Source organism: Mirounga angustirostris, unplaced genomic scaffold, assembly GCF_029215605.1.
Source record: "Mirounga angustirostris isolate CCGP_5_RB_7025 unplaced genomic scaffold, mMirAng1.0.hap1 SCAF_2, whole genome shotgun sequence".
In the NCBI taxonomy this organism is placed as follows: Eukaryota; Metazoa; Chordata; class Mammalia; order Carnivora; family Phocidae; genus Mirounga; species Mirounga angustirostris.
This window is the reverse complement of record NW_026991710.1, coordinates 148684886-148745833: the sequence shown is the minus strand read 5'-3', so window position 1 is coordinate 148745833 and position 60948 is coordinate 148684886. Positions and strand designations below refer to the sequence as shown.

General features: G+C 38.6%; 1 non-coding gene and 1 pseudogene across 1 annotated transcript; both read left to right on the top strand.

The window, feature by feature from the left end:
• The first annotated feature begins 15301 nt into the window (after positions 1–15301).
• Positions 15302–21024, top strand: LOC123847795 (small ribosomal subunit protein uS2-like; annotated as a pseudogene).
• Positions 20019–20169, top strand: LOC123849154 (small nucleolar RNA SNORA62/SNORA6 family). Its single transcript, XR_006791980.1, has one exon. It is a non-coding gene; the product is annotated as a small nucleolar RNA SNORA62/SNORA6 family (small nucleolar RNA).
• Positions 21025–60948: the final 39924 nt, after the last annotated feature.

The window sequence follows — 60948 nt, the reverse complement described above, 5'->3', positions numbered from 1 at the left end:
AGGGAGAGGGAGAAGCAGACTCCCGGCTGAGTATGAAGCCAGATGCGGGGCTGGATCCCAGGCCCCTGAGAACAGGATCTGAGCCAAAGTCAGATGTTCAACCAACTGAGCCACCCAGGTGCCCCTTTAACAGAAATTTTTACATTTAATTTTAAACCATTAAAATATCTTTTTTCACCCAGTTTTCAAGTAACACTTCCTCACATAAATCCTCTCATTCAACAAATATTTCCCGAACCATTATTTTGTTGATACATTTATATGTACATGTTTCAATAAATTGTGTTCTATGTAGATATTAGTGCAGACATGCATTGATTAAGGTCTGGTCTGGCAAAGAGCATTCAAGTCTGAAGGAATCTAATATGGGGACAGAGTTTCAAAGGTATTGGAAGAACTGAAGAGCCAAAGAAAAAGGATGGGATGATAAAGCAACCAGCAGGAAGGCACTACCACCTGCAAAGTGGTGGGACTCAGGATATTACCAGAACCCAGAAGCCACTGGGAAGGCTGCCAAGCAAAGCTAAGCCTACAGGGCAGGAGTTGTCTGGTGGGAGCTGGAACCCTGGAGAAGGCAGCCATAGCCAGACACACCACCTTAAGAGAGGGGAGAGCGAGGAAATGATGCCGAAATCTCCTATTGGCCTGTGCTTCAGTATTCTGTTCTCAAGTCAGGAAAATGGAGTTTGCAGGATCTGCCCCCTGTGATACAGGGCTGAGCAGTATAGTGGGAGGGAATGGATTTGAAAATAACCAGACAAGTGACAGACACAACATACATTTGATATTTACCCTGCTGCAATCATAGATTTGAGCTTGCTACTTAGCACCCACTAAAGCTTATTTTTAAGAGGCATGAGTAAAGATAACACTCTAACTCCATAAGATAAAATGGGCAGTGGTCTGGGGTCTAGTTGCACAATAGCTAATGACCCTGCAGACATCTTGCAGATAAGTAACAGCCCATGCACTTTTGCATAGAGATGTACGGATTTATTACTAATTCCTATCCACTCATCCTTAAGATCATTTGTCTTATTTGTTTTATGCTGTGACTTTAGCTATGTGCTTAAGAAATACTGTTGCAGGGCGCCTGGGTGGCTCAGTTGGTTAGGCGACTGCCTTCGGCTCAGGTCATGATCCTGGAGTCCCGGGATCGAGTCCCGCATCGGGCTCCCTGCTCAGCGGGGGGTCTGCTTCTCCCTCTGACCTTCTTCCCTCTCGTGCTCTCTGTCTCTCATTCTCTCTCTCAAATAAATAAATAAAAATCTTAAAAAAAAGAAAAAAAGAAATACTGTTGCAAATATAAAAAAAAGAAATACTGTCTCACCATCACAGTATAGAAGCTAAAGAAGGATTCAATGATACTAAAACATGCTTATCATCGTATTAAATCCTATCAGATGTTTGGGCTCAACTGGTTTAGTTTAAATTGTAAGAGAGTGAGGTGGTAAATTCCCTTAGGTTGCCCTAAAGCAATTGCATTCTAATCAGACACCATCATCTAAAATCTAAATGTATAAATTTAAATAAATAAATTTTATTTAACTGCCCTTAAATTCATATATGTTTTTGTATTTATAGATAAATTACATATACATAAAGAGATGGATGATATAGGTAAATAGATAAATAGATGATAGATAGATAAATAGATAGATGATAGATAGATAGACGATAGATAGAATGGAAGAACTAGAATAGATCTGTGGCTTCCAAATGTTTTGCTCCTGTAATCACAAAAGAATTTTTAGAACTATGTATACTTTATAATCATTGAGTAAGAGTAGCAGAGGATTCAGATAAACCTTGAAATTCATGGCTTATCATAATTAAACCTTTTTTCTTGGCTTGCACAGGAATCCAATGCTGGTATTCAGTGAACAGCTTTCCAGAAGTGGTTCAGGATCTCTGCATTATAGCTCCACTGTCTAGGGCTTTGGGGTCATTCATTTTCAACCAGTAGACTGGGGAATAAAAGTAGAGAAGGTATATCTGCTTCTTAAACATTTCAGCCTGCAAGTGACATAAATTATTTTTACTCATAACCCATTGGTGAGAACTAGTCCCATGACCTTATCCAAATGCAAGCAATGCTGGGAAATGTAGAACCTGTAGACACAAGCCTCCCAAAAACAACTCTACACAATAGAAAGGGAGCATGCATTTTTGATGAGCAAATGCATCTTTTGTGTTTTTGCCATACCTGCCATCTCGATAAACCCCTTATTCCTCACACTGAATACACATACTCCCACTCAAGGGAAACATCCTAAAATCCCATGTAGTAATACATGTAACTCAAATCCAGATCTCCAGTAGATACACAGTCCTCTCCATTAGGACATGTGGCTTCTCATGAGCTAGTGACCTATGAACTCAAAAGACAATTTATCTAACTTGTGCACACACACCGTGTGTAATGATGACCAGAGGGAGAAAATCTACAATAAAATCTCTCACTTGGAAAAGGGGAGACCGGGATCACTGGTAAATAGCAGTGATAACAATCCTACAAGTAAGCATTGTGAGGTCTCTCTCCTGGAAGTGAGGAATTTCCTTGTCCACTCTCTAAATGGACTCTGGAGCTCTAAATTATGGTGGAGTTGCAAGATGGAAGCAGCCTGAATCCTTAACTTGCCCTCTTGGAATGCTGCCCACTCTATACCTATGTTGAATTCTTGTGTCTGACAGGAATAAATTCTATTTGGTTAAGCCCCTGCAATTATGGGATTTCTCTCCTACAGCACTGAACATTAGCTTAGTTAATGCAGTTGATACTGAAGTGGAATGCTGCCAAAAAACAACCAGACCCAACGTATGTGGCATTGGCTTAGTAGGTGGGTAGTGGGTGGTGAGGCTAGAAAAATGGAGGACCATGTTAAGCAAAAGTAAAATGTTTGATAATGATACTGCCTCTCTGCCTACTGAGGCTGATTTCTAGGTGAAGAGGTTGGAAGACAGAATGCTAGCGGTGTGTTTTGTTATTTTCTGGTTACATTTAGTAACGTATAGAAATCAGAGGTGGGGGATGCCTCGGTGGCTCAGTCGGTTAAGCGTCTGCCTTCGGCTCAGGTCATGATCCCAGTGTCCTGGGATCGAGTCCCGCATCGGGGTCCCTGCTCTGCAGGGACCGTGCTTCTCCCTCTGCCTCTGCCTCTCTCTCTCTCTCTCTGTCTCTCATGAATAAATAAATAAAAGCTTTAAAAAAAAAAAAAGAAAAAAGAAACCAGAGGTGAGCTCAGGCTGGAATTGGCTAGTTTGTGATAAAAATGGGGGGGGGGCGCAGATAAAAAAGGAGAAGAAATAATTCAGAAATTTGGACTCTTTTGGGTTGGAAAGTTTAACTGGCTTTAGACTCCAAATACAAAAGGGTAAGACTAAGAAATGTTTTCTGCATTAAAGATGCATTAAAGATGCATTAAAGTATAGGTCTGTCCCCGATGTTTATAGCAGCATTCTCTATAGTAGCCAAATTGTGGAAACAGCCCAAGTGTCCATCAACTGATGAGTGGATAAAGATGTGGTATATATACACAATGGAATATTGCTCAGCCATAAAAAGAATGAAATCTTGTCATTTGCAACTACATTGATGGAGCTAGAGAGTATTATGCTAAGCAAAGTTAGTCAGTCAGAGAAAGACATATGATTTCACTCATATGTGGAATTTAAGAAACAAAAAAATGAGCAAAGAGAAAAAGAGAGGCAAACCAAGAAACAGACTCTTAACTATAGAGAACAAACTGATGGTCACCAGTGGGGAGGTGGGTGGAAGATGGGTGAAATAGGAGATGGAGATTAAGGAGTACACTTGCTGTGCTGAGTACCGGGTATTGCGTGTAACTGTTGAATCACTATATTGTACACCTGAAACTAATATTACTAATATTACACTAACTGGAATTAAGATAAAACTTTAAAAAAGTATAGGTCTGTCACAAATTGCGAGTGTAGAGTTCCATCCAAGCCTGCTTATCTCAATGTAGCTGCCATTATGTTGAAAGAAGAGAATGGGGGGAGGAGGTGCAGAAAAATATATCAGGCTTGAGAATTATGACTATTATGACAATTAAATATATTTGAGATTTTTTCAGGCAAACAAAATTGACTAGAGTAAATAGATCAAAATCTACTAATTTTTTGAAGAATTGCTCAGCTAAAGAAATTACATGCCAGATTGAAAAAGCCTTTAAGTGTTTAAGACTTAAAATAAACCTTGGGTTTTGAAACTTGGATTGACAAGACAGAATGTGTAAAATTGACACAACTTTCCAGGCAATTTGATACCATCAATTCCCACCCCTCCACCCCCCACCGCCAATGGAGAACAATAGACAAAGAAGAACGATTTTTTGCCTGGATGCCTTCACTGGTTAATTCTCCCAAATATTTGAGGAAGAAGCAATTTCATCTTTATATCCACTCTCCTGGAGTACAGAAAAAGAGGCCCAACTTATAACCTTGATTTCAAAACCTGCCAAGGACATTATTAAAAAAAAAAAAAAAAAGAATAGACCAGTCACACTTTTCCCATAATGAACATAAGTATAAAAATCCTTAAAGTTAACACACAAAAAAATGCTTCCACATCAAAAAATAATAGAAAACAAGTTGGGTTACTATTGTAATTGAATTTGGTCCAACTTTAAAATATATTCCATGAAAATGATCATATTAAAAAATGGAAAAGAAAATCATATGATTATCTTAATATATGCAGAAAAAATATTTGATGAAACTCAACATCTATTCTTAATTATGACAACAAATATGTATAAAACACTAGTAATAGAAGAATGATTTCTTAGTCTCATGAAAAGTATCCACCAAAAAAGTATAGCATATTAATAGGGAAATATTTTAAAAAGTCTTTCCCTCTGTAATTGGGAACAAATCAGGAATGTTCTCTATCTCAGCTTTCATTTGAAATTGAATGATCTATCCAGTACAGTCAGGCAATGAAAAGGCAAAGGAAAGGAAAGGAAAAAAATAAAACTATCATCATTTTCTGGGATATGACCATCAATGTACAAAATCCAAGAAACTTAAATTATTAGAATTAATGATTTATCAAGCATGTAGACTGTAAAAAAAAAAAATGCCACAATTCTTTGTAGTTTCTTTCAACAACAGCTGGAGTCTGTTTCTGCACCCCAATATGGGCTGGCCTTGTGATCTCCTTTGTCAAAACAGCACAGGAGAATCAATATTATGTGAAGTCTGATGAGGTTTTCGCTTGCTGCTACTTTTGTGCATGGAATCTTGCCTCCTCATGAACAAGCCTGATGTTAACCTGTGGATGGATGAGACACCACAAGGAGGAGAACCAACAACACATGCTAATTGGCCAGTTTCCAGCCACTCCAGTAGCCAGCAGCAGATGCATGAGTGAGCCCCATTCAAGATTAGCCAAGCCTAACTCATGCAGCAGAACCACTTAGCTGAGCCCAGCCCAAGTTGCCAACCCACAGAATGGGGAGATAAACAAATTGTTGTTTTAATCCACTAATGAATGGCTCTTTGTTATGTGGCAAATGCTAACTGGTATGAGAAGGCTCTGAAAACAAAGATGGTATAGAAAAATATGTGAAAATCTAAAAACAGAGAAAAAAATATTTAAAATACAGTATGCTCAATAACAAAAATTACCAAGTAGCCTCTGGTCTTGATGGGCTTCAAGGAAGAAAGGAAGGAAGGAAGAAAGGAAGGAAGGAAGGAAGGAAGAGAGGAAGGGAGAGACAAAGAAAGAGAAAGAAAAAAAAGGGGGAAGGAGGGAGAGGAGAAGAGAAGGAAGAAAGAAAGGAGGAGATAAAGAAAAAGAAAACTAATGGGGTGCCTGGGTGGCTCAGTCAGTTAAGTGTCTGCCTTTGACTCAGGGCATGATCCCTGAGTCCTAGGATCAAGTCCCACATTGGGGGGGTGGGGGGGGGGTCCCTGCTCAGCAGGGAGTCTGCTTCTTCCTCTGATTCTCCCCTATCTTGTGCTCTCTCTCTCTCTCTCTCACTCTCTCTCTCTCAAATAAATCAAATATCTAAAAAAAAAAAAAAAAACTAAAAAAGCTTGACTGAGTAATAATAATACACATCTGATTAATGACAAAGGAAAGCTCCCCAGCAGTCAGAATTTTAAGGGACCAAGATGCTGGAGAGAAGAAAAACTCACCAAAATGAATGTGGTGTTTTTACTACTTCTCTTTGGAGACACTGGACAATTTTTAAATGCTTAGAGATGCTGACAAACAGTAGATCATGGCTAATGGCTACTAAGTTGCAGAGAAGCAAAATAGAACAGAAGTAAAATGTTACACGGAGGCGCCTGGGTGGCTTAGTTAGGTAAGCAAGGGTGTCTGTCCAACTTGTGATTTCAGCTCAGGTCATGATCTCAGGGTCATGAGACTGAGCCCCACGTCAGACTCCATGCTCAGTGGGGAGTCTGTTTGAGATTCTCTCTCTCACTCTCCCTCTGCTCCTCCTCCCACTCCCTCTCTCACACTCTCTAAAAATAAATAAATACATCTTTAAAAAAAGAGTGTTTTAGAAAATGGTACATGGCTGGAGGAAAAATATGGGAGTTTAAGACAACTAAGTAGCGAGGATCTGAGAGAGCAGGATTATAGAAAAAAAGGAAGTACAGAAAGGAAAGCCCAAAGCTGGGAGTGAGCTTCAGCACAAGCCATTCAACAACCCATAAGCAGCTTGGTTTGAGAGGCAGACAGGCTAATATAAAGTGGCTACTAAGAAACAGGAAAACTAAACATTGTTTTCACCAGCATCACATGTGGGGAAGAAAACAATAAGAGTCAGCCCCAATTATGGTGGGGAGGTAACAAAAAATAGTCTCATTTGGGGACAACAAAGGGCCATACTCTACAAGTAAGGACAGACCAGAAATAGAGACCAGGCCCTACAAGGACTAAAACCCAGATTCAAGTCATCTTAATCCCTTATTAGATTTAGCTGATACACTAATATTCTACTTGTCTACCATAAAATAATGAAAACCTTCTCTGGAGAAAAATAATCAGCCAGAGCTTCTATAATTGTTCATACACAATTTTTAGCATTCAATTAAAAAGTAACAGACAAAAAAAAAAGTGACAGACACACAAACAGTAAGAAAATATTTTATTTGAAAAAATAAATATTGGAGTTATCAGAAATGGACTTTTAAATCATTGTAATTTAAAAAAATTAAAAATAAAATAATTGCAAATTATATGTTAAAAAATTAGATGACCAAGATTGGGAATTTTGCCAAAGAACTAGAAACAATAAAGACTTTTAGTACTGAAAAGACAATTGCTGAAATCAAGAAAATAGATGAAATCAGAGATTAGACATAGCTGAAGATACTCATGAATCTGATCTGGGAATCAGAAATAGGCCAGCAGAGAATCTCTAGGCTGCAACAAAAAGAGAAAGGGAGGATGGCAAATACAGACCAAGGGGTAAAAGAAATGTGGACTTAAGACCGTCTAACAGAGGTGTGATGAAAGTCCCAGGAAAGAAGAAAAGAGAAATTGAGGCAGAAGCAATATTTGAAACTCATTTTTAAGAATTTCCCTAAAGTAATTCAAGCTGCTGATTCAAGAAACAATATGAATGACAAGAAGAAAAGCACAACTTGTCAAGTGATAGTACAAACCACTGAAAACGAGTGACCAGAGAAAATCTTAAAACCAGCCCGCGGGGTGAAAAAGAAACATTATCTTCAGACAAAAATAAGATTGGCAACTGACTTCTTAACAGAAACTATGTAGGTCTGAGAACAATGAAATGATATTTCAAAGTCCAAAAACAAGCAAAAAATAAATAAAATAAAAAATAAAAAATCTTTCAAAATTGAAGGTGCAATAAAAATATTTCCAGAAAAAAAAAAACTGAGAGAATTTTTCACAATATATCCCCACTCAAAGAAATATAAGCAAGGGTGGCTCAGTTGTTAAGCATCTGCCTTAGGCTCAGGTCATGGTCCCAGGGTCCTGGGATCAAGCCCTGCCTCAGGCTTCCTGCTCAGTGGGAAGCCTGCTTCTCCCTCTCCCACTCCCCGTGCTTGTGTTCTCTCTCTCACTGTGTCTCTCTCTGGCATATAAATAAATGAAATCTTTAAATAAAACAAACAAACAAACAAACAAACAAACATCAGAAAGGATCTCCAGATGGAGGAAGAAAAATACAAGGAGCTGGAAGTGTAATGATAATGGGGGTGGGGGGGAGCATGATAAATAAAAATAAATATTTTACTAAGCAATAAAAATAATGACTTCCAGAATTTAAAATATATGAAACATAAATGTCATGATGGTGTAAATAGAATTTAAAAATTTAAAATCCTCCTTCTTGGATCTTACGTGTTCTCACTTCCCTTGTTTCTGACTTCTCCATAGACTGTTTTCTGGCTTCTCTGACCCTTGAATGTATCAAACTTTCCCCACAAGAACCTTGCACTCACTCTGTAGCCTAGAGCACCCTCTTCCTATGTATTTCCAAGATTGGCTGGGCTGTAATATTACCTCCTCAGTACAACCCCCCATGGCCGCCACTCTAATTGAACCATTCAGCTCTCCTACCTTAGGCCATCACATCACACTTATTTTAGTTTTTACCTTCGTAGCATTGATTTTCTCTGAATTTATCTTGGTCATTTATTTTTTCAATTCATTATGGTTTTTCTGCTCTAAGACAACTTCTACAGAAACAAGAACTCTATCCATTTCTGTTCTCCATCTAATCCCAACGTATAAAAGAGTGCATGGGGGTGCCTGGGTGGCTCAGTCGGTTCAGTATCTGACTCTTGACTTTGGTTCAGGTCATGATCTTGAGGTTGTGAGATGGAGCCCCACATCGGGCTCTGTGCTTAATGAGGACTCTGGGAGTCTCTCTCTCCCTCTCCTTTTGCCCCTCCCACTCATGCCTTCTCTCTCTCTGAATAAATAAATAAAACTTAAAAAAAAAAAAGGAAAGGAAAAGAAAACAGGGGCACCTGGGTGGCTCAGTTTGTTGGGCGTCTGCCCTCAGCTCAGGTCATGATCCCAGGGTCCTGGGTTTGAGTCCCACATCAGGCTCCCTGCTGAGCAGGAAGCCTGCTTCTCCCTCTCCCTCTGCCACTCCCCCTGCTTGTGCTATCCCTCTCTCTCTCTCTCCCAAATAAATAAATTTTATTTAAAAACAAAAACAAAAAAACAAAGCAAAACAAAAAAACCCAGTGCATGGAGCATGATGTGCATCAAGTAAAGATTACTGAATTAATGAATGAAATGTCTGTTAAATGGCTAAAACATTCTAGACTGTCTTTAAAAATATGTTTCCCAAACACCAGAAGTTAATATTCCACTCTTCTTTGTATTGATCAGATGATTTCTAGGATATTCTGTTGGAGTCTAAGTACCACATTTTAAGAGGACTTCAGAAATCTGGAGTTTGGATTTTTATCTTAAGTTCAATGGGAGAAATATGCAAAGCTTCACATACTTGGAGCTGTTTTAAGGAAGGAGGAATAGACAAAGTTTTCTCCAGGGAACAGGGCTGTGAATAAGTCGAAGTACAAAGGATGTGGTATAAGATGTTGGAGTTGTTTTAAGGAAGGAGGAATAGACAAAGTTTTCTCCAGGGAACAGGGCTGTGAATAAGTCGAAGTACAAAGGATGTGGTATAAGATACCATCAGAAGGAGGATACTCCTTCTGATATGCCCTGAAAGCAGAAATACATGTGCCCTGAAATACATGTGCCCTGAAAGCAGAAAATGTGTTGATCTTTGAGATGGGTGAAGGCTAATACTAAGCCCCTGCTAGGGATCTTGTACATGGCATCTCTACAAGTGGAAAGCTGGCCAAAAGAGCTTTAAATTTCTTTGAACTTCGTGTCTATAGTACTACATAATGGTCTTTGCAGTTAACTTTATACAAAGTCAGTACCATTTATGGTAACACTTTCCTTAATCATAAAGGATCACTATGGTGTTCATGTGTTTTTCTGCTTCCTTTCTAACTTTCCTTAATGTCTGGCTTCTTATATCTATTTAATGTCTAAGTGATTTTGGTAGGAGGCTTTCCAGAACTGTGTGGCCTTACTTCGCTCTTCTGAGTTGCCACCTCATCACATGGCCACCTAGTTGCCTACCTCCAGGCTCTGGCAAGGACCTTTTTAAATGAGTCACAGTGGCCACCTAATTTTGGAGAAACCCAATGCTTATTTTATTGAGATTTTGTTGTAAAAGGTTTACAAAATGTTAGTTGATTAACCGTCTGCTCCATTCTTCCTGCCCATGGGGTGGGGGTGGGGGTGGGGGTGGGGGTGGGGAGGTTTCTTTGGCAAGGAGGATATTTTGAGCATCAGTTTTCTTAACTAAATTTTATCATCCTTATCTGATGGTCGTTAAAGTGATATGACAAAATTGATCTTTTTTTGTTGTATCTTCTTCCCATATCTTATCAGTGAAGGGATTTTATGTATTTATAGATTACACAAGCAGACACCTAGGGTTTCATGATGGTGAACATGCTGCCTGTTATAAAATTGAGACAGAAAATTCAATCTTTCTAGCCTGGGGTCTTTTTGTTTTTACTATCTTTTTTTTCCTCTGACCCACTTCTGCTGCCTAAGATCAGATTCTCATAACATCTTACATGTGCTAATATACTTTTATTTGTCTCATAATTACTCTCAAGCCTCCCGTGTCTGTCCTGGTCAATTAACCCTAAATACTGTGCTTGTGTAATCTAATCAGGTCACTCCCCAGCTCAAAACTTCCTGCCTCCTACTTCCAGAAGCATGAAATCCGGAGCTCCAGCCAGACATTCCAGACCTTTCACAATCAGACCACAATTTGCCAATCCTGCCTTATCTGAGCTAATCCTTATCAAATTACAGCCTTCCCCACACCCCACCTTTGGCTTTCGCTTATTCTGTTTCTCTTTTATCCTCATCTCTGAATCTGCCCCGTACGGGAGGGAATAGGAATATGTACAAGGGGGATGGTTAGGATAGGATTCCTGCAAATGGAAGAGAATTAAAATTGAGGGGATGGGTAATGAGGGTGAAGGGAATTTTAGGCTAAAGGTACTAGAAAGAGATTTAGATAAACTTTAGAGAAATACGTTGTTCAGATTTAGCCGGGTATAAAAGCATAAGGAATAGGTTTCTGAATTTAATTGTCTGCATACAGATGTTTGTAATCAGTGTTGATTCAGATTCAATTGAACAATGAATAAGCTTTTCATGTTATAATCATAACACCTAAGACAGAAAAGCAGGCCTTTTCATGGCTCCCCAAGCCCCACTGGGTGTTCAAGTTAAGTGCTAGTTGCTGGCTAGTTGACTTGAACTGTTTAGTGGTTGGGGGTGGTGGGGGTGGTATCAGTCAGGATCCCAAGCTGTCCCATCCATCATAGGACTTGATCCTGGACAATGCTTTGCTCACGTGTCCTAAAACATCACAAGCCAGTGGGTTGCTGGGTCGCTGTCCTCAGTGTCACTTCACACACAATACAACAGAGCAGTGATTGATCTCTGCCTCCCTTTATCTTTGTTCATCTTTTTTGTAAATTTTTTAAATTGACAAGTTACGGTGACTGAGTAATGAGGAATGCTGAACTCCAAACAATCCTGTTTTCTGTCATTGCTATAAAACAGTCAAAACTTAAGCAGAATAACAGGAGATCTCTTTACACATACACACACACACAAAAAAAACACTACACAACTTGATGAGTAGAAAGCCAGAAAGGATGGAAATGGCAATCTCCAATAAAACTTTCTCTTCTAAAAGACTTCTCACTTTTAAAGGTTTCTAAGACAAATGCTAGCATCTTTTTTCATTTACCTCTTCTTGGCTTCTTAAGCATTTTAGCGTGGAGAGAAGAGGCTGAGAATACCCATACTAATTCTCAACCACAAGCTTCCCTGAATCCATCTGTTTTGGTGTTCTCCCCCTTAACATGGAAAGAAAAAGTAAGTAAATAGTGAGTCCTTCTTAAAACTCCCTCTTGTTTCACTTCAATATAGTCCATCAACTCTGTCGTATTACAGTTTGTGACAAATCTTACTTTAACTGTGTTTTAACCTGCATGCCAAAACAAGGAATGAAACACTTTTTTGTTCTTCCCTCTCCCACTACCTAAAGAGACGAACTTGATTTACTTCACTTTTTTAAAAGATTTTATTTATTTATTTGTCAGAGAGAGAGAGCGCGCGCAAGAAGGGGGAGCAGCAGGCAGAAGGAGAAGCAGGTTCCCTGCCGAGCAAGGAGCCCAATGCGGGACTTGATCTCAGGACCCTGAGATCATGACCTGAGCCAAAGGCAGACGCTTAACCAACTGAGCCACCCAGGTGTCCCACAAGCTTGCTTTACTTTAATTTAGTGCTCTATTATAGTCTAAAGCAGTCCTTTCCCCAACAGAAGGGAAAGTTAAATAATTTTCTTATTTCACTCATGTGGAATTTAAGAAACAAAACAGATGAACATATGGGAAGAAAAAAGAAAGAGAGAGAGAGAAGCAAACCATAAGAGACTCTTAACTATAGAGAACAAACTGAGGGGTGATGGAGGGAGGTGGGTGGGGGATGGGCTAGATGGGTGATGGGCATTAAGGAGGGTACTTGTGATGAGCACTCGGTGTTATACGTTAAGTGATGAATCACTAAATAAAAAATAATAAATAAAAATTAAAAATAATTTTCTTAGAATTCTTAAGTAGGATATTTACAAATTTTTTAAATTTAATTTAATTTTCAATTTAAATTACATTTAATATTACACATTCCAAGGATATCAATGGATCCACCTTTCCATTTTACATACATTTACTGAATAGCCACCTTGCTTCAAGAACAGTCCAAGAGATCGAGGAGCCAAGGATGAGTAAGTCAGTCACATGCCTGTCTTCTATTGTGTTTGGGAAACAAACATAAAAACTGTAATAGCTTTATGTAGAGGGCTGATAGGAAAATTATAATGTAAACTTTGCTTGAGTGAGTCAGGGAAGAGGAAGCTTCATAGAAAAGGAGAATTTTGAGCCCAGCCTTGAAAGATTTTTAAGAGTTTGGGTGGAAGATGTTTTAGCGAGAGGTGTACTGCATAATTATTCTAGCAAACTATAATCAGCTCTTTAGGAGTTTAGCATAAAATTTGGGATTGGAAGCTAGTGTAAAGCATCCCATGTGTCGTTCTAAGAGGTTTGTGCTTTGTGTTGGCAATAGGGAACCTTTCAGGGACGTTAATAAGGAAAAGCATGAAAAGGGTTGTGTTTGAGAAGATATTCTTGGGATGTGTTCAGAATGGAATAGACAAAAGCTGTCCTGGATGTCCAGATAACTAAATGGGAAAATATTGCAAAATCCCACAGGAGAGATGACAGAGGCCTTAATAAATGTAATAATAATGGAGATGAAGAGGTAAGCACAGACAGAAGCACAGTCGCAGATCAGAATCAGTAGCACTGCCTGGGGAAGGAGGGAGAGCCCCGGGACTACTGACAGATTTTCTGTGCGCCATGTGCAAAGTTTAAAAAAGCAGCATCAACATCATCAGTGACATTTATTGAGGGCTTACTCTGTTCCAGACACCGTGTCAAGCTCTTTGCTTCAAATCTTGTAACAATCTTATAAGACAGATACCATTATTATCCCAATACTACAAAATACATGAAATTTAAACTACCTTGGGGAGACCGCTGACGTGGAACTGGAGTACCAGTAACCTTGAATATTTTTTTCAACACATGTCGAAGTTTATTATTTATTTTCTCGATAGTCATATGAGGCAGTGGTCAAACACTAAATTCACGTTATTTTAATAAACAGAAAATTGACCCGGAAAGAAATGGCAGCTCAGGAGTGAACTCTGGGTCTCAGGGTTCCCACGCTGGAGAGCTTTTCTGGCTCTCAGAAAGTTACTATTACTGGAGAAGATACTGTGTCCAGTTTGTATGTCACAAAGGACATTTCTGCAGAAGAGGTTCTAGGAAAAAACATATTTCAGTTCAGACACTTAGTTTCTTTTCTTTTCTTTTTTTTTTTTTAAGATTTATTTATTTATTTATTTGACAGAGAGAGAGATAGCGAGAGAGGGAACACAAGCAGGGGGAGTGGGAGAGCGAGAAGCAGGCTTCCCGTCGAGCAGGGAGCCCGATGTGGGACTCGATCCCAGGACCCTGGGATCATGACCTGAGCCGAAGGCAGACGCTTAATGACTGAGCCACCCAGGCGCCCAGACACTTAGTTTCAAGTGAAAGTGATTCCGAGCACACCAAGGTATCTTACAGAACTGAAGGACAGGGATACAGGTAGTGGCAGGAGCAGCTAGAAAGGTCTCCAAAGTATCACCACTGCCCTCTTCTTCTTACCTATTTGAATTTTCTCTTTCTCTCTCTCCATGGACTGGCTTTTGTCAATGTAAGATTTTATTTTTTCTGAGGTTTTTTTTTTTTGCTTAGAGAGGACAAATCTTAGCTACTGGGATTTTTTTTAAATTAATATTCAGTTTATTAAAGTGAAAAAATTCTAGAATTTAGTTTCCCTTAAGCTTCTTTACATTAACTGTAAATTCTATTTACAAATTAGTAAAATTTAACAATCACTTTCAGAGTGGTCATTGCTGTCTCAGGTTGCAGAACTCACTGAACAATCAGGCTCCTTACAAATTAGTTAATTTAATTGCCTTTAACATTTTAGACTGCATTTATAATTAACATATTTGTTGCCTGATCTGACCTGACATGACAAGTGAAATTTTCTCAGGTACTTTCTCAGCTATTTAAATTGTTCTAGTAAACTTCATAAATTAAATTCCATAAATGTGATAAATCTGAAGTTCTCTCACGCATTTTAATGGTGTTTACAATCTTAGAAAAATATTCTCCTGATTTTAAACTAAATTACAAGTTCAAATCAATCATTCAATTATACTTTTATTTTTTTTAAGATTTTGTTTGAGAGAAAGAGAGCACGAGCAGGGGGAGGGGCAAAGGGAGAGGGAGAAGCAGATTCTTTGCTGAACAGGAAGCCCCACCCAGGGCTCAATCTCAGGACTCTGGGATCATGACATGAGTGGAAGGCAGATGCTTAACCAACTGAGCCACCCAGGTGCCCCTGGTGATCGCACTGTTATGTAATACCTCCCCCTTGGAGGGCTGGTGTTTTTTGACTTCCAGTGAATTTCCATGAGAAATGACACTATCTCATTTCCAAGATTAGGTTACAAAAAACCCTGCTTCTGTCTTTGGTGATCTCTCTTCCTCCCTTGGTTGCTTGCTCTAATGTAGCCAGCTTCCATGTAGTGAGCTTCCCTATGGAGGACCCATGTGGCAAGGAAATGAGGGAGGCCTTCAAGTAACAGCCAGTGAGGAACTGGGGCATTCAGTTCAGCAAGCCATGGAGGAAATGAATCCTGTCAACAACAGTGAATGTAGAGTGAGTGAATGTAGAAGCAGATCCACCCCCGACCTGGGCCTTCAGATGAGATCGCATCTCCAACTAACACCTTGATTACAGCCTTGAAGAGACATTAAAGCAGAAGCATTTAGCAGAGCTGCACCTTGATTCCTGATCTACAGAGACTGGGAGATAATGAATGTTTGCTGCCTTAAGTCAACAATTTTTGGAGTCCTTGTCATAAATATGTATAGTCAATATTCTCCAGAAAAACAAACTAATGCATGTGGGTGTGTGTATATACAGAAGGAGAGAGAGTGGGAGCTGACAAGTCCAAAATCTGCTGAGTAGGCTGACAGGCTGTCAATTCCAGCAAGAGTCGATGTTGCAAACTTGAGTCCGAACGCAATCTTTGGGGTTGGGGAATGGAGTGAGGGGGGAGAGTGGCAGAACTCATTCCTCTTGGAGGAACCTCAGTCTTTTCTCTTCAGGCTTTCAACTACTTGGATGAGGGCCATCCACTTTATAGAAGGTAATCTGCTTTACTCAAAATCTACCGGTAAATAGTAATCATCTAAAACTTACCTTTACAGCAACAACTGGATTGGTATTTGACCAAACAACTGGGCACCATAGCCTAGCCAAGTTGACACACAGATCAATCATCATAGCATCAATAGATAATTAATATATATTAAACATTATAAATACTTAACACCAAATATGAACATATCATTCCTATCCTAATACTAAAATATTAATTTGATTTACTGAAAATTCCTCTATATTTAATTTTAAACCTCCTCAAGGAGACAATTTTATTCTTCAAAGAATAATTGGTCTCACCATTGCAGTGTGTTAAAATCACTATTGACCTGTTATTTGGGGCTAGAATGAAAGACCTGGAACAGTAGACATACAGACTGACATCAATCTTGTCACTGACAACACGGTCCAAGACATTCTTTTATTGAATATTTCCACCTGAGTTAAATAAATGGAATTCTGCCACCTGAGACTTTAGCTAACTTTTTTTTACCACTTAATTAGACTTTTTTTTTTAATATATTTCCTTTTAGATTTAAATAACATCTATTGGAACTTGCATATTTTTCATAACTTTGTTTAACTCAAATATCACACTAATGGGTGCACCCTGGCTTCTCCTACCCACAGAGTAGAAAACATGGCTACTAACTGTTCCCATACTTCTGCCTTTATACCTGGCATACTAAAAGATATTGACTTCCATTTCTTGGTTTCCATGCCTAAAACTCCTATGAAGATTCCAGTTGGTCTAGTTCAGATATGGTGTTGGTCACTAGACCAGGACAGTCTTATGAGAGAGGGATTATAGAGAAGGCCCTATAGCACCATGAGAATGAGGGGTGCTGGGCAGACAATCCCCTCGATTTCTAGTGCATAGGAAGTAAGACTCATGATGTTAGATGTATACTGCTTTAAGTTGATGAACAAAAAAGATTTGCATGCTCAGCTCTAAAAAGGAAAGATTTCATAGTAGCATTCTTCCCAATTCCTCACTTGCTGGACTTCTCCTCAAAAGCCACCCTTTACTCTCACGTCCCCATCTTCACAACGTCTCACCCAGGCCGGCCCTTTGGAGGCAGCAGGTAGAACTTCACATCCTTTCTCCTTTTTCAAAACTGGAATTTTGCAGTATGTAGGTGAAAAAAAGACACACAGCCAGAGCCAGAAAGGCAAAGGGCCAACTATTTCACATTCTAAACTTCACAAATGATTTAATTTGCACACTCGCAACATGTTCTTTTATGTAAGCCATTTTAAGCATTCTAAAAAGTAACTTTCTGGGACCATGTCTAAATGCAAGTAGGGTATGATCCTATAGATAAGAATTCTAGGCACCAGGGGAAGGTAAAGAGATATTTTTGGATAGAGAGACTCTGATAGCAATAAAGTTGGAGGTTGGAGCATGGCTGCTATAGGCCATTATGTCAATACCAAGCAGAAAATTAGTTATTTGCTGCTTTCTGCCACTTGGGTTGTCTCTAAGTATTTGAATGTAATGATATGAAAGTGAAAAAAAGGAAAACACCTTAAAAAACCACTGTAATGAAGCAGGAGCAATACAAGAACATCAGATTAAAACTTTTTTTTTTTTAAAGATTTTATTTATTTATTTGAGACAGAGAGAATGAGAGACAGAGAGCATGAGAGGGAGGAGGATCAGAGGGAGAAGCAGACTCCCCGCCGAGCAGGGAGCCCGATGCGGGACTCGATCCCGGGACTCTAGGATCATGACCTGAGCCAAAGGCAGTCACTTAACCAACTGAGCCACCCAGGCGCCCCAGATTAAAACTCTTAATTATTGATTATTGGAAGACATAGTAGCAACAGAACCAAGATTAGAGATGAAACTAAAGGAAACCAAACCCTGGATAATTCTTCAAGCACTGAATTGGTTCTTTCCTCAGAATTCTATTTTTTAAAATTGGATATTCATACATGCCTTCTCCTCAGTCTCAGGGTGAGCACTGTAAATCTTACACCAAACCACATGGAATTCATAACCTTGGCTAGGTATCATCTTGGTCCATTTCCTCTTAAATTAATTGTATGTGGCATCTCAGAACTTCCCTATGTGGCTGGGGGCTAAAAGTGGTATTTAATCATATAGTACTTAGAATCTCTCACATGGCTAAGTGTGTATGTCCAGTTCTAAGAAATGAGTAAAGTTTTGGTTACTCTAGTAAAAAGAAACTGCCAAGCTAGATATGAGTCACATACAATTTTTCTGTTTGGCAATGAAGTCTGTTTCTCTGTTTTTCTGTACATTTTTCAAAGGTTGAAAGAATAGATTCCACTTAAAGGGGTTTGGGGATGATATTTAGTTACATACTTAGAATTTATTCCACTTTTACCAACTGCACTCAGATTTTACTTTGGAAATGTCCTTCCCTCATTGTGCTAGAGCCATGAACTCTGAATGGATTGACTCCATCCCAGCTCCAAGCTATATTATTTTACCCCAGATAAAACAAAGATTGTTTCAGCAGAGGCTGTCACCAAAGCCCAGATAAACCAGCATTTGGTTTCTTCCTGGGCCCAGTGATTGGCTTAATCAGAGTAAATCTCAAGACTTTTGTTAAACGATTATAAAATGTGACAGTCTCTCTCCCCTTGGATATGAGTCAAATAACATGTTGCCTTGGCTGCTATTGGCAGCCATTTTGTGGCTACGATGGAAGCCAATCTGAGGATGGAGCCAGAATACAGAGAAGGACACAGCCAAGAGAATCATAGAAAACTGAGAGACTGCCTTAATGAAAACATGCCTGGACTTTTCAGATATGTGAGCCAATAAATCTGGTTTATCACTTATGCTAATTTGAGTTGGAGTTCTGTTACTCATAACCACAAACATCTCAACTAAAATATAAAGCATCTGGGGGAGGTGGACTTATCTAGAAAATGAATACTAGGATATAGTGAAGGTTAAATTCATCATTATTTATTCTCATTCACTGTGGCATTTCATGGATTCAAGAATATCAGATGGAAAAAATTGGAAGTTAATCAGGACCAAGCACCCTTTTAATTATATATATATTATTAATTGTATGTGGCATCTCAGAACTACATATATATATTATATATATATTATATATATATATATATGTGGTAGTTGATTCAGTCCTATTAGAAAAATATGCCCCAAAAGGGGAGTGAGCCATTTGAAGTTTCCTTGGTCTAAAAATTTTCTCTACCAATTATAGAAAATACCCCAAATTGGTCATTCTTACAAAAGAAGTCTTTGAAAGATCTTAATATTCAAAATCATAATCTTAGATGGGCAAGATAGGAGCAATCCTTTTTTATTAAACAACTCATCAGGCATTAGTTTATCAGATTAGCTCCAGCAGAAATAAGAACCTTTGGGAAATGGGATACACATTTTATTAGGCAGAAGAAAGGCATGAAAGAAGAGAGTTCTGCCTACAGACGAAGGACAGGTGGGGGTAAGGAAAGAGTAGTAACATAACAAAAATTGTTCTAAAAACTAACCTCACTTTAATTTTTCCGGAGCCATTCTATGCAGAGAATGTTGATAAATTATATCTTAATGTTTGGACTACTTCTTTATATGAGTATGAACCCTGACACCAACAATTGGCAAAGTTGTAAGAACATGTCCTAGAACTAGAAGTAGTTCAAGCCAGAAACCTGCAATAAACAAACTGAACGGATGCTACACTTCAAATTTTACAGTTTGCCCTTCTACTCCCTTCCCCAGCCCCCTTCACTCTCCCTGATCCTGCCAATCAATGACTTTCTTGGCAATCTGTGCTTATAAGATATTTGCATGACTTCGCTCCACTTTCCATCCAACCTGGAAAGGAACCAATTTTGTGAAAAACTTCTACTTGTCTCACTGGAAAAAAAGCAATGATTAACTCCTAGAACTGCATCCACACATAACTGAAGCTGGTTCAGCTCTTAGTTCACACCCTCTGCTTTTCCAAAAGAAATGGAGTCCTTCTTCTTTCCATTCTTTAACTGCCATTTCCCCCCCTAACACATTAAATATAAGATTGTTTGATTTGAGGGAGGTTTCTAAATATTTATGGAAGCAGCTTGAAAGGAAGTCTTTATAAAAACCACTTTGGGTGCACCTTATTAAAGCTCAAGGTTGAGGCCATCTGTGGCCAATGAACTTCTGAATGTCGGAAGTGTGCTATAAAAACAGCAGGATTTTCGCTAGCACCAGTAGAGCTTGTCTCTATGACTGGAGTTTGATAGTACTCTCTGCTACATTCAGTTTTTTAGAAGAAAATCCATTGCAAATTAGGTCAGGTGTTAAAAAGCTTTCTGCTATCACCTAGGTATCTACATCATAAATCTGAAGAGAACCTGCGAGAAGCTTCTGTTGGCAGCCCATGCCATTGTTGACATTGAAAACCCAGCATCAGTGTCATATCGTCCAGCAATAACGGCCAGCGAGCTGTGCTGAAATTTGTTGCTGCTACCAGAGCCACTCCTATTGCTGGCTGCTTCCCTCCTGGAACCAGATCCAGGCAGCCTGCCGGGAGCCGGGACTTCTGGTGGTTCCTGATCCCGGGGCTGACCACCAGCCTCTTACAGTGGCGTCCTATGTTAACCTGCCTCCCATTGCTCTGTGTAGCACAGACTCTCCCCTGCGCTATGTGGACATCGCCATCCCTTGCAACAACAAGGGAGCTCACTCAGTGGGTCCGATGGGGTGGATGCTGGCCAGGGAAGTTCTGCGCACACGTGGCCCCTTTCCCGTCAACACCCATGGGAGGTCATGCCTGATCTCTACTTCTGCAGAGATCCTGAAGAGATGGAAAAGGAAGAGCAGGCTGCTGCTGAAAAGGCCGTGACCAACGAGGAATTTCAGGGTGAATGGACGGCTCCAGCTCCTGAGGTCACTGCTACTCAGCCTGAAGTCGCAGACTGGTCTGAAGGCGTGCAGGTGGCCTCGGTGCCGATTCAGCAGTTCCCTACCGCGCACTGGAGCGCCCAGCCGGCCACTGAAGACTGGTCTGCAGCTCCCACTGCTCAGGCCACTGAATGGGTAGGAACAACCACTGAGTGGCCTTAAGCTGCTCCTCCACAAAGGCAAACAAAATGGAAATAGAAGTGGAAAAGGTTGACGGAAAATAAACAGTTTGTAAAAACAAAAAAAAGCACTTTGGAAAAAAAAAAAATTGTTCTTCCTACAGAAAAAAAGACCTTAAAAATATGTTTTGATTTTTTTCTAACTGAGGGAGAGAGAAAGAGAGAGGGGGGTACTAAAGTGTAAAACTACCACTTCACCACTTGGTAGTGAGCTAATATTTTATAAAAAAAATTATTAAGAAAAACTCTTTGGTGCGTAAAATCAAAATATTAAGAAAAACCAAAGCTGTGTACAATTTTTTCGAAGTGAAAAAAGTCCTGCTCTATATGTCTGGCTTATGGTTTGCTTTCAGGAAAAAAAGAACACCATTCGAGTCTCATTTGAACACTGGTACCGATTTACCAGTAGATTAATGTCAAATCCTGCTATTTTTGAGATTCTGACCTTTTACTTTTATTTTGTTTAATCAGGAAATATTTAACATTACACTGTTTAGGCTTCTGGGTTTCACATGAGCTCATTTGCCAGCAGTGTGTCCTCCTCCATAGGGGTTCTGGCAGAAGTAGACAAGCCTGGTAGAATATCAAAGTTTATCAAGCCACAGGATCTACAAAGTCTTAATTTTTCTCATTACTCTGCATCCCACACACCCAGTCCCACCCTGGAAATTAGTAACACAATCCAGAAAGAAACATGGGAGTTACTAAGTCACATAGAGTATAGCCGAGAATCCTAGGCTCAGAAGAAGGATCGATTTAAATCTGTTTATAAATCGCTAATAAAACATTTGTGAGTATGACACCAAAAAACTAAAATTGAGAAAGTTTACTCACACACGATTCCCACAATGGCCTCCATGACCAGTTGATAATTATACTTCATTCTTATAACCAAAGAATCTGAATCCAATGTCTAGACAATATGTGAGATAGTTATCAGAAAGAATCTTATTTCTTATCTCCCCCTGAAAATCTCTACCTCAAAGAGAGAAGCTGTGGTTATCTAAATGACAGTGTTAGAATACAATGTTTCCTAAAATCTTAAAGTAGATTCCTCAGTATGACTCCTTACCTTCAGTATCCTGCAATATTCCCAAGAGGAAAAAGCAAACAAAACAACAGAAACCACAAGATTCTATACAGAAAAAATACTGAATATATTTATATTTTTAATGTCAAAATTTTCAACATTAAAGGATCCATCGTAGTTTTTCATTTGTATCTTTCCAGCTACCCAGACACCAGTAGACAACTTCTAAAATTAAATAACTTTTATGAATAACATACGTAGCACGACCTCAAGCTTTAGGTTTTGAATATAAGGTATAAAAGAAATGAAGTAGACACATGATCTTTCATTTTCCTGCTTTGCGTCAGAGCAGTTCTTTGATGACCCATGGACCTACCTCTTTCTGTTCTTCCTCTGCCTCTCCCACACATTTTCAGGGAAATGGACCAAAACATTCACTGAACATTAGAAAAATTAAGCTGTAGAAGAAATATCTTAGGAATATAGCCGTGGGTTTTATTTTCTTATTGTAGTAAAAATAATAATATCTTGAATTTAAAATGTCTTTCTTTTAAAGCATTTGAGCATATTGCTTTTGTTTTTATTGTTAATATATTACCCAATGTTCCCTTGACATACTTAAAACCACTTGACTCATTGGTAGAGCTAAGACTAGAACCTAAGCCTCCCACATATATGTCTAAAGTTCATCCCACTAGGTTATATATTAGCCAATTCATGAGGTACCCACCTAAATAGCAGAACCCAAAGGCCTCTGAATAACAGCAGAAGGTCATGCTAATTAGGTTACTTTTTCTTTGGGTGTGAGCTCTGTTGCTTTGTGATAGAGCTAATTTTGATTTTTAAAATCAGCTCCTTGCTTTTTCCAGCACAATTATTACCTAAGGAAGGAACTGTCTGAGCTGCTGCCCTTGAGTTTAAATTTAGGTCCAGTCATTTGCCTACGTGGCCTTTGAGCCTGCCACATGAGAGAACCTTATCAAAATCTCGGTCAGGAAGCCAGATCTGGATAACAGTGAATAGATGGATTTCCATATACAATAAGTAATGTACTTAGTAATTGGGGCGATAAATTAATAAATTAATAAATTGGGACAATAAAATAGCAACTATCGCACAGGATTGCTGAGCTTTAAAGATAACTTATACATGTGTAAAATATATTACATATAATATATATTCTATACACAATATATTACGTGTAACTATATTCATATTGCACATAGAACAATGTATGTGTTTAGTAAATGATCTGTTCTTATTTTTCAGTTTGTAGCATTTTGTTTTTATCTGTACTCTATTAGCGATTATCCCAACAGATCTGATGTTAGGTTCAGAAACATCAACCAGCCATGAGCACCTGTCAGGTCCCTAGGCCAACCTGTATAGGGCTTTAGTCCCACCTCCATCCCATCCTTCCCAAAAAATGATTAGGAAAATTTGGCAGAATTACTCTGATCATCTTAGCACATTTACTCAAAGCTGAAAATATTTGAATAGCCTGGTCATTCCTTAATCTAAATATACATAAACTTTGTAAAACTCATTTATGAATTTTTCAATCAAATTTTCAGAATATTCCCTGATGTTGAAAAATTATGTGAGTATATATGTATATATTCATATGTATGGATATATGCATTATATATGTGTATATGATATGTGTATGTTATATATATGTGCATACATTCTATGAAAAATGTGGAATACAACTTCATGTATTAAATTGTCAAGTATTAAGAGTGTTAAGTAATAATATATAATGAATGTGTTTAACTTACTGCGCGCAGATGATCATATAAGGAAAGAGACATTTTCCCAAGAGTTAAATGGATTTCCTTTCAGTATTCCAGTTTTAAATATGGCTTCACATACAGGTACAGCGTACGGTACTAAACTTTTTAGTCCTCATTCCACAATCCATATCTCTACTATTTTTCCATTCCATTTTTTTCTCTCAAAATACTAGCTTGTTATTTTTCAGTTGTTGACACAGCCAAGATGGAATTGCAAAATCTTTAATTAAGAACTCTTTCAATCTACCTTGTTTAAAGTAAATACTGAAAAACAAGAAAGCAAGTCTATGAACTACATATCCATACTTCTGTGAAAAGATAAAGTCAAGAGGCTTTAAAAATACTGAACTTCATATAGGAAAGAAAAGTTTTAATTTTTAAGGGTTGTGGAGTTTTATATTTATACATATAAATCAAGTTTATTCCAAATAGTCATGTGTCTGGATGTTGATGAATGTCTGCCTCAGGTAAGCCTTCATAGTCTTAACTTGCTTATTCATAGTTTCTTTTTTTATTTTAGCTTTAACTTGAAACATGGTTTTATTGTATTGTACAGCAAAGACTCTAGGACATGGTTGTTTGCAAATATATTGGACTTGAGATTACCTCAGGAGCTAGAGCTACGTATAATTCGGACTGTGATAAATCAGATAAACATTTCAGTCTTTGTTTAAAAAAAGTAATTTTTATTATATGCCTTCTTGGTTTTTTTCCTGGGCAGGGTGTCTTTACTTGCCCTGTTTTCTTCTGTTTTATCAGTCTTCTTTATTTACATAACAGTTTCCTTCATCTTACAACTTCCAAGTTAACTTGACATAAAGCTGTTTCTTCCTGGATCAGAAAATGTCATGTATTATTATTCTTTTCTTTATTAAACCATCTGGACATCTGGAAGCAGATTCTAAACCTGTCAGCTTCTCATGATATAAAGCAAATATGCATTATTCTATGGAGGAAACTAAAACAGAGGTGTTCTTTCTTCATCTCTCCACCTATAGAAAGAAGTTTAATTTATGAGGATTTCAGTGAAGGCAGTCTGTACCAGGGAGGAAGGGCATAGCAATTATCTAAACAAACAAACAAACAAACAAAACCACCCAGAGTTTCATCAAACACCTCCCAGATCTTTGAAAATTTGCTCAAACTCCATTTAATTTTTGACAGAGCCTCCATATACATAGGAAGTGAAGCATAAGCTTCCAAGCCAAAATGTTCTTCACAGATAACTGAGGGGGAAAACAATGGTGTGTTCTTTCCTCAGCCATTAAGTCAAGTTTGTATTGTAAGGCTTCATAAACAAGGAGTATTTACAGCATACAGTGGCTGTGAGATGTGCCAGGGGGCAGGTAAAGTGCACTCACAGAGCTAAGGTGTTCCATTTCCTAATTTAACCTCTCAAAATAACCGAGTTCCACCCTGGTATAGTGCCTCTGAACTATTAAGAGCAGTAGGCTAGACACTGGAAGACAGTAGGATCTAATCAGCTTTAATCAGCTGCTATTACACAGCTGAAAAAAAGAATGCATTCTTGGGTAATCTAAGACTTAAAGGGACATAATATACATTAATCGTTTAGTCCACTAAATCTACAGCTCAATTATCTAAGTATCAAAGAATTAGTAGTAGGAGCTACAATAGGAAGTGCCTTTCCTTCTCTATTCTAACACAGAATTGTTTTCTATGAAATCATCACATACAATATTAAAAACACAGCATTTTTGATACAAAGCTAATGCCTCCAACTCACCAACATTTTCAAAAATAATAAAACAGAATGGTTTTACTTTATCCAAAGCACTGGGTCGAGAAAGCATTCACATCCACACCTGTAGCATACATAAACAATGATTTGGCTACTTAGTAGTCCTAAACTGCCATTAAGCCCTATCTATCTGGACAATTCTATTATTCACACAGTTGACTCAGAATTTTTATTCTAGGGGCACCTGGGTGGCTCTGTCAGTTAAGCATCCAACTCTTGGTTTCAGCTCAGGTCACAATCTCAGGGTCGTGGGATCAAGCCCTGCATTGGGCTCTGGGCTTAGCGGGGAGTCTGCTTGAAACATTCTCCCCTTCTCCCTCTGCCCCTCCCACTCGTGCTGTCTCTCTCTCTCTCTCTCTCTCAAATAAATAAATCTTTAAAGAAAAAAAGAATTTTTATTCTAGCCTATCCCCCGTCACTTGTACAGAATGATAGTACACAACGAAGCAATTCTTTTTTTTAATTTAAATTTAAGTTAGTTAGCATTTAGTGTATTATTAGTTTCAGGCACACCAAAACAATTCTTGAAGGTGCCATCTAACATTTATTAATCTCTGTAGACTGATATTCTAACTTTTCCCACCTTGATAAAGAGACTGGCTTCTTCTCTGCCCTTCCCCTCACCACCATTTTTAGAATTGAAGACATGCTTGGGATTCTCTGTGGCCCATTCTGCAGATTTGTCTATTGAATATCACCTGTCACTGGTGAGGGACCTCCAGCCCGCAGTTCATGCTGGAAAAATAAGACTCACGTTTATGAGAGTCTATACACATTTCTCTCACCAATATGTTAAAACTCTTCTCATTGTGCATAGCTTTTCTTGATAATGGCACCCATGCCTGACTGGCAGGTTCAGTCTTGTAGATTTCTGACAGTTTAGACTCCTTCAAACTGGACTTCCAGAACTTGGAAGCAATTTTAAGAGAGCTCTTTCATACCTTTGCTCTAAGAAAGCACTAACAGAATTTCCTATTATAAACGATTTCAATATGCATCTTTAGAGAACCAAAGCCAATGGATTTTCATCAGGCTCAAAGAAAATACTGGTGCTTTTCAAAAACCCATCATTGTTTCTTTATAGCCGAGCTCTTTATTGGCAAAATTCTCTGGATTATATTTGGAAACTCTGTGGCACATTTTTAAATCACAGGTTGATGTGTTTTACTTTAAATGAAGACTTCCTGTATATGCTATAGAAGAAAATTTACCATTATCACTGGATCTTTGCACCCTAAAATAAACTTTATTTTAAGCCACACCTTTCAGTGAGGTTTGACAAAAGAAGGCAGCCAGATCTGGAAGGTTATGAATTCTGTGATGGAACTTGATTCATGGTTTCTAATAAAGATATTTTAATGCTCCTGCCAAGTTCAGCAAAAAGGCTTGCCAGAACATAGACTCTCAAGTAAGCCTACCCCTTAATCTTGTGTGAGAAGAGAAAACAGTCCCAACAGCAATAGGGGCTGGATATGAAAGTCCTTCTCTGTATTACTTTCCCCAGTAAAGTTCAGCTGTACCACCAAGAAACAACACATCAATAATATCTGGTAGTGTTCAGAGCCATCAGCAAGAGGAGGGGGCTTATTTATGGTCAATTGAGTATCTATTTACAGAAGGAAGTTCTTTGTGTGAATTCCCCTCTTAGGACAGGCGTTTTTCCTATTAAACAGAGACAATTTTTGATTATTCAGGTTGGTTGGGATGGAAAGGAAGGCTGAAGGAACAAGACCAATCAAAGTGACAGACAATGAAAACTCAACTGTGGTTGGCTTTTAATTTTGTTTTTGTACTTTCATTGGAATATGGGTGTGTCTGGCATTCTGAGAATTTGCATTTCAGGCAAAGTAATAAAAGTAGACCATAGAGACCTGAGTCAGAAAGCTGGAAAAGTCATTTTAGCTCTCTATCTGCTCAACTTCTGGCCACCCCATTCCTTGCTGGGTGTGGACATCTCCACTTCTCCCATTATTACCTGATTTAATTAGGTGGAGTGGAGTATTTGTTTTTCAACCAGAAAACGGAAGCCCGATTTTCCATGGAATGATAAAATAAAACTCAAGCAATAGAGATTTAATTGCTCCCTAAGAAGACTAGTGGGATAAAATCAATTTGTTTCTTAGGAAACTGTAACTTGTCATACGTTTCAGAGATATTTAGCCGAATACACTTGATAATTGCATACAATCTGCAAAACAAGATTGCTGCTGAAATTTTTACCACCCCCACCCCACAACACACACATACATCCCACATCCCTAAGACTGAGACATGATATAAACATCCAGGTAGAGGCATAGAAGGACGAAAATCCAGGAAACACCGGAGAGAGATTCGTCACTTAGCAAGGGAAATAGTGAGAGACAACCTAAGAACATCTTTCACCTGGAAGAGAAGACCCTCCCCAGGGCTATGTGAGTGATCTTACAAGACAAAGAATATTTTTAAATTTATTTAACCTACACATTCTTCCATTTTCAAAGAGGTAAACATTTATATATTTGGCAGGTGGGATAAACTCAGCGTTCACTTGCAGAGATATTGCCATCTCTGTGGCTGCTTCGAAAAAAAACCAAAGTTTTAGTGCATGATTTAAATGTTTTACAATCATTTTCCTAACGCCAAATCCTTGGAGTTACTGTTTGTGATGAACCGAACAGGGTGCACAGATGCCTTAAAGCTTGGAAAATTGTTCACCAGAAAACGTTTCATTTTAGTCAGAGTTGTCTTGGGAAGACAGATATTTCTAAACAATACTAATTCAGGGACTTGGCTAACATATTGGATATGGAAAGTTGTGCTTTCTTGCCAAGTTTTGGAGATGTTTGCACAATATCCAGATGATTGAATTATATACATGGCAAATCAAAGTGACAAATATCAGTTGTACAAACCAAATTCTTAAAGGTATCTAATGACTGGACATTCTAAATTAAAAATTAGAGACTCACCCCTTTTCTACAAAAAAAAAAGGGGGGAAATTAACATCTTTTCTGTTTTATCAATCTATGCAAAAGCAAGCAATATAAAATGTTGTTAAACTAGGAAACCTTATTAATTTTATAATTGATATTTTCAACTGACATCTTTATTGTAGAAAGGGGTAGTATAAGTTACTAAGCACTCAGAAGGTTATCAGTAAAATTTAGCTGAGCTCAACCTGGCATTTTTATTCAACATGAAAAAAATTTGGTCTGAAAAAAAACAGGTAGAAAAATTAACAACAGAAATAGGGAAATATACCTGCATATTCATAAGCCAACATTAGATAGGAAATAAGCAAAAAGAAACCCAAATGGTCTTTGACTTCATCAGCATAAATGATGCCTGAAAGCATGAGTTATAAGTACAAAGTCAAAATAAAGGAGATAGTTTGTATAGAAAAGAATATTTCTTCTGTAATGCACCTCGGATTTACTGTGAAAGATATTAGGGAAACATATTATATGATAAAAAAGGAAGAAAATACTAATTATTTTTCAAAGGATTTGAAAAGCTGATCTAAAAGTTGATGCACAGGGGCACCTGGTTGGCTCAGTCAGTTAAGCATCTGCCTTTGGCTCAGATCATGATCCCAGGGTGCTGGGATGGAGCCCTGCATCAGGCTCCCTACTCAGTGGGAGTCCACTTCTCCTTCTCCTTCTGCCATCCCCTCCTGCTTGTGCTCTCTGGCTCTCTCTCTCTCTCTCTCTGTCAATAAAGAAAGAAAGAAAGAAAGAAAGTCAGTAATGCTAGTATTGTACTATTATTAAAAGTTTAATATTGGGGCACCTGGGTGGCTCAGGTGGTTGAGCATCTGCCTTCAGCTCGGGTCATGGTCTCTGGGTCCTGGGATCAAGTCCCATGTCCGGCTCCCGACTCAGTGGGGAGTCTGCTTCTCCCTCCTCCTCTGCCTCTCCCCCTGCTCATGTTCTCTCTCTGTATCTCTCTGTCTCAAATGAATAAATAAAATATTTTTAAAAATTTAATATTGAAAATAGTTTATGGCACATGCAAACTGTAATTCTTCACTCACTAATATCCAGACACTGTATCAATCTCTAATATTTTCAAAGTCAGAGAAATAAAATTTGAAATACTAGATTGAAGCAGATGAAACTGAATGCATAACCATTTATGACCTATAAAAATGGCAGTTTCATATGATTTAACTTAATAGATTGTTAGGGGAGTATTAAGAACATAATGTGGCTATAGCCACATAATTAATCTTGGTAAAGAGAAAGCTGAATAGTGATTGAACAATGGGTAGGCCTTTTTATCATATTACATGTTTCTCTAGTATCTATCACAGTTAAGTCCTACATGCATTGATGGAGAAATATTGGTCTTTTCTACACAAACTGTCCATTGAGAACATTAAAGAAAAACTTAGGCTCAGCCTTTAAGATAAAGTACCTTTACAATTTACATTTACAATAAGGAGTATCTCTCTGAGAGTAAGGGATTCTATTTATTTTAACTGGCTACCTTTCTTGAAGGTATTAAGCATGATTAAATATTTTTGTGTGGCGACAAAATATTCTAAAGTAAAGAATGTTAATTTTTAGTTAAAAACAACAAGATTACATGGTCAAAACATACATTAAATGAGAGCACAAGAAGATACACCAGACTATCTTACCTCACAGAGAAAAGGTACTACATCTCAGAGAACTTACTCTCTAAGCTCTTATGTCCTTTTGTGTTTCAGTGCCATTTTTATTGTCCCAGCCTAGACTTTATGGTAAGTCATTTCAGTGATGTCCATAGATCAACTTAGAATCCTTTGTTCCCCTAACATTTTGTGATACAGGCAAGGGAAGTGCCTTAATCCTGGGTTAATGCTATGGTTTCCATTATTCTCATAACCCTTATTGCTGATTATACGCAAAGGGCATGCTAAGTAAATCCAACTAGGTTTGAACTAATTAGCAACCTTTTCTATTTACCCTAGAAGCTAGTTTAAATAATTTCCACGTTCTTCAAGTGGAATGCTACACCCTACACTCAAACCCAGAGGCTACTTCACTGAAAAGATTTAAGCCATTAACAGTAAATTTTATTGACTTCCTTCTTTTCTTATCTGAAGAATTTACCTTATTTCCTCCTATGCACTTCACTGTTGTCACAAAGAATTACGCTGCTCTTATTTTCAAAACTAACCCTTTTACCTGTCCTGAGACTCTCATTTTCACCTGACTCTTCTCCAGCTTTATTTGATGAAACATCTTCTGAATTTCAAGTGAACTCTTCCCAATGGCTTGATTCCAAGATACAACACTATCCAGTTTTAGTCTCTCTGAATGTTATTCCTCAGTCTCCCCTGCAAGCTTTACTTTATCATTTTGACTCTTCACTGAAGCATTTCTGAGGGGATTTTGTTTGCATTAGTATCTCTCCACATTCTCTACCTTGGTGTCTTCATGTCTAGACACTCTGTTTTATATACTTCTGAATAAATTGCTATGGTCTTCACATTGAGCTTTGTTAAGGAGAGCCACCCTGCTACCTTAGTCAAAACATCCTGAACTAGGAAGAATAGAAAGCCTAAAGTGCCATCTCAAGATAGGGTAGCTTCACAGCTATTCAGATTTTCTATTTCATCTTGTGTCAGTTTTAGTCATGTGGAATTGTATAAAACTTGTGGACCTGAGAGACTCTATTTTGAGAAAAGCTCCACTTTCCTTTCTAAAGCAAATGGCTTTTTTTTGAACTGTGCAAAAAATCCTTGGCTGGGCCAGAAGTGACAACTGTTTTATAAGCAATTGTCAGTAAAAGTCAACAGGACATCAGGCATCCTCATCATAAGACTGTTGTTTGTGGACTTCCTGAAGACAGAATAGTTAACTAATGCATACCAGGAATAGTTTTATTTGTTAACATCAATAGAATAGTCAATTAATGTGTGACCAAAAGCAGTTCAGCCTCTTAGTACCAACTGACAATTTTTTTTACTTTTTTATCCAAGTCATATAATTGCCCCCTTTCCTCTTTCTCATAAAAATCCCTTGCTTTCACCCTGTAGGCAGAACACTTTTCTGATTTCTGCTAGGATTTGTGCTCCCTGAATTATAATTCTGAGATCACAAATAAAGACCTTTGTTCTTTTCCCATTTTACCTCCTTTCTTGGTTGATGGCAGTTTGTGTTATTCAAAGAATTTGTTCATTTTATTAAAGTTACCAGATGTATTGGCATCTGTTCGTGGAATGTAGGGGTGCCTGGCTGGCCAGTTGGTTGAGTGTCTGAATCTTGATTTTGGCTCAGATAATGATCTCAGGGTTGTGAGATCAAGCCCCACACTGGGCTCCACACTGGGCCTATAGCCTGCTTAAGATTCTCTCTCTCCCTCTCCCTCTGCTCCTACCCCTGTGTGCTCACCTCTCTCTCTCTCAAATGAATGAATGAATGAATGAATGAATGAATGAATAAATAAATAAAATGTTAAGATTTAGAGTGATAACTTCTCTTTTATTCTTGATATTAGCAATTTGTGCCTTCTCTCTATTGACCTTCTTAATGAAGTCTTTCTACTCTAGCTATTTGAAACTTGAAACCCTATGAGTTGTAGAAACGTATCAGCTCCCTGATAGTCCTTTGCCTGGCCTCATGGAGTTTCACCCTATTTATGCACAGCTTAGGATTCAGCAACAGACTCAAGGGGACTGTTATATGGGATTCTGTAGCTCTTTTTCTGCTTCTTCGCTAGTGCTTTGCCACATAAATTGAAGACCCTCGCCCTATATGAATTCTAAGTCTGTCTCTTTAGTGGAATCCATGAAACTACAGCCTCTGCTTGGATTCCTTTTCCTCTGAAGCAATCCAGAAAGGCAAAAAGATAAAAATGATTACAGGGCTCACCTTATTCACTTTCTTTCTCAAAGATCGGTGTCCTGTGCTATTTCCAATGTGTAAAAACAGTTGTTTAATAAATTTTGCCAGCTGGAGGGCAAAATCAAGACCAGTCACTCAATGAGGGCAAATAGAATTCCTTGAACTTGGGGTGTCTTTTGGATGTGCTCATTCTATCACATGAGGCCTTCTTGCCCAGCTTTGCTGTCATGTTAATTTCTTCTGTTGTCAGAATCTAGCATCTAGCTACAATTGTTCTCTGGGCCTCCTGTATTAACAGATTGCCTTAAAAAGAAAAAAAAAAAAGAATTTTGAATGGGACTCAGTTAGCATTCTTTCTTAACCATCAAGTGTGCAATGAAATTTTGAAAGAGCAATGGCAATTTCAGTGCCTACTTTTGGCCAGTCTTCCATTCTTGGCATGACACTGGTGGAATGGGATGTCAAGGTCCTACCTTCTAAAATGGCAAATTGTCCAGGAGTAGTAATACATTCCTTAACCCTTCCTCATGAGGGAGGTCTGCCAAATGGCCTTAAGACCACAAGGCATGAAGGAAAAGAGGACAGAAAAGGGAGGGCAGGACCGAGAAGATGTCCCACACTAAAGTGATTTCCTCAGGAATTTTTTCTCTCTGTGGAACATGCCATCTTTCTGTCCTTCCCCACCTACTCCTGAGGTCACCTCAACCTCTCATCTTGCAGTAAGCCACGCAGGGCCAGGGAGGGTTTTCGTCTCCCTTGGGAGAAATTTGTATTTATGTATGTATGTATGTATGTATGTATGTATTTATTTATTTATTTATTTTAAAGATTTTATTATTTATTTGACAGAGACACAGCGAGAGAGGAAACACAAGCAGGGGGAGTGGGAGAGGAAGAAGCAGGCTTCCCGCAGAGCAGGGAGCCCGATGCGGGGCTCGATCCCAGGACCCTGGGATCATGACCTGAGCCGAAGGCAGACACTTAACAAATGAGCCACTCAAGTGCCCCTGGGGGAAATTTTTTTTTTTTTAAAGGAAAGAGGGTGAAGTGAAGAAATAGGGCTCCAAAAGTCAAGCGAAGAAATCACAGGAATCTCTTGGGGACTACAGAATGAATATTCTGTAAAAGCACTAAATTATGTCACCAAAAAATATCATAGCTCTCAGGAGAGAATGTAACTGCTTTCTACCTCTTACCTTCAGCAAGCCAGTTATGTGCATTGAAGGTCTTCTTTGTGATATTGTAGGTGCAGTTAAACAACATGGTTTCTCCAATTCCTTCTAGAGCTAATATATAAATTTACTTAATAGTAAAATAAATATTCTAATTTTATACTACAATATTGGGAGGAAAATTTCTTAAAGATATTCTACATGTAATAGACATAATTCAACATGGAAGCATATGAACATGAACAGGCTGAATTATTTCTCTATTATTAAACACTGTAGCATTATAGATTGCCAGCACTTCTAGGAGTTTAAGTAAGAATAAGAGCTATAGAGCTACCACCCATGTTTCTCAAATTTCTAAGGAAATAAATCAAGAAGTCCAGTGGTAAGAAAATCAGTGGCCATGGCAAACAATATGATAATTCAGTTTTATTTTATAAACCTTTCCATTTTGCATTTCTAAAATTGATGGTTCTATTTCTGTAATTCCTGGAGTATGATTAGAATTACAAAATTATTTAGCTCAACGTTGAAATTGGTGAAGACAAGGAGGAGGGGGATAGGGGAGTAGAGGTGGGAAGGAGAGGAAGAGAGGAGGAAGAGAAAAAAGAGAAGGAGGAGGAAAAAAGGTGGGGCAGGGGAAGAGGAGATTAAAGAATAAATAAGAGGGTAAAGTTCTTTTATTTGTTCTTTTGGCACACTTCCCGAGAGTCCTAGGTTCAGATGATAAATTAGGTACCAGCCAGACCTTTGCTCTAGCTAACCTTTATATAGATTCAGAATTATTTCCAAGCAATTGTCGAAATCTTCCATTATATTGGCTTCTAGCTCTGGTTAACAAGCTTGTGTAAGCTGGAAATGACACCTGAGCATTCTAAAGGTACCTGTAGTGTACCTTTAGTACCTTTAGTACCTCTTCTCTGATTATCAGTTTCTTAGGCTAGAAATAGAGTATTTTCATGGGCAAACACTCTTTATGGAATTCTGTACAGGCATTATTAGAACTGTGAAAATATGGAAGGCACAGAGTCTATTCATGAGATTGTGATCTATAGCAGAGGTGAGAAAACCATGAACACAAACCTATGTTAAACTACATTGTGTTTACAACTACAGTTCAATGGAAATGGTGTGATAGGGGAAAAAACAGATAAATTAGAAATTAGAAGGGTAAGAAATAGGGAAGACTGAAATAGAAAATGGGTAATAGGCATAACTACAGCCAGTTGACAATTATCTGAAAATAAACATAAAAACTCCTTGGAAAAAGGTATGGCTCAAGCAGAAATCTGAAAAGGTAGAATATGATTTGGAGTAGGCATTTCCCTGGGGATATGTTACTTTTATAAGGAATAAAGAAGGGGCGCCTGGGTGGCTCAGTCAGTTAAGTGTCTGCCTTTGGCCTAGGTCATAATCCCAGGGTCCTGGGATAGAGCCCCATGTTGGGCTCCCTGCTCACTGGGGGGTGTACCTCTACCTCTCTTTCTGCCCTTACCCCCACTTGTGCACATACACTCTCTCTCTCTCATAAATAAATATAAGTAATACAGAATGGGGCGCCTGGGTGACTCAGTCATTAAGCGTCTGCCTTTGGCTCAGGTCATGATCCCAGGGTCCTGGGATCCAGCCCTGCATCCGGCTCGCTGCTCCGCAGGAAGCCTGCTTCTCCCTCTCCCACTCCCCCTGCTTGTATTCCCTCTCTCACTGTGTCTTTTCTCTGTCAAACAAATAAAATCTTAAAAAAAAAAAAGAATACAGAATAAAGAAAAGTGATAGAAAATAGTAAATTCTATTATTTCTGTTTTATTACTCAGAAGGTAGAGGGCAAAATTATTTCTCCTCCCCTACAGTTACTACATGTTACTCTCATCTATGTTCTTGAAGTTATTTCCATCTGTTGTATCTGTATAGTAGAAATACTGCAAAATGGCACGCTGCTCCTCATCTCTTCCCAATATGTGTTACAAATCAGGACTTTTTAACTTTTTCAGGAAATCCAGTTTTTAAACATTTACCAGCCCACTACTGCCTGTGGAAAATGATTTTCTCTGAACAACAGGCAGGACAAGTGTCCTCAGAAGACACTTTTGGAAATGCTGGCTTACAGAAAAAAGTTCTTTCCAGCTCTATCTCCTAATACCTCTTACATTCATCCTTTGCTACAGCATTATCCAACTTAACCCTGTTTTCCTCAACTCCTACTGATTCTTAAAAGTCTCAGCTCAGACATGGTCTTTTTTGTGAAACCTCTGATCTTTCTAAGCAGAGGTAAATAGATCCTGGTTGCCTTCACTGAAGCTCGGATGTGTCACCATTAGAATATTATTGTCTTAGCTATAATTCAGTAATTAATTCAACAAATATGTCCTCTGCCCCTACTGTGTGCCAAGAATTGAATTAGGTGTTGGGAGTAACATTGAACTGGCAGCCATAGTCTATTCCCTGGTGAGGGAGATAAAATTAAATAATAAATCAAATATCATTTTGGCAAGTGCTAAGAAGAAAAGTATGATTATCCACACATTTGCTTAATCTACAAAGTTGTGATTCCCTTCAATGTCAAAGGCTCTTTTCTATCGTCTTCCTCTTTTTAATGTCAAGCACTTTGTGGAATATATATGATGGACAAATTTACTGTGCAAAAGAGGATTATGTATAGGGTGAGAAAAAATAAATACAAGATTTTCTTATAGATTGTTTGTATTTACTTATAAGTACCAAAGGATCCTGAAATAAATAAATAAATAAGTATACATATAAAATATTATATATTATAATGATAATATGTATATTCAGATCAAGAATGGATGAGAAGGAGAATTCTCACCGCTCAGTTTAAGTCCCAGGAGAAAGGATTGTGGAAAGAAATGTTAGGGCATTTAGAGAGGTAACTGTAGTAGAGATGAAATGGAATTAAGACTAGATGGTGGGAATGAAAAGAAAAAGAGAAATCCAGAAAACATCTGCTCGAAGAATGAGTTGAACATAGTGACAGGGCAGAAAGTAAGAGTAACAATAAAGGAGACAGAGTTGCCATTGACAGCCGAGAATATCATGACTTAGAGCAATGGCTTCAGTCTTGGCCCTCGTACAATCATGGGTATTGTTGCTGTTGCCTAGAAAGAGAGGTTTGAAGACATTTGCCCTGGAATGTACATGTAAGACATGCTAGGGCTGAAAAGAAAAAAATTAACTTGGGAATCGTTCAAGCTGTCCCTGACCACCAGATGGACTACCATTTATTTCCCTTTATTCTCCAAATAACAAAATGCTGTATTTTCCCATGTGCATAATGGTAAGAATTCCCTAGTTTTCCAAAGACAGGATAAGTTCCAAGTGCCCTGTTAGCAATCTCCCGCTGAGAATAATATAAGCATTCAGAAATTTTGAGGAAACTCCCTTATTTGTTGCCAAAGTATTTTTCCCCCAAAGCCATATACAGCTTCTGGAATAATTTTGTGATTTCAACATGATGCACATTATTGAGTTTGCCACCAAAAACATGAACTTTACATATTGGGATCTCAACCAAATTTGTCTTCTTAGGAACTTTTTTTTTTTTAATTTAAAACATTAACATATTGTGAGAACTTAGAGCACCCACATGTCTGCAAAACAGATGACTCAACAATTCCTCAGGCATTCTCACAAAGGAAATGTAGACACATAACCTGAAATAAGAGCAAATGAAGAGACTGAAAAGTACTAGAATTCCAGACACTTGGAGATGTAATAATGCCATGGACTGTCCTCTCATATTTATTCACATCCCTCAGAAAATTGGCTTTGGGCTATTTGTTTTGAAATTCTATAACCATTAGTACCTAGAAGTTGCACTGGGAAAGGGCTTTCCTCATTACATATCACATTTAACCCTACAGTATTTAAGTATCATAGGTATTTAAGTCAATTAGGGCCTTTGAAATTACATATTTTTATTTTGTGAATTTGTTGTCAGTGATTTTTGATCACAGCCTTTCTGAAAATCTGATATGATCTCTGCTTTTCTACTTAGAAAACTGCAGGTTTTCCAGATGCTGCATAGCAGTTTAGATTTGTCAACTCCCTGAAACCTATTCATGGGTGATATGACTGTGGGGTGTGAAGGGCAGGAGCCACGGACATCAGGTCAACTATCTCTGATTTGGCCCAAATACCTTACGCACAAAGGAAGAAATGGAACCCGGGGTAGCTGCAGGACAAAGGTCACACAACAGAGTAGCAGGGCCACCAGTGGAAATTGAACTTTCTTGCTAACTCATAGTTCTGTATGTTTCTACTAGCTACCAGGAATTTAAATAACCACAAACAATCAAGATTTTGAATCTTGGTTGATCTGACTGTCTACCATCCCCGTCCGCAGCCTGCATAGTCATAGTCAAGAGATAGTATGGTCAGAAGTTGGAGAAGTCTGCCTTTATTCCACATTGATGACTGGTGAGGGTATTGTATGACTCCACATAAAGACTTTGTCTGCATCAATCTCTCTATCTGTGAAGTAAAAACAAGTATTTCTGGCCGATTCCAACCACTTCAGACTATGGCAAGAATAAGTGAGATAGTATCTACAGCATATAATATCAAAAGCATTTAACTTCAAGAGAAAAAAAACTCCTAGAAAAACAAAATAATAATAACTTGCGTTTTCCAGAGAATCATAACCTAGAAATAACTGAATTAGCAACTCTGGTATAAATATGTTTGGTCTGATTCTAACGTTCACTGGAAAAATGAGTAGGACATTACACTGGTTACTACTTAAAGTCTCGAGCTGTGTCCCATATGTCCTCATATGATAACCATGTCAGCTGCTATATGACACCCACATTTCTCCTCCTCCTTTGGCTCCAGCCTTTTATGGAGAAGTCTCTGAAGATTGTCAACTGCCTCATCATTGCTGCTGCTTGTGGCTCCGCTTTATAGTTATGCCATCTCCCCACCAAAGTGGCCACCAAAGTCCCATGCTGGTGTAGCTGCCTGGCCGAGTGGTATTTGCATGATTTTTACTGATACCCAACAAGGTGGCCCAGTGTCATGTTACCCCACTCTAGATTTACCTCATTAAAAAGCAGACCACACTCTGCTGTATTTGTCCCAACGCAACGTTACTTTGCATTCCTAATGTCCCATGGAGATTTTTCTATTTCTAGTGTCTGGTGTGTACCTGATACCAAAGAAATGCTGATGGAAATGTGTAATGAAGAACACCAAATTTGCAATATTATTATTATTTCAATGTGTTAATATAATCCCTTGACTGCGTTGTCAGTAAACACTCTGAGTCTTGGTCATACTGGTAAATAAATTAAAAAATATCACAGATTCAGGGGTGCCTGGGTGGCTCAGTTGGTTACGTGTCTGACTCTTGATTTCGGCTTAGGGTCATGAGATTGAGCCCCGCAATGGGCTCTGCACTGGGCGTGGAGCCTGCTTAAAATTCTCTCTTTCCCTCTGCCTCTCTCCCTCCCCCCAAAAAGAATATCACATATTTCAAAATAGGTTTATCTAAAATGATCATTAAATGTGTCAGCTTGTAAAAATAGTTTTTCATCTCTTAAATTTCAGTTTCTGATAAAGTTAATTGAACACATGTAATTATTTAAATTCTAAGATTGACTTCATGCTAAGTAAATACATTAATAGATATTGTTTTTACTTTGTATTGTGGATCTCTTGAATCAAAAGATGTTATACAGGAAAATACTGTAGGTATTTCAAACTTGAATATCAGTGTATGAGCTGAAGAAAGACAAGGGGAAAGTCTTTGCAAAAGGATTTAAATACAATATACCCATTTAAGGTTTCCTTTCCTTACAAGTTTCATAATTGAGGTAAATACATTTGATCCAGAGAAAGAAGGAACCGGAACTTATTACTACTCCAATTTATTTCTCCAGAATTTTTTTTTTTTTTTTTAAGTAAACTCGATGCCCACTGTGGGGCTCAAATTCACACCTCCGGGATCAAAAGTCAGACCCTCTTCCAACTGAGCCTGCCAAGCGCCCCTATTAAAAGTTTTACCCCCTCATGAGACAAATACAAGCAGTATTGCGTGTTACACACTGCTGGATACAGAGAATATAGTGATGGACAAGCAGTATTATGAACCACACTTTCAAGCAATTTCCAGTCACATGGGAAATGCTGACAAAAAGACAGTTACCTGATGACAAATGCTAGGACTGGTGCCTTCTATTTTTTTTTTTTTAAGATTTTTTTTTTTAATTTATTTACTTGAGAGAGAGAATGAGATAGAGAGAGAGAGCATGAGAAGGGGGAGGGTCAGAGGGAGAAGCAGACTCCCTGCTGAGCAGGGAGCCCGATGCGGGACTCGATCCAGGGACTCCAGGATCATGACCTGAGCCGAAGGCAGTCACTTAACCAACTGAGCAACCCAGGCGCCCAGACTGGTGCCTTCTAGGAGGAAGTGCCAACTAAGACGGAAAGATGATAGACATTAGGCAAAGGAAGAGGATGTTTAAAATAGAGACAATAGTGCGCGTACAGAGACCCAGAATTGAGACTGAATGGTTGGAGAAGTCAAATCAGCTCAATCTGGCTGAGATGCAGAATGTGAGAAGGGGTGCTCACTAGAAATGAAGCTGCAGAGGAATATCAGGGGACAGGTTAAGAAGGGTTTCAAGGTCCTTGGTAAAGAAGTTTAATTTTATCTGGAAAAACGGAGAAATATTAAAAGGTTAGCACTAGAGTAGTGGTATTATCAGATTTAAATATTCTGACCACAGCCTGAAAAATGTCTCCATGAACAATGCAGAGAGGCAAGCTAAGGGCCAGGAGATCAGTAAGGAAGCTATAACGGTAATTCAGAGACACGATGGCATCTATAAAGGCTTCTCATAGAGGTAGAGGGAAGTGGGACGTGTACAGATCCTGGACACTTAGGAGGTATATGGGGGATGGATTAGATGTCAATGGTTAAAAAAAAAAAAATGTAGACACCACATAGCTTTCTGGCTTTAGGTCCTGCAAAAGTAGAGAAAATGCAATGGGGCCTAATGGGCAAGGTTTCTACTGTGGGTCTTCCAGGTGGAGATGGGTGGTAAGAAGCTGAAAAAAAAAAAAGTTGCAAATATGAATTGGAATTTAAGCAAATCTCCAAATGCTATAAGTCAGAGAAGGAGATATTTAGGTAAAAAGGGGGCTGAATCTCTTCATTTATTTGCCAGATGTAGAAGCCTACTAGCTTGCCTTTCTCACTTTTCTCCACAGTGACCAGAGACAAGTAAGTAGATACCAACGCTGCCCCTTCATTATGGCAAATAGTATTTTGAAAAAGTTGAACCCGTGGAGATCTGTTAGCAGACTATAGTCTTAGTAGGAATATTAGTAAGTTAAGGAGAATGGGGAAAATCCCTTTAGATATTTTCACCTAGGGTTTGTCTGCCAGGAAAGGGAAAAGAGAATTGCAGGAGAAATCGATTCTGATATTTGCTAAAGGCCTGCAGTGAAACACAAGAGAGGAAGAAGAACCCATGCTCTCATTTCAAAACTTTCTCTCTTTGTGGTTTGAGTCCCTCCCCTGAGCCCGCTGCAGTTATTTCAGGCCTCGAACACTTACAATCACAGGACACAGAACTGAAGAAACTCTAACCACCAAAGGTCTCCTTCAGACCTCACCATCCGTACTCCAGGAATCCTCTGCATCACATAACTGTATGATAACTCTATTTTCCTTTTTCTCATCAATCAGTGAGGTATTGCTTTAGTTATATCACCATTGCTCTCCTAGTTGCTGTGCTTGCTGTGTCCTGGCAGCAAGTGTTCTGTGGGCTGTATGTCTAAGGCGAAGTAAGTGATAATCGTCTATCAAAGACCATGGCTCTCTGGTGGAAGTGTTCTGCGATGACTTAATTACATGGTGTATTGGGCAATAGATACCAATTGGGCAGGGGTTTCCAAAGCTGAACTTTAAAAACACCTGGAGGAACTTTAAAAAGATAGAAGCCCAGTCCCACTCCAAACAAATTAAATCAGAATCTCAGCAGATTAAAAGCCAGGTATTAGTTTTTCCTTTCTTTCTCTTTCTTTCTTTCTTTCTTTCTTTCTTTCTTTCTTTCTTTCTTTCTTTCTTTCTTTCTTTCTTTCTTCCTTTCTTTCTTTCTCTTTTTCTTTCTTTCTCTTTCTTTTCTTTCTTTTTCTTTCTTTCTTTCTTTTTTTCTTTCCTTTCTTTCTTCCTTCTTTCTCTTTCTTTCTTTCTTTCTCTCTTTTTCTTTCTTTCTCTTTCTTTTCTTTCTTTCTTTCCTTTCTTTCTTCCTTCTTTCTCTTTCCTTCTTTCTCTTTCTTTCTTTCTTTCTTCTTTCTTTCTTTCTTTCTTTCTTTCTTTCTTTTTTTTCTTTCTCTTTCTTTCCTTTTAACTGTAAGCTTATTCTCACATGCAGCCCAAGTCATGAGCTTATGTTTGATAGGATTTTGAGGGCTGACCCAGAGTGCACCCATCACAGAGTTAAAGGATGTGGACTCTGTTCTCTAGTGAGGACTGAGCTGTGAATTCATGTGCTTAAAGGCTTTTGAGTCTCTTTTTCACATGCAGCAGCCAAAGCAAAATGTATCAGGTATGTGTGTGGGCAGTAAAGAACAAATGGCAAAGATGACTTTGGTCTGGCAAAATATTTTAATTTTATCTTATTTTAAGATTTTATTTATTTAGTTGATAGAGAGAGAGCATGAGCAGGGAGAGGGGGAGAGGGAGAAGCAGACTCCCTGCTGAGCAGGGATCCTGACTAGGGGCTCCATCCCAGCACCCTGAGATCATGACCTGAGCCAACAGCAGACCCTTAACTGACTGAGCCACCCAGGTGCCCTGAATTTTAACAGATTGAATTAAATTCATTATTAAAAACAGTGATATGAAATTTGAGAAGGAAACAGAAGAAACAGAAGTATGTAGAGGGGAGGGGGCTGTCACCCACCTGATTTCCTGAACTCAGGACTGACCCTCTGACCTCAGAAAATCCCTGGAAGCTTCTGTCTATCAATCTCACCTTTTAGAAACTGGCAAACTGCTGGAACAGAACAAGAAATATATGAGGAAGATACATGCATACCTCTGCTTCATTATAATGTTCAAATCCCTTTCTGAATATTCATCCTAAGCCCTAATAAAAGGAGCCTGCTTTCTCTTGTTTAGGGAGGCACACCTTTGGAAATTATTCCCAGTGATCTCCTTATTTGTACAAATAAAGATAACCTTGTGAGGCAACTCCCCTTGGTGTAGTCTCTTTCTGTAACTCACCAAGGAGCAGACCCACTTTGGTCTGATAACAGTGCTTGTGGTGTTTAAGAGAGGGAGAGGGGGAGAGAAAAATAAGATGAGACAGAAATGGAAGAGAAACAAGCTGGTGCAGAGAATAAATATTCATGAGCCAGGTTTCCCCAGCTATAGATTACTAGGTGACTCTAAAGCGATTTTGACTGAACACGAAAGCTTGTCACTTTCATGTCCTTTCCTTTAATAATCTCCCGGGAATGATCCCCAAAATCCTATCAAAAAATGCTTTCTTTGAATGGCTATTCTAATTTCTGAGAATTTAAACACTATTTTCTCCTAATAAATATTAAACAAGTACAAGCATCCCAGAAAATATCTCCTCCAACAATACCGAAGCTTTCTCACTATGTAATTCCAAGTTCACAGTAGTATCTATGATTGATCAAATACCTCTTATGTACTAGGTTTTATTTGTCAAGTTGTTATGCAATGCAGTGATGTATTATTTACTAGCCTCAGATTCTAAATGATGAAACCGAAGGCCCAGTTTCTTTCCCAAGATCATAAAGTTGTCTGAATCCAAAACTTAAATTCTTAACCATTTAACTGAACTGCCTTCCACATGGGAGTTTCTCAAAAGTAGCAATACAAATGACAAGTTTTTTTTTTTTAATTTATTTTCATGGTAATAAGGATAAGAGGATATCAAGAAAGTATTCCAGCGGGTCAGTTAATGACATTTGGAGTAAAGATAAGTGTGTGTGTATATTAATCAAAGCTAGGAAAGAGTAGTGTTTCTCTAAAATGGGTAATGTCTTGCCCCTTAGACTTATATATGTACAAACATAAAAACAGATGTAAAACCTATATCCTTATGGCTCTCATATAACTGTGACACCAAATGAAACTTATAAACAAATGAAAAAAATTTCATTAACAAAATTAATTTAGTATTAATTGAAAGTTGTATTAAAATTAACATTAATTAATAATTTAAATTAATTGATTTAATATGGCATATGACATCATTTTCCTGAAGTAAAATCACCACAGACAATATGAGTATTATACTGATATTCCAAACTTTGTTTACACAGGGAATCATCATGTCATTTGGCTTTCACATGGCATGATGACTGCGCTATTTGAATATTAAATCCCTTCTTTTGTTTTCTTACTAGACTTTGACAATTAAAATTACTGTTTATGCAGTAGGATCCCTGCTAAAGAAGCTTACCAGATATCCCTGCACAAAACATCTCTTATGAAGCTGCCTCCTTTCATTTATTATATGGTGCTACTTTACATTTCTCTTTTCCCATTGAAAATGATTCCCCTCAGATTCACTTCCTTATAACTAGGTTTATCATGACTTCTAAGATAATGACAACTATAGAGGCTATGTGTTTTCTTTTGGATTTCCAACATGAATTTTCCCTTTCTTTTTCAGAAGAATCCCCCATGGGTACAATACTGAAGAAATGCAGTGCCCAACCCCCCCCATTATGGATTCCAAAGGGAGGAAACACTTCAGCCAATTGGACTCTAACCCACTACTTTTTTTTTTTTAAGACCAGGAAAGAGGGGGGAAAGGGGAAGAAAGAGAAGGAGGGAGAAAATCCCAAGCAGGTTCCACGCTTAGTGCAGAACCCAACGCAGGGCTCTATCTCACAACACCGAGATCATCACCTGAGCGGAAATCAAGAGTCGGACACTTAACTGACTGAGCCACCCAGGCGCCCCTTCCCCACTACTTTTAATTTGGACCAAATGAGACATTGCCTAAGGGGTGATTAGGATTAATGGCGCCATCAATGACCAAGTGGTGGCCGTTGTGCCCAGAAACTTCGGGCTGTAATTCCAGGACAGACTGACCCTGCAGCTTTGACTCCTGCTTCTGGGTTCTATTCAATTCTCTGAACCTCTTATATCAGTCCAGAAAATCACAACGTTGCTATGACCACAAGATTTGGTTTCCCTTCTTGTGGGAAAAATTCCTGACTCATACAGATAATAATAAGAAGTTTGCAAGGCATGAAAATATGGGGAATCTAGGATTTATTATGTAGTTTAGAGGAGACTGTGGATAGGCAGTCTCCTTAATATTCATGATGGAAATCTGGCAACCCATGGGTGACAGCGGTAAAACAACTAAATAAATACAACTATGCCTTTCTTGGTAATTTTAATTCATCCCTGAAAACCTTTATATAGATGAAAAGCCATTATAATGTGTTTTTAATTCCATTAATTTTAATGCAACAAATTGTGATTTATTTCATTCTAAACCAAGATACCAATTGACCAATGAAAAACATCAACTGAACAATGAAAACAAGTTTATATAATTAATAACAATTGAAAATAAACAGTTGATAAAATTTAGTGCAGTGAAGATTTTATATCCTCACCAAAAAAGGAAGAGGAGACTAAAATGCAGATGGCAGTTAGTGGAGAAAAAGTGCAGGGCATTCTTTGGAAAGTACTCTTTTTTTTTGGTACCATTTTTATTCACCAATTTTCAACCTCAAACTACACTTAACAAACAGTGCTACAACATAGAAACCATGTTTAGAACAAAAAAATTTTTACAGGCGAGTACTTTAAAATACAAAAATGGTGCATGCACAAAACAGACAAGTCATCCTCTTTTTTTTTTTTTTTAAGATTTTATTTATTTATTTGAGACAGAGAGAATGAGAGAGAGAGAGAGCACATGAGAGGGGGGAGGGTCAGAGGGAGAAGCAGGCTCCCTGCCAAGCAGGGAGCCCGATGCGGGACTCGATCCAGGGACTCCAGGATCATGACCTGAGCCGAAAGCAGTCGCTTAACCAACTGAGCCACCCAGGCGCCCAGTCATCCTCTTTCACTTGACATGTACACACAAAGAAAAATTTTGAATTCAACCAACCATTGTTCTATGTAACATTCTCAGGCTGTAAATTACTGTGTCAAGTCCATCAATGAGAGGCTTTGCCTGAAAATGTAGTGTAGAAACATCAGTTCTTATAGTATATATCTTTAGTACGTTTGGAGGGAAAATAGCTATTATTATACTAAAAAAGAAGTCATTCACAAAGAGGTAATTTTATTTTAAGATTTTATTTATTTATTTGACAGAGAGAGACACAGTGAAGAGAAGGAACACGAGCAGGGGGAGTGCGAGAGGGAGAGTGAGAGGGAGAAGCAGGCTTCCCCCAGAGCAGGGAGGCTGATCAAGGGTTCCCAGGACGCTGGAATCATGACCTGAGCCCAAGGCAGATGCTTAATGACTGAGCCACCCAGGCGCCCCATAAAGAGATAAATTTTCAAGAGATAGTATGACCAAAAGTTATGAATAAACAGACCTTATAAGGAGGAAAATTTGTATTGCTGATGGTCTCCTAAGATGAAATACATTCTGGGACTAGGCCTGAGGGGAGTCATATTGTCCAGCCCATGGAATGCATGAAACCATGAAAAATACAAAGACAGGGGCATGAGAAGGGTTAATCTATTGTCACTAGATAATTTATGAAAGATAATAGGGATTCTGAAAGAGTATGCAACCTATCTCTCTCAAATCCAAGTCAACCACCATTTTCCTTATCTAGGCAGAGCAAATTCAGGAACCACAGGTCACAAACATAACCTCTGTTCCTCGAAGATCTGGATGGAGAAAATGAGCATAAGACTTAATTCCTCTTATGCCAGAGGAAACTTTGAGGCTAGAAGTTGAGAGTCCTAGAGTTCTTGGGGCTCCTGGAGAGAGGTAGGCTCACAGAACTTCATGGATGTATATGGAGAAGCATAAAAGAATATGCACCAAAATGTTAATGTTACCTCAGGGTAAAGAGCTTTCATTTTATTTTAACTTCCTTCCTACAATAAATTATATTATTTGTATGATGAAAAAAATCATGACCTTATTTCATCATGAAATAGAATTTAAACAGAAAAAAAAATTAATTCATTAAAAAATTTTAAAACCCAGATTATTGGCTCACCTCAAAGACCTTTAGAAACCCAGGGACTTTCTAAAACCACTTAAAATGATTCTTTAGTTCAAGCAGCTGCAGGGCTGAAGTGGCCAGAGATTTCCTCTGTTGTCAAATTGTAGCATCAGCTGAGTTCTTGGCCTTACCAAGCCTCATAATGATAACCATAGCTGGGGCGCCTGGGTGGCTCAGTCGTTGGGCGTCTGCCTTCGGCTCTGGTCATGATCTGGGGGTCCTGGGATCGAGCCCCGCATCGGGCTCCCTGCTCAGCGCGAAGCTTGCTTCTCCGTCTCCCACTTGAAACATTGCTGCTGTCTCTCTCATTCTCTCTGTCTCAGATAAATAAATAAAATCTTAAAAAAAAAAAAAAGAGGTTCATGTCCTCAGCAGCTGATACCATGACGTTTTTAACTGCACCAAACAGCAAATATTCTAAGGACTCTGCAGAAGCATCTGCAACTTGCTACAGTAACTGACTTGTGCTTAGTGTAGCCTTAGCAACCAATTATGCTTAGCCAAGATTAGTTTTCTGCCACAGATACCAATCAAAATTCTTTGTAAACAATGTATTCAAGCATTCCCTTTTGTCTTTAAAAACCGCTGACTTTTGTTCCCTAGGGGGAACAAAATTTGGTTTGCTACACAGATCTGTGCTCCCTAAATTGCAATTATGAGACCTTAAATAAATGCTTTTGTTTATTTCAGTTCTGCCTCTTTTCTCATTCAACAATATCCATTATGTCCACTGCCTAAGTCATCCTATCCAGTTCCCTGCCTTTAAATACCTTCTATATGCTGAATTGCAAATGCTTATAGCCAAACCCAAACTTAATGTCCTACTGATATTTCTTTTAAAATGTCCAGCAGGCAGGGCGCCTAGGTGGCTCAGTCCATTAAGCATCAGGCCCTTAGTTTCTGCTCAGGTCATGATCTCAGCGTCCTGAGACTGAACCCTGCATTGGGCTCCACACTCGGCATGGAGTTTGCTTGAGATTCTTTCTTCTCCTCCCTCTCCCTCCACCTCTGCTCCTTTCCCCACTCTCTCTTTAAAACAAATATAATCTTAAAAAAAACAATGTCCAGCAAACCCAACATGTCCAAATATGAGTTCCTGATAATCCCTACCAACCTAGATCCTCACACAGTGTCTCCTATTTCATTAAAGAATTCATCTTTTTTTTTCAGCTGCTCAGCTAAAACTCTTGAAGTCATCTTCTATTCCTCTATTTCTACTACATCCCATATGTGAATCCTGTTTGCTCTATCTTCAGTGTGTTTCTAGAATCTGACACCTTTAACCACCCACACTGCTGCCACACTGGTCCAGACCACCATAATCTCTTCTAAATTACTGCAGTAACCTCTCAATGGTCTCCATAGTCCTTCACTTGTTCACCTTTACCCCCCTCCCACTCCTCTCCCCAAAACACACATTAGTCTCATAAGAGCAACTAAAACAGTTCTGATACAAGTAAATCAAATCATGTCACTCCTCTGCTCAAAATCTACTCTGTAGCTTCCCATCTCCGTAGATATAAGTCAAAGCCCTTTCTGGTGTCCATAAGCCCTTGCATGACCTAGTCCCCATTACCTTCCTGATTTCATGTTCTAATACTTCCCTCTCACTCTTTCTGCTTAAAGCCTATTGGGCTCTTTAGTGTCCCCCTAATTTATCAGGCATACTCCCACCCCAGGGCTTTTGCACTTGACATTCCCTATCAGATATATGCATAGCTAACTACCTCACATCCTCCTTTTTTGGACTCAAATTTTACATTCTGTCAATGTGAGCTTTCCTGGTAGCCTTACTATTTAAAATGTCACGCATAAATTCCTCACATGTTTCTTCCATGCATTATTTCTCTCCCCAGCTTTTAGAGCCATCAGATATAACATGATATATATTGTATTTGTTTATCTTATTTATATCTCCCCCACTACGGTGGGGGATTTGCATTCTGCCCTGTTCCTTATCACATTTCCAGTTCTGAGAATAGTATCTGGCATGGGGTTGACACTTTGTCATGAGGACAGGGATTTGCATTCTGCCCTGTTCCTTATCACATTTCCAGTTCTGAGAATAGTATCTGGCATGGGGTTGACACTTCGTAGATATGTGTGGAATATATAAAAGTATATTCCAGAATGTCAACTCTAGAACCAAACCTGGAAGGAAAAGATTATACACCAAAATATCACAGGACTTTGTTTAGTTATGTTTTCATAAATATTGGAAATTGGTGAAAAAGTTTGGATTCTGAGAATGCTGACCAAAGAAGGAAGAATTTAAATGTGGATTCAAACGCATCCATGTGAGTGCACCTTCACAGAGATTCTGGATTCAATGTGCTAGTTCTAGCACGTGGGAGTGGCTCTAATGTTTGGTTTGGCTGGAAAAATTAAACCCATATAAACCAAGTTGTGACACTATAAATTCTTTGATATAAATTAAAGGAACATAGTGAAGGACTTGGTGAAATAAAATTCTGGGGAAGATTTAGGATGTATATTATACATCTACCTACCTATTATTTCCAAGAAAGCTAAAAAGACACTCCCTTCCCCAAAGGGCTCCAGTCAAACATCAGTTGAGTGGAACACCTCTATTTTTTGAAGAAAGGGGCTTTCTGTGTCTAATTTACAAATGCCAGAGATGATGGAAGAGCTTACAATTGAAATTAGAGTCATTCTTTCTTTTTTTTTTTCAAAGATTTTATTTATTTATTTGAGAGAGAGAGACTGAGAGAGAGAGCACATGAGAGGGGGGAGGGTTGGGAGGGTCAGAGGGAGAAGCAGGCTCCCTGCGGAGCAGGGAGCCCGATGCGGGACTCCATCCCGGGACTCCGGGATCATGACCTGAGCTGAAGGCAGTCGCTTAACCAACTGAGCCACCCAGGCGCCCAAAATTAGAGTCATTATTTTCAATAGAGAGGGAATAATCTTAGAGCAGCAGAGGCCAGTTAGTAGCAATTTGACTGGCAGAAACAGAATGTGAATAATTACCATCTGCGGAATCAGGGTTAGCAGAGTAGTCAGCAAGGATGATTGTAGAAACGTTTGTTTAAATGATTACGAAGTTTGTAAAAATAAAATAAGTGGGGTTCCCACTGACATCCTACTTGATTTGCAGGCCTGATGATTAGAGCTCCACCTTGAATCATGAGAACATACTTGAAGTAAAGAAGAAAATAATCATTGAATAACAACTTATGCATCAAATAGCAGTAGACCCTTTACAGGTTTACCTCATCTTATCCTCTCACCAACCCCTTAAGAATACACTGTTATCTGGCCTTCTTACCATTTTATAGATAAGGAAACTAGGATTTGGAGAGGTTAAGTGATTTGTCTGAGTTTGCAGAGCTAACTAATAGAAAAGCTGGGATATATTTTTTTCTATTAGACTGTCCTAAAGAATACCAGTATGGTTCTCCTTAGAGGTGATGTCTTGCTCTTGTAATCTAATTGAATGAAGGGACTCACAACCCTGACCTGAGGTAGGAGGTAATCATTGATATTATGTACTTTATCCACCTAATTTTATAAATGAGGAAACTGCAAAACTTTATCAAGTTTATAAAAAATCAGTGGAAGGCTGGAACTTAACTATTATTTCCACGGAACTAAGCTACTAGCATGGTAGGAGATGAGAGTTAACAGAGGTGGCTCATGACACCTCTCATTAAGGGGTGTTATCACCCTTAACAAACACCACATCACATAAGCCATTTCTGTATTTGGCTAATTCTAATGAGTAAATGATGGTTTTAATGGTTTGCCACACTATAGGAATATGTTTCTTTACAAATATTCTTTGCCTATTGCAGAATATCTTCTAATTTGCACATATCCTATTTAAAATCTCTCTATGAAGGGGTGCCTGGGTGGCTCAGTCGGTTAAGCGTCTGCCTTCAGCTCAGGTCATGATCCCAGGGGCCTGGGATTGAGCCTCACATCAGGCTCCCTGCTCAGCAGGCAGTCTGCCTCTCCTCCTCCATCTGCCTCTCCCCCAGCTCATGCTTTCTCTTGCTCTCTCTCAAATAAACAAATAAAATCTTAAAAAAATACAATAAAATGAATAAACTCTCTCTATGTACTATGAATCCTTCATATTCAGCAAAGGAGAAGAGAACCAATTATTGTGTACTATAGCCATAAAATAGAAAAGATAGAACTAGAACCAATCACCCATTCTTTTTACTCTTCTCTCCTGCCTGTCCTAAGGCACACTCTCTGTGGTAGACTGACTATGGGTAAATGACTCCTGGACCAGATCACACCTCGCCAGTCCCTGTTTTTTCCTGTTCTGAGTTGGATAATCATCAGCGGGGTCATTATAACAGAATGGATATACCATCAACACAACTGGCAATCTGTGACCTACACTTATACATGTCCTTGTGTCCCCTTCCTAATAGAACTGCAGTCCCTCACACATGCCTGTTGCCGACTCAGCCCACTTTCCAGCTTCTATCTAATTATTTTTTCTGAGATCTTGCGAGAGCAGTAGGATTCGAGTACTTTCTACACAATTCCCTACTTAGGGAATACAAATTTAATATTCACATGGATGAGTACAAATATTTTTGATGAATGATAAGACCAAAATTATGCTGATAAACTGAAACTTAAATAGTCTGAATTTCGTTTATCTGCTCAAATAGTAGAAAACTTTAACACTATTACTGTGATAAATATATTGACTGAGCACAGCCCAATCTTTGAAAGTCAAACAAAAAAAGCACGCTTCAGTGGCGCAATCGATCAGCGCGCAGTACTTGTACAGCTGTATATGCGCGGGTGATGCCCAGGTTGTGGAAGTCAAACAATATTGATTCAAGCACACCATCCCATGTTCTATGAGCTGCTCTCCCCAAGATTTCTGAGAATTTCCTGGTGTTAATATCTTCCTGGTTGCTGTGGCTCTGTTAACCTGTCCTCCTGGACTGCTGATGTCGCCGGCATCAGATTCCTTATTACTATTTTCTTGTCCCCCGCCCGATATCAAACTAAGACACAAAAGGCAACATCTTTCCTGTGAATAGCCCTACAATCTGCCCGCCCACGGTATTTGTGTATGTCATATGTTAACTTAGGATTTGGAATGACAGAGAAATTTATTTACATGGCTTCAAAAAAGAAGAGAGGCAGACTCCCTGCTGAGCAGGGAGCCCGACGCGGGGCTCGATCCCAGGACCCCGGGATCATGAACTGAGCCGAAGGCAGACGCTTAACCGACTGAGCCACCCAGGTGCCCCTGCAGGGCTAGTTTTTGAAGTCTTCCTGCAATCATTCGCAGAGAGCAAAGTGGTTCTGGAAAAATGCCCAAAAAAGATAAAAGAGGATTGAGATAACCCCCCCCCTTAGGAAAAGAACATTTACCTTAAGTGTGGAAATACTGAAAAAAGAATCATGATAATCACAATAGTAAGATTTAATAAATACTTTTGAATTCAAGAGAATCTGTGACTACACTAAGAATCCATGGGTTCATACAAATAGAAATAAATCAATTAGAGCTAACTAAATGAAGGTACAGGGGAGGAAATACTATCACTTTGTACTGGAATGTCAGCTAACACATATGGAAAGAATGGTAGAGCTAGAAAATCACCAGCAACCATTATAATAAAAATTGATTTAAGGAAAAACTATCAACAAATGCTTAGAGTAGGGGAACCTTTGAAGAATAGAGTCTTTATATAGCCTCAAAATCTCTCTCTACTAATTACTTATTAATGACCAGGGGGAAAATAATGACTTCACAGTGGAGAACCCTAGTGGAATCATGGTAGCCATGGGATTATAACTAACATCACCAATAATGGGACAAGCCAACACCACGTGCCTTCTGTTGTGATGTGCCGAGAACACAATACTGCATCTGTTTTCCTACCTGACATGCATAACTTAAGAGACAGGGTAAGCTCAAATTGAGGGACTTTCTACAAGATAATAGGTATCGTTCAAAACTGCTCACATTATGAAAGAAAAGAAAAAGACCAAGGCATTATTCCAGATTAAAGGACACTGAAGGCACATGACGACTAAGTGTAATTCATAGTCTTGGAAATCTTAGGCCAGGAAAATAAGTTTGCTCTATAGGGCATTATTGGGGTAATGGATAAAATTCGAACATGGGCTCTGGACAAAGTAATACTATTCTATCAATGTTCTATTTTCTGATTTGGTCATTGTACTGGCTATGCAAGGAGAGCGTTCTTGTTCTTAAGAAATATATACTCAAGGGCTCCCTGCTCAGGGGGAGCCTGCTTCTCCCTCTCCCATGCCCCCTTCCTCCTGCTTGTGTTCCTTCTCTGTCTCTCTCTCTGTCAAATAAATAAATAAAATCTTAAAAAAAAAGAAAAGAAATACGCATTCAAATATTTAGGGGTTAAGGTGGTATGATGTCTGTAACTACTTTCAAAAGATAAAAATATGCTTATGAAAAGCAAATGATGAAGCAACTGGAACAAAAACATTAACAATTAGTAAATCTGGGTAAAGAAAATATGGGAGGTCACCTTCTGCATGTGGCTGTCCAGTTTTCCCAACACCATGTGTTGAAGAGAATATCTTTTTTCCATTGGATACTCTTTCCTGCTTTGTCAAAGATTAGTTGATCATAGAGTTGTGGGTTCATTTATGTGTTTTCTATTCTGTTTGATTGATTTGTGTGTCTGTTTTTGTACCAGTACCATACTGTCTTGATGACTATAGCTTTGTACTATAACTTGAAGTCCGGAATCGTGATTCCTCCAGCTTTGCTTTTCTTTTTCAAGATTGCTTTGGCTATTTGGGGTCTTTTCTGGTTCCATGGAAGGTTTTAGAATTGTTTGTTCTAGCTCTGTGAAAAATGCTGGTGGTATTTTGATAGGGATTACATTAAATGTATAGATTGCTTTAGGTAGTATAGACATTTTATCAATATTTGTTCTTCCAGGGGCAGCTGGGTGCCTCAGTCAGTTAAGTATCTGACTCTTGACTTTGGCTCAGGTCATGATCTCAGGGTTGTGAGATCGAGTCCCATGTTGGGCTCCCTGTTCTGTGGGAAGTCTGCTTGAGATTCTCCCTCTCCCTCAGCCCTTACCCCCCAGCTCTCCCTCTCTCTCTCTTTCTCTCTCTCTCTAAAATAAATAAATAAATCTTAAAAAAATACATACATATGTGTATATATACACATATCTATTTTTTAATATAGACATATATATTTCTTTGTGTCATCTTCAATTTTTTTCGCCAATGTTTTATAGTTTCCAGAGTACAGACCTTTCACCTCTTTGGTTAGGTTTATTCCTAGGTATCTTATGTTGTTGTTACTCTTCAGTTTATTTTTTTTAACTAGGCTCCATGCCCAGTGTGGAACCCAACCTGGGGCTTGAACTCACAATCCTGAGATCAAGACTTGAGCTGAGATCAAGAGTCAGATGCCTAACCAACTGAGCCACCCAAGTGGCCCAGTATCTTATGGTATTTGGTTCAAATGTACATGGGATTGATTCCTTGATTTCTTTTTCTGCTGCTTCATTATTGGTGTACAGAAATGCAACAGATTTCTGTACATTGATTTTGTATTGTGCGACTTTGGAAAAGCCAGTATACTTTCTAGGATGCCCAAGGTAGCACCTGGGCATAATGACTGATGACTTTTACTTTTCCAAATTCTTCAAGAGAAATTATTCGTAATCATCAATTGTTAAATAAATTTTCCTAGACCGAATTCTTGGAATAGTGAAGATAATCTGCTTAATATGCAGCCCCATTATCTTATGTTGGAATATATTCTGGCAATAAGATGGACCTCTGTTGAAAAAATAATATTCATTCATTCATTCATTCATTCATTCATTCATTCATTCATTTGAGAGGGATGGGGGAGGGGCAGAGGGAGAGGGAGAGAGAGAATCTCAAGCAGAATCCACACTCAGCGCAGAGCCTGATGAGGGGCTTGATCTTACAACCCTAAGATCGTGACCTGAGCCAAAATCAAGAGTCAGAACCTTAAACTGACTGAGTCACTCAGGCGCCCCGAAAAATAATTTTAAATATACTTTCAGTAGCCTAGAGGAATCCACAATATAGGAAGTCCAGAAATAGATCAAAGTCTAATTAACTTGGAACAACGCAAAGGATGGACTGGGGAAGACGAATAAAAACCCCCTATACTGAATATTGGGACTTTGAAATTTAGGTTTTTGTTCTATTTTAATGAAAAATCTTATAACAAAATTCAAAGATCCAGAAATCAAATCTTGGCAAATAGTCTTTGTTTTGAAACTCTTTAAAGTTAATTTTCGTGTCAACGTGTCAAGAAAGTAGCTAGCTACCCATTACCTTCAGACACAGTAGCTCTATTTACTTGGCCACTGCCAACATATGAGTCATTGAGTCAGCTTGCGACATGCCCACAGCATAGCATAGTATTTAACCTATTACTTCAGGACGCACATAAGGAAAAATACACTCTCTACACACCAATCACTTTAGCACCAATGCACAATTTTATATAATTAAGCTGCATTTTCTTAAGTAGTGTGAACGGCAAATCCAATGGTTCTCTGCAAGTGTGGATCATGTTTTTGAATTCTTATGTTGAAATTCTTTTTTTTTTTTAAATTTATTTGAGAGAGAGAGACAGAAATAGCTAAAGAGAGCATGAGTGAGTGGGGAGGAGAAGGAGAAGCAGGGAGCCTGACACGTGACTTGATCCCAAGACCCTGGGATCACAACCTGAGCCAGAGGCAGACACTTAACCAACTGAGCCACCCAGGCGCCCCTGGATCGTGTTTTTGAAAGAAACAATACTTCTGTAGAAATTTGCTTTCCTCTCACTCTTAGCCTGAAAAAAGCTGGCAAACTGCCAACCTACTCATTCCAAAAGCTGGAAACACAATTTGTATTATTTGTATCGTAATCCTTATTATGTGTTCATGTGGTTATTCCAGTGATTCACAGATAACACCAGGAATCACAGTGAAGACTGTGAAAGCGGGTTTTCATAAAATATGATTTAATAAAATGCAAAATCACATTTTAGCAAAGTGCTTTTGGCCTCCACTTAACATACATTTTCTTCCTCATTCTCCTCCTTTCCCCTCTTCTTGTCTCCCCTCCTCTCCGTTCTCCTCTTTCATTTCTGTCAAGGCTCATACTGTTTTCAGATTTCAGCCAAGCTTTGGGAGTAAATGTTGCATACCTTAAGAAAAACTTTTGCTGTATTTCCACTTATTTCAAGGCAATTTCAGATAAGAATCTGAATTTAAGTATGACTTATGGGTATTGTTACTCTTATCTGGAAAAATATGCAAACCTTGAAGTGTTTTGACAGGGCTCGTGACTTTATAAAAATCTAGACCCTTCTAATTTGTCAAAAAGATGGAGGACCATGAAACGCATTTGTCTAAATTATGCAAAGGACCAATTTAATGGTTTTATTAAAAAAAAATAACCTTCATAATAAAGTCAAAATTCTTAATCATTTATTTTTGAAATTAATCTCTTCCTGAAAATTAAACCTTGTTTTGCTTACTTCTTTCTCCAAAGATTGGGTTTAGTTGAGGTTCTGGAAATAACTTAGTGGTTTACTTTAAATAAGCTTAAAATTCACTAAATATGAGCACAAAATCTTTTACCAAAACATTCTGCATAGGAACATATTTCTAATTTCCATAAATCTGAACTACCAAAGTTCTAAAATTCAGTTCAGAATGTTTCTTGGCAGGTGAGCACAGAGAAAACTGAAAGCAGTCAGTTTGTTTTCTTAAGCTTTTGTGAGTAGGCCACCTCTGCCCCGTGCATTGCAAAGCCCTTAACATTCACATCTGAGAAATACACTTAGTATTTACACTTAGTAATACTAAGTAAGAAGCGTAAGTAATACACTTACACTAAATACACTTAGTAATTGTAATAACATTTCTTTGTGATGGAATGAAAATAGGGTCATCGTATTGTGAAATAATTTAAGTGAATCCCTGTGCATACAATTTATCGTGTATATGAAGCAAGTCAAACACAAGAAACCTGATCTCTCTATTCTGGAAGAATAAATGGAATATAAATAAACATAGAATGAATGAAAGCACAGGAAAATACTATTTGGAAATGAATACAGAATGATAAATTTTTTAAAAAAACAATATGGAGAAAAATATTTCTTTCCTCAAAAATGTTCTCCAGGCAATGTTGGGAGAAATCTGCCCACTCAGCTCAATGAAGAGACTGCAAAACGTGAAATATTAATGCCCCACTTCCTGTGTTAACAAACATGTATTCAGTTTCACCTAAGGTTTAGAGTGACACAATGCCTGCCGTCCTCGTGCTCTCATGGTACAGAGAAATGTACACGACAATACACCAGTGTGTAAGTGCCACAACTGAGGTGCTGACAGAGCACAATGGGATCCCCAAAGTGGAAATAGATATGATGCCTAGAGATGTCACCGAATATTCCATGAAGGAGGTAAATTTAACCTGAGTAATGAACGATTACAAGGAACTCCCCAGACAATAGCAGAGAGAAGCAGTTGCAAAGGTGTTGAAGAGAAAAAGAGCATATCTATTTTGGAAAACTAAATATTGCAGCAGAGCTACGGTAGAAAACAGGGGAAAGACAATGATTTGCTCATTATAGTAAAAGTATTCAGGAACCACTGAAAGATTTCTATTGATTTTTGTTGTTGCTGTTAATTAAATTAATTCCTATTCATCATGGGATGCCTGGGTGGCACAGTCGGTGAAGCGTCTGCCTTGGGCTCAGGTCAGGATCCCAGGGTCCTGGGATCGAGTCCCACGTCGGGCTCCCTGCTCCGCAGGGAATCTGCTTCTCTCTCTCTGCCTCTTCCCCTCCCCCCAGCTTGCACACGCTCTCTCTCTCTTTCTCAAATAAATAACCTTTTAAAAAAGTAAAATCAAGCAAAGAAGAGTCTGCCAGGCAGACAGTGAAACAGCCTAGATTGGGTTTGACTGCTTCAGAACCTTCTCTAGCTTCTGTCGTATGTGCTAGTCTCTGCCTGCACAGCCTCAGATGCCGGACGTTGGGGCTAGGGGCAGGACCGGTTGGAATTAACGCTGTGCCGGGGGGCATATGCCGCAGACCTAGACAGACACAGAAGGGCAGGTTCCAGCCCTAGGGCATTTATTTATACTTTTTTATATGGCTTTTGGGGAACTATTTCTCACTTTATTTTTTAAAGGTTTTGTTTATTTAACAGAGAGAGAAAACAAGCAAGCAGGCAAAGTGGCAGGCAGAGGGAGAAGGAGAGGCAGGCTTCTAGCTGAGCAGGGAGCCCGATGCGGGGCTCGATCCCAGGACCCCGGTATCATGACGTGAGCCCAAGGCAGACGCTTAATGACTGAGCCACCCAGGCGTCCTTCATCAATGGAAATTTTTAAATGGGGAAGACATAAAGAAGAAAATTAAACCTACTTTAAATCCTATCAGCAAATAATCATGTGGCTTAACCTCAAGTTTTATGCCACACACCTGCTTCTCATAGATTTGCGATGCTACGGACCGAGGCAATGGGCCTTAAATACTGTCTGCAAATTCTGAAGTCAACCATATGTCGCACTTCTCGCTAGAATTTTCTCCACTTATTTTCTACAACCCGATTCTTCCGTCAATCTTGATTCCTTTGAGCCGACTAAATTCTCCCTGGACTTGGCACACATTTCTTTGGTTTTGTGATATATAGCTCTACTCTGGGCACTAATAGTTTTCTTTTTCATTATTAATATTTCCTATTCTTGTTTTTCTTCGAACACATTGATCAGTTGTTGGGAAGGGTTGTAGAAGTTTGGTCATAAAAGAAGTTTTGCTAGAAATCCTGTGTTCTTGTTTTAGTTCAGAATAAGCATATGTAAGCGGCGCTGCTGGACCAGAACAGACTATTGAAAGGTGTTTGATACATAAGGCAAATTGCTTTCTGGAAAGATACCAATTTTCATTCCCATTAGTAACTATGAGATGCTATTTTCTGGCATGTCTACTAACACGGGGTGTTCTTTTATCTTTGGAAATAGTTGGGGGGATTTTAAAGAGCTAGGCAGGGGTTCCTGGGTGGCTCAGTTGGTTAAGCATCTACCTTCAGCTCAGGTCATGGTCTCAGGGTCCTGGGATCGAGCCCCAGTTGGGTCTCCTGGCTGAGCAAGGAGTCTGCTTCTCCCTCTCCCCCCTGCTCATGCTCTCTCTCTCTCTCAAATAAATAAATAAATAAATAAATAAATAAATAAATAAATATCTTAAAAAAAAAAAAAAGCCAGGCAATAAAATCAGGATGACACTTTATTACAATCACTCTTCGCTGGCTCAGTGTAGAGGATGGATCCAGGTACAAAGGTGTGGCATGGCTTTAGTCTGGGAGACAGGGTGATGAGTGATGTGATCTAGGATGATTATCAGAAAGAAGAGACAAAGAAAAAGATTTGAGAGAAGGAAAGTATAAATATTGTAACCAAACCAAGAATATGGTGTTGCCAAAGGAGAGCTGAAAAATAATTTTGAGAATTACTACTGTTTATAAGATATTCTACACACATTAGCTCATATAAATCTCACAACAAATTCATAAAATAGGTTTTAGTCCTGTGATTCTCAGATTTGTAAAATAGGTTAAAACACACATTTGGCAAGTTGCATGGTAAGGATTCTACCCATGCCTGTCTCACACCCAAGTGTGCTACACTTTTCCCCACACCATGCTGTATTACACCAGTTTCTGAAATGATGTGTGCTTTTCTAATTTGAGCAACTTGGTTTTGAATACATTTCTAGGTCCAAGATGGAACTGTTCCTGATCAGGATACTCAGCCAGCAATCCGAAACCTAGATAATTCTTCCTCCTATAAATGCTTCACTTGACCAGAAACATGCTCTATCCAGGCAATCTCCAAAAGCCGAGACAACTCTGGCTCTACGCTTACTTTCTTGTTCCTTGATCATTCTAAATAAGATCAGATATACAATCCGAGCCAGTCAACTTAAGCGGAATATGTCTTCCTTGTTTCCTGCTTGCATTTTCTTCTATAACAGCTTGTAGCCCTTTTCTCTCACTTTGTAGTTCTCTGGACTCTTGAGAGTAGAGACTGTCCACTTTGTGAAGTGTGAAATAATATTTGTTTAGATAACTAAAATGCTCTCTTTGATTATCTTAACATTGGTGATGATTCCATTAACCAGATTGAGAAAAAGAGTATAAAGAGCCAATATACAGAAAGAAAGATAATAAATAGCTTTGCCACTAAGACATAATAATTACAAAATTAAGTAGAAATAGGGAAATGTGGATTTGGAATTTAAAAGGGAGAGCTGAGGGGAGCCTGGCTGGCTCAGTTGGTGGAGCACGCGACTCTTGATCTTGGGGTTGTTAAGTTCGAATCCCCCCCCACATTGGGTGTAGAGATTATTTTAAAAAATAAAATCTTAAAAAATAAAATAAAAATAAAAAAATAAAAGGGAAAGCGGAATCATTTATTTATTCATTTATTTAAAGATTTATTTATTTAATTTAGAGAGTGAGAGCATGAGAGCCCCAGGCAGGGGTGGGAGTGAGCAGAGAGATAATCTTAAGCAGTCTCCACACTCAGCACAGAGCCCCATGCAGGACTTGATCTCACCAGCCTGAGATCATGACCTGACCCAAAATCAAGAGACAGACGCTCAACCGACTGAGCCACCCAGGTGCCCTGAATCATGTATTTAAAATTTGGGTAATCATTAAGATATCTTGGTTCCCCAATAAATCTAAAGTCATAAAGTTAGGCAGACCTTGTTTGGTTTAACCCATTTGTATATTCATTTAGGATTTGTGTATACTCTCTGATTTTATATTTTCTACTTACCATACTACCATTTAAAAAATTCTTTTTCCCCTTTCTACCTATGTTTTTCATTAAATAAACCAAAGCTCTTTTTCTGCTAGTTTGAAAGGAAAGCGTTCTATTTATTTTCCCCAGTTATTACTTTTAATTTATTAAGACCCACATTTTTTGTTTATTTTTCCACACAAATGTTTGACATTTCTCACTATTTATATGCACCCCCCAAAAAAGAAAAATAACCAAGCTCTTACCTCCTTCCATTTCTGCCATTACATACATCTCACCCTTGCCCCATTTGCCCTATTGATGTATCTAGTATTTTAGTTCTGGTTATCGCAGATTGTTTTGGTTTTC